At 32.1% G+C, this 62,198-nt stretch overlaps 2 protein-coding genes across 2 annotated transcripts; one reads left to right on the plus strand and one right to left on the minus strand.

Moving 5' to 3' along the window:
• Positions 1–27,940: 27,940 nt before the first annotated feature.
• Positions 27,941–29,152, plus strand: LOC120087647 (LURP-one-like protein (DUF567)). The gene is made up of 2 exons (XM_039044493.2): positions 27,941–28,422; positions 28,554–29,152. Exons 1-2 carry the CDS (start codon positions 28,159–28,161, stop codon positions 28,932–28,934), a joined length of 645 nt encoding a protein of 214 aa, XP_038900421.1. The 5' UTR covers positions 27,941–28,158; the 3' UTR covers positions 28,935–29,152.
• A 3,270-nt stretch (positions 29,153–32,422) lies between these two features.
• Positions 32,423–39,336, minus strand: LOC120082935 (uncharacterized). The gene is made up of 7 exons (XM_039038370.2): positions 38,893–39,336; positions 37,295–37,606; positions 36,290–36,436; positions 35,197–35,540; positions 34,309–34,831; positions 34,158–34,190; positions 32,423–33,241 (listed from the first exon to the last, which is right to left on the minus strand). Exons 1-7 carry the CDS (start codon positions 39,068–39,070, stop codon positions 32,715–32,717), a joined length of 2,064 nt encoding a protein of 687 aa, XP_038894298.1. The 5' UTR covers positions 39,071–39,336; the 3' UTR covers positions 32,423–32,714.
• Positions 39,337–62,198: the final 22,862 nt, after the last annotated feature.

The raw sequence follows: 62,198 nt of genomic DNA on the forward strand, positions 1-62,198 counted from the left end.
ACCAACCACCTTCAATGACAACTCCGGTGATTCGACTTCAGTGACCATCTTTGCACGACCAACTTCAACAAACAATTTCATGCTCCGACACCCACGTCCGACAACAAATTTCGATGACCAACTCGACAACCACTTTCGTAGGCTCTAACAACCACCTTCGACTACAAACTCTGACGAAAATCACCTTTAATAATCAACTTCGATGACCACCTTCAAGCGAGCAATTTCGATGACCAACTTCAGGCTTCGACAACCACCTTCAATGACAAACTCTAGCAACTAACTCCAATACCACCTTTATGCGACCAACTTCGGCTTTGACAACCACCTTTAACTACAAAATCCAGTGAAAATCATCTTCGATAATCAACTTCGACAATCACTTCCAAGTATTATAAGATCGATGACTATTAAAGTATGTTCTAGGGTTGTTGATTATATAAATAATAATATTTTGTCTACATTAAGTGTAATATTTTATACATAGAAATTTGTAAAATATATTTTTATTTAATTGAATTTATATATCAAATGAGTGTTAAGAATATTTGGAAAAGTATATATGTAGTTAAAAAGTATGTAACATGTAACGAAAAAGAACCATTAAATGGAGATTTTCTTTCCTAGAACATTTTCTAGCAAAAATTAGTGAAAATGGAGATTTATTCTCTAATGATCCTCTAAATTTGGAGGAATTGAAAGTGAAATTATTGAAGAAATGTGGTGGTATTCCATTGGCTGCTAAGCTAACGGGGGAGATTCAATTAAAAAAAATCATGACAGAGTAAAACTACATAGCAACAACAGAAAATAGAAGACGATGATGAAATTCATGAAGAAGAATTAGGAATCAAAAGTTTTTATTTTTCTTTGGGTTCTCATTTTATTTAACCATATTTTTGCAAGAAATGTAGTGGTTAATTGTTGTTCATTACCAAACAAAGAAAGAAAAGCTTTAAAATTAAAAGGAAAAAAATGCAATCCACATTTTATTCTAATAAAGATTGGTAGAATTATTGAATGAAAAGTTTCAAAACAAAAATAGTAATCATAAAAGCATATCGATAGTACAAGCACTATGTCAGTTAAGCTACGCTCATGTTGGCAAAGCAAATTATTTAGAGTTCAAAAAACTACACCAGATATACTAGATATATGAACTCAACTCTACACCCCAGACACAGACATATGAACTCAGACCAAATAACTCTGCACCTCAAGCATAGACATATGAACTCCAAAAATATACGAACTCCACAAACATATGAACTCTAGACATCCTTGAAGGAACTCTAAATAACGAGGACCTATAAGCAGAAACGGATCACCCAAACTCCATTGTGAAAGAACACATACATTCACAGTCATACTAAACAGATTATATATTAGAGATAAATTACAGCATACTACTTGAAATAAATATAAATGTGAAAAAAAACACCTTTGTAGAAACTTTCTTCAAGTGTATCCCTCGATCGTTCACCAACGCGTCGAACAGCACGAACGCAACAAGCAAGACAATCTCCATCGAACAGCAACGAGTATGAAATCGATCCTCGAACAGATCCGGACACTACCAATAGATTGCCTTGGTATTCTTGGTGAGAGAATCCAGAAGTGGTGGGCTCTAGCTTATTTTGGTTAGAGGGAAGGAGGAAGACGATCGAATAATGGGCAGGACTATCGTGTAGAAGAAGGAAGTCTACCACATAGACTCGGTGCTCGATCATTTAGTCAAGAGTACTATCGTATAGTAAACTCGACGCTATCGTGTAGTCACTCGATAGTGAATAGTAGCAGTCATTTTGTTTCTCGTAGAAAAATTAGAAAAACCACTTTTTCATCTTTATTCCACTTTGCCATAAAAACCATATAACCACCCATTAAAGGTAGTTATGGAGAAAAATAAATTTTGATTATCATATAATTAATAAATTATAAATAAATACAATAATTAACTTATCATATTATATTTATAACCTATAGTTTTAATATTGCATCATATGCAACATATAAACCATAGTTCTTTTGTATTTTATGGCATTTAATATAAATCATATTTATATTAAATTTAATAATTATGAATCTTATTCATAGAATTTATATTTGAATCATATTCAAATACTAGTTCCTCCAATCAAACAATAATGTATCAAATATATTATATTAATTATATCATATACAATTGAATTAATTTAATTATATCATATATGATCAAATTCCCTCTAGTTAATTTAAACATTTCAAACTATCCCAAAAACTGATTCTCAACTTGAATCCATTGAGCTACCAAGAGGACCTTATGGACCTGTAGCTCGAATCTCTAATGGTACATGAATAATTGACTAAACTCTTTAATCACATTATCCACCATCCGTTAACTGTCGGACACTCTACTAAAGACCGAGAACTGTATTCTTCGTACTACATATATATTTATGTGTCCATTCGATATATAAATTAAATGACCCTTCACAAATCACTCGTAAGTACAGTTGGATCAAATTATTGTTTTGCCCCTATAGTTACATCTAACTCCTTAAGTACCACTTATTCCTCTAATGAACAATAGATCATAGTCCCACTATGACTAAACCCCTCTCAGTCCAAGAGAGAGTATGGCGCCACATTGTTCAAGCCTCAGAATCAGCTCTTAAGGGAGCAATTTATCTACTTACTTCTGCTTCGGGGAAGGAGTGAATTCCATCTTGTGTAGCTGAGTTCCCAGCTCCCCAATCAGACGAATCCCCAAAATGGTAGGCTTGTTGAGTCGGCGATCTGGCCACTCTCACCCATGCAAATCAAAGGACCATTCAAAGGACCACCCTCATAAGCAGGAGTTCACAACTCACTCAAGATTAAAGTCATGTTACCTATGGTCATTCTAATGAAATGAAAGTCTCAATTATGAACGGCGTAATATAACGAGACTAAACATTTTGTGGTCTGGTCTTATACAAACTTCTTTGTATAGAATATCCTCGCTTGCATGTCTAATACACAAATGATTAAGATTAGATCATTTGTACTATTTTATAACATTTGTAACACCTACAAAGTGGGTCATACTCGTAGTGTCACCAGGATAAGGTATCCCTCCTTATCCATATACTACAGACCATTTAGGTTATCATTTAAAACACAATCCACTTGTATGTCTTCACATAAATGTTTAAGTTACAACGATACTATGGATTTTAGTTTATTGGTTTGTCGTTAATGCAACTAAAATATCTCATATTTCATAGACTGAAGTGAATAAAATATCATATATTATAAATCACAAAGTGTTTGTTCATACAAGTGTTTACAAACTACAAGACCCTACGAGATTTAGGGCTTCAACCCCAACAATCCTATCTCAACTCAGCTGCCTAAACAGCCCCTAATATCAGTGATATCATGATATATGAAAGATATCATATATAGAAGGTTTATCACCAATAGACTTCTATCAATGATAAACTATATGCTTTGTGATGAAAGTATATCAGTGATAGGTACTAATAGCTTTATATCACTGACAGAGTAGAGCACTAATTTTTCAAAATTTATAGTCATTGATAGAAGTTTATCAATGATAACTATTGGTAGACTTCTATCACTTATAGCTTTAGGTGTCAATCTTTCAAAGTTGTCAATGTTTAAGTGCACTATTAGTGATTAAAGTCTATCACTTACAAGCTTATATTTTTATAAGTCTATTAATGATAGTCAATTGCAAATTTCAAATAACATATAGAAATCTATCACTCATATAGAAAAATATCACTGATAGATTTTTTTTACGTACTTTCAAGCTTCAATCACTGGAATCTACCAATAGGCTTCTAATTTATATAAAATTCTATTAGAGACTACCAACGATAGATTTCTATTTTTATATAAAATTCTATCAAATGTTGTGTTTATTTTTGAAATAATTGATTACTTACATTTGAAGCATCCAAATCCATTGGCAAAGACCACCAACAAAGTCATCAGAACATGAAGAATAAACCCTATCAATAGGTGCAGTAGAATTAACAACAAAACTACTCGTCAAAATCTTATAAGGAAAAAAGAAGGGGAAACAATGACAAATTAAAGAAAAAGAATTAACGTTTTTCTAAAAGAGAAGTACGAAGAAAAAGAGAAGGAAAAAACGGGGAAAATTAAAAGGATATTGTCCTTTTAGAAACTATTTATTGTTGTTTTCAAACTATTTGTAAAAATATTGTTGTTTTTTATAAAAATAAATAAATAAATAAGTCGAGGGTTGAAAATTCGACCTACATAGGTCGAATTTTGAACCCTCAACCTTCTTTTCATTTGTACATCAAACTTTGAACCCTCGACCTTGCCCTTCCTAATATTATTATTGAGTCTGTTTAATTATCATTCCGAAGACCTTCCTCTATCAAAATATCGTATTTCTAAATTTTCATAAGGTCCCCCTGGAATTCCTTCCAAAGCTTGTTGAATAATTTTTACGAATTCTGTTATTTCAGCAAGTCTGACTAAATAACGAGCTAATGAATCTACTTCTTCTTGCCACTCAACTTCCCAATCAAATTCGAGAGCGAGATTATGAGAGAGAGCGAGATTTTGAGAGAGAGAGCAAGATTTTAAGCAAGAACGAGAGCGAGAGCAATATTTTAAGCGAGAGCGAGAGCGAGAGCGAAATAGCGAGATTTTGATAGAGAGCGAGAATACCGTACAAATTTCCCTTTTTTTCCTTTTTAATTATTACACATTCCACCTTCTTCTTTCTAATCCTTTCTTCTTCTTCTTTTTTAATTTTCCATTTTATAAAAATAATTTCTAAAAATATTTTATTATTTTATTTAAAATCTAAAAAGAATAAATTAAAAAAAATAGTAACTCATAAAAATTTAAAAAAATTTAAATTAAATATCTCATTTATATAAAAATAATTACAAAAATCAATGTGTCCCATAAAGCGGACGTTGTCGATTTCGAGCTAGTTATCGTCGTCGACTTCAAACTTGAGGTTGTCGGGTTCTTCTTGATGTTGCTCTGGTATCTCTGCAGACGCTTCATAATATAATATTCATTATGCTCTCCACGACCCCGACTATGTCCATGCACATATGAAGACGAAGGACCAGCCTCTGAGTCATAATGTCCATCATCGGAATAACATAATTAGTTTGACTCCGCGTCTGCATCATAAGGGGCAACTCTTCCACATTATGTGTAACCTCATCAAACTCATCCTCTTCCCGAACAGGTCCTCTACGTCTAGGAGCTAGTGGAGGAATAATAGGTATATCGTACATATAATGAATTTCCTTCATATAGTTTTGGTTGTCACTACATATAGCAAGAACCTAGTTCGGATCATTCGCAATCTCACGGAGTCTACTGTTGTTCGATCTCTGTGAATTATAAAATAATTAGACAATATTTAAAATAAATTTAAATTAAAAAAATTAGATAATATTCATTCATTTACCAGATGACCCACTGCTATTCCCGGATAAGTGACGTAGCGCCTTGTGATATTATTATACCAATGAATATATTCTTGAGTGACATCTATGTCAAACTGTTCAAGAAAAACCCCCACTACAATAAACCTTGCACGATAGTGCCATCGCACTACCAAATGTGCAACTTTTTCGAACCAATCTCCAGTCCTTAGGTCAATATCATGCAGTACGGGTTCAGTATTATAAGATGATGGAACATCCTGCTGAAAACCAAATTGTCTCGTCACCCTGTCAGGAAGATGCCACTCACCAATGTGAAAACATATGATAGGACTCATCGTCCGCCATATGTTTTGACCATTCGTACAAAAATTAGGCAAAGTATGCACAATAATTTTGTACGACTTACAAATAACCTGAAACACAAAATATTAGATTAGAGAATATTAAAGACAAATACAATAAAAATGTGAATAAAATAATCAATTAGGTTTAGTGTAATATACATATTCAGGTTGAAGCAGATCAAACATGTATTTATACTGGTTGACTACATGTGTGGTTGTCCTAGTCACACAAAATTTGTCTCTCCACCTAAATTTTTAAATTGATAATTTAGAATTTACATTAACTAGATCAATGATATAAAAATTAAATTGAATTAAAACAACATACCGAGAACCGTAGGCTCGTCCAACTAACTGAGCGTCATTAACATGATGTAGCTGTGGAGCCATTGTTGGAAATCGCTCCCAAGCCCATAGTTGCAAAAGTATGAGAAGCTCAGCTATCTCTCGAACCTCAGATCTTGTTGCTTTGCATAGTTGTCTATACAACCATGCCAAGCATGCTCCACCCCACAAATACCGTCCCGCATCATGAAGGTTAGCTAACAGTGGCAGGAACATCAAGTGAACAAAATGACTTGATTTATCTGAAAACAAACTTCCACCCATCATTTGTAGTATATATGCTCGCGCATATCTTATGACGGTTTCCTCGTCTGCATCATCTGTGAGCTCACAAAATTGTGTTCCTAACTATATTAAACTTAACCCCGATCCTTTAATCTTGTCGACAGGTGGCGTCGCACCGAGGTATAGTTGACAAACTTCTAACCAGTCATCATACATCACTCTGGTGACCGGCTCACCATCAACAGGTAACCCCAATAACACTTCTATGTCTTGTAGAGTGATAGTGCACTCTCCAACAGACATATGGAATGTATGCGTCTCGGGCCTCCATCTCTCGACCAAGGTTGTGATCAGATGCTAGTCCAACTGAATATATCCTGCCTCTCGACATCTGCAAGATATTTCTCCAATAGTACGATCTCGCCATACAACATATGATTGATGAATGGACTGGTCGTACAAAACATCGGGATCAACAGGTCCTGGGTTTAAAGCCATGATCTGAAAATAAATAAATATATATATATATATATATATATATATATTTATATATTAAAATTGACTATAATTGAATAGTAGAGAAAAGTGTGAGGGTAAAGAATAATGTAAAACTTTATTGACTAAAAAAAAAAAAAATTGAATATACAATAGATTATTATTAAAAAATTGAATATACAATAAAATGAATATAAATAAAAAAAAAATTATTTATTATTCAATCCCTAACTATCTGGAGCCCGTCTTAGTAACGAAGGACACTTCCTTCGATTATGTCCTAACTGGTTCCAAAATCCACAGCGTTGTCGAGTGGCTGGTTCTGTCCAATCCATCTCGTTATGATAACGTGAACTTTTCGGTCTACTAGGTCTTCTCAACAACAATGGATCAGGATGTAAGACGGACATATTAGGATGTGTGATCCAGTAATCTTTATGCGGTACAGATTGAAATTGAGGAGCCATCATACCGAGCGGTACTGTTCATATAACAAGTGGCAAGCATTCGGCATTCCATGCTTGCATTTTATGGCCGTTTGTTCACATTTTAACATGAACTACGAAGATTTATTGAGGACTACTACAAATTGTCAACGTATGCTGAATGTTACTCTCTTCAATTTCAACCTGTACTGCATGAAGATTACTGGATCACGCACCCTAATATGCCCATCCTATATCCTGATCCATCGTTGTTGAGAAGACCTAGTAGACCGAAAAGTTCACGTTATCACAACGAGATGGATTGGACAGAACCAGCCACTCGACAACGATGTGGATTTTGTAACCAGTTAGAAAATAATCGAAGGAAGTGTCCTTCGTTACTAAGACGGACTCCAGATAGTTAGGAATTGAATAATAAATAATTTTTTTTAATTATATATTCAATTTCTTTATTATAATTTATTGTATATTCAATTTTTTTATAATAATCTACTGTATATTTAATTTTTTTTGTAATCAATAAAGTTTTACATTATAATAATCTAATATATTCAATTTATAGTATAATAATCTAATATATTCAATTTATTGTCTAATGATTATTCAATTATAGTATAATAATCTAATATATTCAATTTGTTGTCTAATGATTATTCAATTAAAGTATAATAATCTAAAATATTCAATTTGTTGTCTAATGATTATTCAATTATAGTATAATAATCTAATATATTCAATTTATTGTCTAATGATTATTCATTTAACCCCAGTCCAGCCTACCCGACTGATATAATCTAGAATCCACTCTCCTAGTATAATAATATAATATATTCAATTATAGTCTAATGATTATTCAATTATAGTATGATTGTTAGCTCTTTTTTCTCTTTTTTTATATATATTTTTATGAAAAGTTCAAATAAAGTGAAGACTCTCGCTCTCTTCTAAGATCTCGCTTTCTCAATCTCGCTCTCTCCTAAGATCACGCTCTCTCCTAAGATCTTTCTCTCACTCTCGCTCTCTCCTAAGATCTCACGATCTCGCTCTCGCTCTCGCTCTCTCCTAAGATCTCGCTCTCTCACTCTCGCTCTTTCTCAATATCTCGCTCTCTCTTTGTTATTTTTCTTTTAATGATTACTAGCTTTCATTTCTTCTAGAACAATCACAAACACTTTTTTTATTATGGATCTATTAACAGAAACTCAATGCGTAATCTTAGCATTCAATGTGTATTCCTGAATAATCTCATTTTTCAATTATTCAACCATTTCATTTTACCAAGTTCAATGTTAGTCAGATTAGTCAATATAAACTACATCTCGCTCTCTCCAACATTCTCGCTTTGAATCTCGCTCTCTCCTTAATCTGCTTCAGCCCACTTATCTCCTTAATCGCTTTGAAGTTTCAACATGTGTATAACCTTCGACAACCTAATATACAAAATTTTGTTCGTAGACAAAGCTAATTTGGAATTGTCTTTCATTCCGAGGCATAACTTGTATCCATGCGTTTCATATTTGCCTGGAGTTCATTCCCAGAAATATAGTTATCCCCACCCCCTCACGTCAATCCCACAAGCCTCCGTCTAATTCGAAATGATAACAAAATGCATAGGTTGTTAGAAGCAACTCGAGTACACAGATACATATAGTATACCATCTCATTACTTTATTTCCTCTATGAGGGAAAAAGAAAAGTAATAAACCTGCAATCTCGAGGGTGGATGTGTGTCAAAACTTCCACCTTCGACAACCTAAGCGAGATTCGCGAGACTTCCCTTGTCGAGGGTTGAAGTTTCGGCCTATGTATTGTTTTCCAAGTTTTTCTTTGTTCGTTGAGTTCTCAACGTTCGTCCTCCATATTAGTCGAGTTCTCAACGTTCGACCTCTAGCCTCGAACTCCCAAAACAACAATATTTCTCTAATAAATTTCAAAACAACAATATTTCTCTAATAAGTTTTGAAAACAACAATATTAATATTAAAGGTCCAAGGAAAGTGCACAAAAGTAAACAAAATTCAAAATTAGAAGATGGGCAAAATTGGAAGAAAAAAAAAAGGAAAAAAAAAAAGAAGAAGAAGAAGAAGAATTGGGCTAGTAAAAATGGCCATATTCACAAATAGTTTTAAAAAATATTACAATTGCAAAATTAAAAATGAATAGGCTACCATTACAAATTTTTCCTTAAATTTGACCTCTATTTTAGAAACATTTCTTATAATTTAGAAATAAAATACGGAATAGTTATCAAATAAGTTCGTTTTTTAAAAGTTAAAAAATAGAAATAAGAAATAGGAACATTACCAAAGGAGTCTTTATATTATCATAAATTGTAAATATATTCAACATATCACATTTTTCTCATATATAAATTATCAGATCAAATAGCAAATATGTATACAATAAAACGACAGTTGGTAGAAAACTACAATGAAATATTACTTAAACAAATTTTATTGTATTGATAATTATTAATGATATATTTGGAAGTTAAAGAAACATGTAAAAATTTATTGATAAATAATATAAATATTATTTAGTATAATTATTTTAAATGATAAAAATGTTAGAAATATATTTAAATATAGCAAAATATCATTATACACTTATTAGACATCTATGAGCATCAGTAATAGATTGATAGATGTTGTTTATCAGTGTCTCTTACGATCTATTATTGATAGACATTGATATTTTTCTATATTTATAAATAAGTTGGCTTAAGGTACGTTTGCCGTTGTTTTTGGGAGGGATAGAAGTGATTATAAATTTTTTTTAAAAAAAACATTTTTTGTGTTTGGTAAAACGGATTAAGATTAAATATGTTAAAACTTTTCAAAATACGCTCATTCCACACCGTTTTAAAATCAGTATCCTATCAGCTTTTAAATTCTCCTAAAATTAGATATTTTAATTAATATTTAATATTTAATTTTATCCTTTAAAATTAAGATTTATTTTATATATCTATTTCTCACCTTTAATCAAATTTACCTTTTATTTTTCCTAACTTGAATGCATTAATTTTTTAAAAAAATATATACCATAGTGATTTTTTATATAAAAATAAAAGCTATTTCCTTTGATACTTAAAAATTAATCTAGAGCAAACAAAATATATCATTCTAAGAAATTATTTAAAATTCTAAATTATAAAAAGTTAATAATATGTATAAGTATACTTTAGTTATTATTTTTAAAAATATTTTAGTATTTATTTATCAAACACTATAATTTATTTTTTCATATTTCAAATTGGAATTTACCTAACACCAATTTACTTCATGTCAGGTCGATTTTGCATAGTTGACGGCAATTATTTTAAAAGCTACAACAATCTTAAACGAAACCTTATTTTACTATATTTGAAAACAATTCTATTATTAATATACTTTTTTAGTATTTATTGGTACGACAATAGTTATAATAAGAAATGAGTTTATCAAACATGTAGAAATGGTAGCTCATAGATATAAAGAATAATATATCAAGAATAAAAAGAAAAGAAAAACCGTCATTAGTAAACATATTAATGATTTATTGATAAAATACATAAAAAATTGTTTGTAAATGATAAGTAATAAACATCTATCGATGATAAATTTAAAAATAGTCTCTCGATGTTAGACAAAAAAAAAGTTTGTCAATAAAAAAAATATTTATAAGTAATAGTCCACTAAAATGTTATGTCAATTATAGAAGTCTCTTGTGATAGTTTGATAGACTAGTTTAACTATGGATATATATTCGAAAATTTAAGAAATTGTCATATTTACAAATTATTTATTTATGTGATATATTTGCAAATATGGTATTCAATTTTGCTGCTCATTGCAATTATTTTTTTTTAACTAACAATTATCCTATACTTCTTTCTTTTTCTCTATTTTTTATTATTATTATTATTATTAAACAAACAATTATCCTTAATTGTAGTCTTAGTGGTTTTTCTTGTTTTCTCATTGCAGATCTGTTATAAGGGCCCAATAAAAAGGAGTGTTATGGACTTATGGGGTTCTTGTTGGCCCTTTCTAACTTATTATGGCTACTGTTTTGTTTTTCATATGGGTTAATTTTATCTTCACAATTCCTTTTTCAAATGTGTATTTTTCAAATTTAGAAAATTGGATTAATTATTATATAAAAAAATATAACTATCTATCTATCAAAGATAGACTGACTGTGATAGACTAAAAATCTATCAATATCTCATAGATGTCTATATTAGTCTATCGCAGTCTATCGATGTTCATTATTGATAGACAGTACTATTTTGCGATATTTGAAAATATTTTCGACACTTTATCTTTTAAAATAATTATCATTTTTTTAACACGCAAATCTCAAGCAGGTAACAAACTCTATTGTAGTTCTAATTCTTGGAATATCATTTTCTCTCTGTAAATGAAATTAATAATTTCAAATATTGGATTTCATTAATCTTTATTTAGTACGGATTTCATCAGTAAAACTAGCATATATTTGTTTATATTTGAGAGAGTATCAAAAATAGATTGATAAAGACTTAATTTCACTACTATAGTCTATATTCTAACCGTTCAATTTATTATTATTTTTTTTATTTTTTTTTGGTGGCCTAGTAATGATTTATTCAACTCAATTTTATATATTAAATTAATTACAAATTTTATGTTTTCAATATATTATCCATAAAATAAAATAAACGTCTTTAAGTTATTTTCTAGCCCTTTAAAAACAAAATCCAATGATATTATATTACATATTTTCCCAAAGGGTGAAGAAAAATATATTAGACCGTGATATAGAAATAAAATATAAGTTTATCGATCGAGTTTTATTCAGTTAATTAATTCAATTAAAATGTTACTTCTGGTTAACTATTTGTTAATTAATCCATATTTATGATTTATATATTAATCTAATTACTACTTGAAAATTATCAGATAAATAACACATTTAAATTTTCACCTTACAATATCAACATGTTTTTTTGAAAACTCGTAGGAATAATTTTTCTTCATCAATGAGATCTGCTTAGTAAAAAATCAACTTTTTCTTAACTTATGGATTGTTTTGTGTTACATCTAGCTTCATACATACCGAGATTTGTTAAGTTTTTATTATCTTCCCAAATGTTATTCCAAATCTTATATCTTTTGAAAATTTCTCCATATTTTGTTTTATTTACTAAATTATTACCTAATTTTTCAAATCTTTATCATAATTTCTATTTTCAAAATTAATGAATTTCCAAAATTTCAAATGAGTTTTCCAATTATCAAGCACGTTTTTTAAAAATTCGTAAGAATAGTTTTTCTTCATCCATCTTGAACGAGATATGCCTAGTAAAAAATCAACTTTTTTTTAATTTATTGATTGTTTTGGGTTACATCTAGCTTCATACATATAGAGTTTTGCTAAATTTTTATTTAATCTTCCCAAATGTTTTGCCAAATTTTATATCTTTTAAAATTTTCTCCAGATTTGGTTATCCTTACTAAATTATTACCTAATTTTTCAAATTAATAGATAGATGGATAGAAATTTGGTGTTAATCCTGCCCAAGATTCGCTCGAGAAAGTTCAAATATATAGAATCTTATTATGCCTAAGATTAACGACGAGATCCACGTAATTTTTTCTAATTATATGCAGTCTCTCTAAATTTTATACCAACTCTTATTTCTTTTCGAATTTCCTCTTGCAATATTTCCAATCTTGGTGTTATTATGCCAACGAGATCTACGTAATTTTTTCAAATTATATATCATCTCTCTAAATTTTATACCAACTCTTATTTCTTCCCAAATTTTCTCTTGCAATATTTCTCAAATCTTATATAAAATCTTGCAAATCTTACTTACGGTTTGTATTTACACGAATTTATAAATCAATTTCCTGATTATCTAAATAATTTGCCAATGATCTTTTCAAATTTCTCGAAATTGTGTAATATTTAGTAGTGTGATTTTTAATTTTGGAAAGATTTAGAAAGATTATATAACATTTCGATTTTCTTACCAAAATCTCAGTGTGTAACAGTATGTAGCTAGACAAGGTCCAAAATAATCGATAAGTTAGAAAAAAATAAAATTTTTAACCAAATCTCGATACCAACTGAAAAGATTATTTGAATGAATTTTCAAAAAGCATGCTAGTTTTGTAAGTTAAAAATTTAGAGATATCATTTATGATAATTTTCCTAACTTTTCCCTCTTAATAAACAATTTCAATTTCATCTTACATTAAACCTTGCATCTTGATATAATAAAGTATTACATCTACTCGAACATGGTAAATCACAACATTCAAACACACTCACAACAAAAGATGGAAAATATTTGATTGAATATTTATGTTGTGTTTTTTCTATGGCTCAACAGGAATCTGCATAAATCTTTTCAAGAAGTGCAAAATTAATCACATGCGATATTTGGAATCTATTCTTAACTATTCATTTGACGCCTTTTTTTATGACATGACCTGTTGGACTAACTACGAGAGTAATATTTTAGTATATTTTGAAATATATCCATCGAACAAACTAAATAAAGAAAGAAAAGTTTGTCACGTGACAAATTGTGATTGAACTATTAAATTAGATGGATACAGATATTTTTCAAAATTGAATACTGAATCACACTATTTTAGTGGTTTTATGATTTCTTAGTTTAATTGCCTATACGTTTCACTTTAAATTTTATAACTACTTATAATCATATGGGTGAACAATAATTTAGAGAGAGAAAAAAAAATCGTAGGACTATGATTTAGGAATTTCTCTTCATTATAATTAGAGGAGGGAGAGTAACCTTACTAGATATTTTCCCTTCAATTAACCAATAAATATCTCAACTAATTTGGTTGACTAATTTTGTATAAAAAAAAATGGTTGATTAATATGGGTACCTTCATATAAAAGTTAAAATATTAATCGTCAATATTGTATTTTTATTAAAGGAATATATTTTCTTCTAAATTTAGAGTTTAACCAAAGCAACCAACCAGACGACAATTTCTAGTCAAGCTTCCGTAATTCAAATGTCGAATCAAGATTTGGACATCGACATATTTTTAAAAAGTAAATATGAGACAGATAAGATGCATCAAAAAGATCATAGTTTTTTTCTTAAAAAAAAAAAAGTTCGTAGTTAAGTTAAATCACAAGTTTTATTAGGTAATTTTAGAATTCTACAAAACTTTATTTAAAATTTTATTAGTTAAAAAATCTACGATAAATAGTAGAAATCACCTATGACTTATGGTATTGGTTACAATTATATCTTCAAATTTTAATGGTAAAATTGGATTTCTATACTTTTATAAGTGTTAAAATTAGACCGTCAAACTTATAATAATTGTAAAAATTGGACTAAAACATGATAAAAACTGAACTCTTAAACTTATACAAATATTACAATTTATTATGTAAGTTTGAAGGTATAATTTGTCCCAATTTTGATATTTATATAATTTTAAGGGTTCAATTTTTAAAATTGAAAGTTTAAGGGTATAATTATAACTGGCATCATATTTAAGGAATGGTTTTTGCAATTTATACAAAAATCGATTAAATGTTTAAACATATAACTTAACATACATATCATATAGTTTGGGGAGCTAAATTTTTATTATGTTTTGAGAATCGACATCAACATTTTGCTATGTCAACTAATCATCAATCAGTTATGTCAACTAATCATCAACTCTACTTAAGAACTATAGAAATAATTTTAAATGCCAAGAACCAATCAAAAATCAAATTCAACCCTTGAGAATAAAAAATGTACAACTTCTAAAATTTCAATCATCAAATAAAAATAAACTCATTGTTGAGGAGTAAAAGTGTTAGTTTTTAAAATCCAAAAATTAAGGCTTGGTTTAGTATCCATTTTTTTTTATAAAAAAAAAAAACTTATGGATACTACTTCCACCTCCAAATTTCTTCTTTTGTTATCTACTTTTTATTAATTGTTTAAAAAATCAAGCCAAAATTTGAAAAGTAAAATAAAATAACTTTCAAAAAGTTGTTCTTGTTTATGAAATTTGGCTAAGAATTCAACCATTGTACTTAATAAATATGCAAATCACAGTAAGACATGTGGATAAAATAGGCATAATTTTCAAAAACAAAAATAAAAAAACTAAATGGTCACCAGACAGAGTCTAAACAAAAATTAAGTTTTAAATACAAGAAGAAAAGTACATTAAAAAAACAAAATTAATAGTTTTAAATTACAAGTTCAATATAAATTAAAACATATATGTCAGGAAAAAATATGTTATAAATAAATAATCGATATATAATTTAGTAGATGATTCTCTTTTATTAAAGTTAAACCATATTTAATTTCATTAACAAAAGTAAGTCTAATTTGAGAGTAATTAGAATATGTAGGTTGGAGGTTCACATTATTATATGAATGCTAGGTGCACCCAAACAGTTGCCAATAAAATTTTGTAATGTGGTAAGTATTTAAAAAAAAAATGAATCAGTTATTTTTATGTACAAAGTAGGGATGCATGTGATCAAGTGAAGCTTAGGTTGCACTTAATCATTGGGCTTATCATACCTCTTCTTGTTCTACTATAAAATATATATATATAATTTAATTGGTAATTTCTTTTTTAAGTAATACAAAGAAAAACAATGACTAATGAGATATCAACTTACTAGATCCAGCAATATCGATCAATGAGGTGATCTTCAAGCCAGATACTAGAGATTTTGTGTCACATCTCTTCCCAGATTACCTTCTTAATCCGAGGAGAGATGTGAAGACAGCAATTGTCAACCCTTTTATGATAACTACCGTCCAATATATTTCTGGAAGCCTATATTTTTAGCACCTGTTAAACCTAACTAGTAGTTTATAATTCTCTAGAACTCAACACATAATTTCAACAACTTTAAACATATAAAATTTCGCTAACTAGAAATATCAACATTAACATACATAACAGAACTCCAACTCCACTCTGTTCCCCTAACATAGACATAAATACAACATACGTAACCAAACTTAAATACAACACCAACTCTACTATGTTCCCCTAACATAGACATAAAACTAATAACAAAACATTAAGAGCCACCTAAACTACTATCTTCCTGAGAGCCTGAGAAGTAACTAACTGACAGAACTGCTAGGCCTCGAGACGTCTATTGCTAACTAGGGAGGAATTTTTTTTTTTAAAGAGTGAGCTAGAAAGCCCAGTGAGTGACTAACTTAAGTAAAATATACTTTAAATCATAATTAACATAAACATGCTTATCAATTAATATTTATAAAATCACAATTAGAGTTTTTAAAATAAAACTGAAATCATAAAAATACATCATGTAAAAATCCTGAAATAATTTATTAACATCTTTATGAAATTTCACTACTCTGATGCCTGAACATGTGGGGAGCTCTTTTGCTCAATCCCTAATAACTTTAGTTGAGAGAGAGTCATTTTGCTTGCAGAAATACACCGTCCAACTTGGTTGCACAAGGATCATTGTAGATTTCACCACATCATGAGGTTGCAAAATTGTATCGCTACTCGCTAATGACATTGCCAATTTGGTGGTGCACAAGGCGAGGTGGATCCACATATTTTGGGGAGTACATTTTCATGCTTGACTTTAAATTCTTATGGATCGATTTTACTTTTGGTTAGTCTTTTTAAAAGTCGATTGTTTCAATTAATGGGTTCAAAAAATTCAATAATCCTGAAAAACCGATCAATCAACCTAATCCATGTGATTTGGATTGAGTTATCAACTCATTTGGGTTGGATTGGGTTCAAATAAATGAAAATTTTATGGATTGAATTGGTTCATGGATTCATCTAATATAATCCAAACCAACTTGAATTAATTATTAACTTAAAAAAAAAATTGTTACTTATAACACAATTATTTATACATATATTGATTTTAATTTTATTTAATTTCAATATTTTTTTAATAATTTATTATTCAACAACTCTTAAAATAGTTTCTTTGTACTGTAGAAAGAAAATTTTTACTATATAAATTGAAATTGAGTTGTTAATCTTAATTCACTATATGAAAATAATTAAATTAGATTTTTATATATTTACGTTTTGCTTCTTTTTAGAACAAAATTTTAAATAACCCGATTAACCCGAACCTACCCAACCCAAATATTTGATTGGGTTGGGTTGGGTTCATTTTCTAATAGGGGTTATTTGGGTTGAAAAAATTTACAACCCAAACAATTGGGTTGTGTCTAAAAAGTCTTTCAACCTAATCCAACCCAACCCATGAATACCCCTAATTTCAATTTCACTTACACAATTATTGAATTTAAAAAACAAGATTACTAGTACTATACTAGTAAATATATTTTTTAATAAGGAACCTATATCTGTAATTGATAGATTTGAGCATATGATTTTTTAAAACTAAAGTTACCCATTTAAATTCTTAGAAAATAAATTTTTAAAGTCAACAGATAAATAGGTTAATTAAGACCTAATTGGTGATAAGAATTTTGTTTTTTTGTTTTTTTTTTGTTTTTTTAAAATTAAGTCTATTTTTTTAATTTTCTTCCAATGGTTTGCATCTTTTTTAAGTGTAAGAGTTATAGAATAAAAACAACTTTTTATTTTTAAAAATTTGGCCTGATTTTTGAAAACGTGGATAAAAAATAGATAACAAAACAAGAAATTAGATGTGAAAAAAGTGTTTATAAGCTTAAATTTTAAAAACTAACCATCCAAAAGTATATGATTACTAAACAGACCTGAATTACCTTTTTAAAATAAAATTTAATACTGATATTTAGAAGGAAGAATATTCATTTTAGTTTTTGTACTTTAAGTTTTGTTTCATGTTATTTTATATACATTCCTTTGTTTAATTTTAATCGTAAATCATAAATTTAGTCTTTCAAAATTAATTTTTATTGAAATTGATTTTTTTAGAAATGAAACAATAAGCAATAACAAAGACAATGAGGGCATATCTGACTCAACCAAAAGATGAACCAACTAGGAAATTCATCCCACCAACAATGAGAATCAACCCCACCCGCTACCCAAGGAACTATATCATCCATCACCATATTTTGAGATCATCGAATGTGACGAAACTGAATCTCTCATTATGTCCCATGAATAGAATGTCTTCCATCACACATGTTTTGTAGATTTAATTTTCAAAAACTAAAAAAATAATAATAAAAATAACTAAATGGTTACCATACTAGACTTAAAAAAAAAAAAAAATCAAAGCAAAATTTAACGATGATATTTAGAAGAAAGAATACAATTCTAAAAAATGAGTGCAAATGTCATTTTAGTTTTTATACTTTACGTTTCATCCATTTTATTTTATATAGTTTCAATTGTTTAGTTTTAGTCCTCGTATTATCAAGAATCCTTAAATTTAGTCTTTCAAAATTATTTTTTTATCGAAATTAGTTTTTTTTTTTTAGAAGGCAAACAACAAATAATTATAAAGACAGTGAGGTCATATCCACCTCAACCAAGATGCAAATCAATCACGAAATTCATCCCATCAATAATGAGAATCAACTCTATCATCCACTATCCGATCGTCGATGTGGCGAAAATAGATCTCTCATTATACCCAGGAATAAAATGTCTTCCATAAAAAATTTTCCTAAATATCAAAATTGGTTAATACAATAAAAATATGTTTTTGCACTATTTTCTTAAAGGAAAAATCAACATTAAACTAATGGAAGAGACTAAACTTTGTAGACTAAATTAAATCTTTTGAAAGTAAACACACAAATAATAGTGGGCTCCAAAGCATATATTGAAGATTTGAGTGTTGATATCAAGCATGGGCCCACATGTATGTTGCAAATTTCTCGGCTGGCAACCGACCATGCCATTTTGGTTATAGCAGAGTCCAAATTCCCCACGGCTGGTTCCGAGGAACATACAAACAATTATTTATTAAAAAAAATATATTTCCCTTCTCATTACAATTTAGGACTGATTTTAAATATACAAAAATAAATAAATTTTAGAACTATCAATTATAGACATTGATAGATACTGATAGACTTCTATAAATGTCTATTAGTGATATTAATAGACATTGATCGTCTATCATTGATAATTCAAAAAATTTGCTATATCTTGTAAATATTTTCAACAATTTTATCATTTAAAATAATTTCTCTACAATTTATACTTTGCTCCTCTAATATAAGAAGTATTTTTTTTTCTCTTCATTTTTTAAATGATTTAGATGGCTAAGTGTGGTATTAAATTAAAAAAAATCATATTGATTTAGAACCTCCTTTTTTTAGATTAGCATAATCAATTTTCAATATAAAACAAATACTCTTCAAAGAAGGTCAGATTTTAAAGCTGCCAAAATTCTATTTAATAAAAATAGAGAACAAAAGGAGAGGGAAAAAAAAAAAGAAAAAGAAAAAGAAAAATGAGATGTTGTGCCTGTTTGAATTTCAACTATCCAAGAGAAATTTATATACTATGTTTGATTGGCTTACATTTATGCATGGATGATTTGACTCTTATATAAAAATATTAATGAATTTTTGACTTCGAAAAAACTTGATCGTGACATTCATAAAATGTATAAAAGACTAAACTATTACTATAAATGTGTGGTACAAAATATTATAAGTGTGAATTAGTCCACGTGTTATTAATAATTTTATTCGTAAAATTATGAACGAAGCATTTGAATTCATTAGAATACTTTAAATCAATTAAATTTTGTGTGTATTTGGGAGTGATTTTGAAATGCTTAAAATTACTTATATTATGTTCAAATCATTTCGAAACGTGGTTTTAATCCCTTAAAATTAGTTTAATATGTATTTTTCATTTAATGAGTTGTTTGTAAGTAACCAATGAATATCAAATTAACAACATTTAGTTAATTTAAAATTTTGAATGTAATAGAATTAAAAAGAAAAGTATAGGTAGGAAAAATAAGTAGGGGACAAGAAAGCCCACCCACCACCATATTAAGCAAAAGAATGAATTTATAAAATTGGGGGAGGCAGGAACAGAAAAAGGAAAGCATGAGGTGTAAAGGTACACGTGTCCACTTGTTGTAGAGATTAAGCATAAACGTGGCTCATTATCCGTCACTAAGTATATATTAAATAAAAATACTTGGTCGTACTTATATTTGTGTCGTCTCATATGTAATTAAAAGAATGTAATGACTATTTTAGAGAAAATTCATTTTTCTCATTTTCGCCTAATTTCACAAATAAATAAATAAGCAAATAAAACATATCTATTTTGTTTTATATTGTATTCATGGGAGAGAAAAAGGCAATTTATACTCTAAATTTTGAAAGTCGAATCACATCTCTAACTCAATTCATTATAAATTTAAGAATAAATTTTATATTCCAATTTTAAAAGTTGTGTCAATTTAATTTATTTTTTTAAGAATAATTGGACAAATATCAATTTATACCACTAAATTTTAGGTTATATTAATTAGAACTTGAATTAATAATTATATAAATTTAAACTATGAATTTTCGTGATTGTATCAATTTACACATTCGTTCAGATTTTATTCTACTAATACCGTGTAGAACTTATTAATTTAGTCAAATTATGTTAAGGATGCCAACACATAAAATATAGTATTGCCTCTCTACCAAAAGAATAAAGTTTACCAAAGGAATAGGTTGGTTACAACAAACTATTTAACCATCTGTTTTGTTGAGTTATTTTTGCATTCTCAAATTAAGGTTTCCATATAGTATAAATACATCACCTATGTACATTTCAATACACAAGAAATTAGAAAGGAAAAGTTGGCTTGCCACTGTCGTGTACTATTTGAGTTATCGTATGCCTGATTGAAATTGTCGTTTACCTTTTCTGATACTATCGCCTACCTTCTGACGCTATCGTCTACACGATATCGTTTACCTCCTGACGCTATCGTCTACACGATATCGTCTATCTCTTGAAGCTATCGTCTACCGCCTTCAGACGTCATCGTCTACCTCCACTAAACGCTATCGTTTACCTTGTCTAAGTGTTATCGTCCGCCTCTTGACACTATCGTCTACCTATTGACGTTATCGTCTACCTATCCAACACTATCGTTTACTGTCCAGTTGTGTACCTCTTCAAACGAAAACAAGCATTTCGACTTGCCGCTTGAGTCAGCCATATCCTTCAACCTCACATTCTAACTTGGTATCAGATCTAATAATGACCAATGTCAATCAAGGGAACCTGGGAGCCACCCTCGGCACAGCCAACTTCAGCGGCCCACCCTTGAACCAACTCCTCAATCAGATAACCTCCATTAAACTTGATCGCAACAATTTCCTCCTATGGAAAAACTTGGCGCTTCCAATCCTTCGGAGTTACGACTCGAAGGACACCTGACCGAACAAAAGGCTTGTCCCCTAATGTTTCTACAACCTGCAGTCGGTGAGAGCATACCAACCAGATTGACTGAAGCAGAAGATGCTCCGCGCAACACAGAAGGAAGCTCCGGCAGTCGGAGTTACGACTCGTCGACAACACTTGAGGTAAATCCTCAATACGAAGCGTGGATGGTTATAGATCAACTCCTCCTCGGTTGGCTGTATAACTCCATGACACCAGAGGTTGCCATTCAAGTGATGGCATGTGAATGTGTAAGGGATCTGTGGACCAGCATTCAACAACTCTTTGGTATTTAGTCCAGAGCTGAAGAAGATTATCTGAGACATGTATTTCAAACAACCAGGAAAGGTAATTTAAAAATGGAAGAGTACCTTCGAACTATGAAAATGAATGCTGACAATCTCGAGCAAGCTGGTAGTCCTATGCCACTAAGAGCTCTTGTTTCACAAGTACTACTAGGACTTGATGAAGAGTACAATGCCATCGTGGCCACGATCCAAGTGAGAGAGGACATGTTGTGGCTTGATGCAGTTAGAACTTCTCTTGTATGAAAGGATATTGGAACATCAATCAAACCAAAAGACGACAGTAGGCTTTAACCAAGTCAGTAATGCATCAGTTAATATGACAAACACTAGACATGTCAACCAAAATAACAAGACCAATAGCAGCAATCAGTCTACTGGGGGAGGACAACGAGGTGGTGGTGGCCATGGCAGAGGTCGAGGCAGGGGAAGAAACAACAACAAACTTGTGTGTCAAGTCTGTGGGAAGGTAGGACGCATAGTGTTCTACTGCTTCAACAAGTATAACAGAGACTTTGTTCCTAATTCTCCTCAAAACAAGAGACAACCCTTCCCCAACAACCAGACCAAAAACACACAACCTCACCCAACAGCCCTAGCCACTGCTTATGGAAGTAACCCCTTTCTGACAAGACAAGAAAACGTGACTGATGCAAATCGATATGCTGACAGTGGTGCCTCCAATCATGTTACCTCAGACTTCAACAATCTTGGAAATCCGACTGAATACTCAGGTACTGAACCAGTCACTGTAGCTAATGGTAATACTCTAGAAATTTCTCATGTTGGAACTGCATGTCTGTCTAATGATGCCTACAATTTGAAACTAAATGATATGTTATGTGTGCCTGCCATAGTAAAAAATTTTGTCAGTATATCTAAACTAACAAAAGACAATAACGTGTTTATTGAATTTCACACGGATTACTGTCTTGTTAAGGACAAGGGTACGGGACAAATAGTAATGAAGGGAATGCTTAAAGATGGACTATATCAGTTAGAGGGTGCAGAAGTTAGCTCGAAGTCAATAGGAAACGGAGTACCATCGCAACCAGTGCACAAGAATAAAGATCTGTCTGCTCTTAGCATATCTTCGAAGCATAGGGTGTCTAAGGTTACATGGCATAGAAGGCTTGGCTATCCTTCGTAAAAAACACTAGAGTTTATTATCAAATGTTGTAATCTCCCTATGCTATCTAATGAATAGCTCAAATTTTGTGATTCTTGTAGCTATGGCAAATCGCATTCTTTAGCCTTTCCTAAGTTTAACTCAAGAGCATCTGCAACCTTTGAACTTATACATACTGATTTGTGGGGTCCAGCTCCTCTCTTGTCTACAGATGGGTACAAATATTATGCTATCTTTGTTAATGATCACAGTAGGTACATATGGATCTATCCTCTGAGGTTAAAAAGTGACACACTGGCAGCTTTTCAACACTTTCTCACCATGATACAAACTCAGTTCAATACATTGATCAAGTCCCTATAGTCAGATAATGGTGGAGAATTTGTCAAGATAAACAAAGTCTGTTATCAACTTGGCTTTGCCTCCAGCTACACCTGTTCATATACGTCAGCATAAAATGGAAGGGCTGAGAAGAAGCACAGACACATAGTGGAGACAGGGCTAACCCTACTAGCCCAAGCACATCTTCCCTTATATCATTGGTGGGATGCTTTCTTATACTCAACTCTGCTAATTAATGGCCTTCCTACCCCTGTCCTAAATGGACAGTCTCCAATGGAAGTGATGTTAAAAAAGAAGCTCAAGTTTGAGGAGCTTCGAATATTTGAGTGTGCGAGTTTTCCCTACTTGAGACCGTACAATTCACATAAGTTGATCTATCGCACAGAGAAGTGCATCTATCTCGGTCCGGCTGTGAATATACATTTAATAAATTTTATAAGTCCTAAAATTTTATAAGTCAATCAATTTAGGTTCATTTGTTTATGTCATTTTTTAGATTCATTGTATTAAATAGATTTAGTGAATATACATTTAATAAATTTGTTTATAAAATGAGAAAGGATTAGTCGATTAGGGGCAATATGAAGGATGTTCAAATAATAACCTGAACTGGGTTGGATTAGTTTTGTTTTTGAGTTGGATTGAATCTAACTTTTTCTAATTTTTGTTGGGTTGGTTAAAAAAAATTGGGTTGATCCAACCCAATCCAAAGTTTGTCTTTTTCTAACTTTTTCTATATTATATTTTTTTCTTTGTCTAAAGTTTGTCTAAAGTTTGATTCCTTTGTATTGATAATTTGTGAATTTTTAATATTTTTTTAAATTGTTATGATATTTGGTATTTACCATTTGAGTTTTATGAGATTTAGGGTACTGAGATGATATAGAATGTGGAGAGTTCTGATGTCTGGAGAGTTCTAATGTATGTGTTTGGGTGTGCAAAGTTGTTACATTATATGTCCGTGTTTGAGTGTGCAGATTTGTGATGTCTAAGTTCATATATCTGTGTTTGGGTGTGCAAAGTTGTTATGTCAGTGCTATCTGGTTTAGTTTTTGTACTCTATAATAATTTGCATGTATAAACACTATTTAAAAAAAAAAAAAAATCTCATAATCCAATTATTGTATCCATCATATTTGGAATAAGACATTGATTGCATTTTTTTATTCTTTCCAATCTCAAGATATGGTATACAGTTCAATTTTATATTAAAATAATTTAAAATGATTATATTAATTACTAAAATTTATTAAGTCTAAGTAATATATTTATATTTATTAATTAATTAAGCTGTATTTTTATTGTTCAATCTTCCAAAAACAAAAATCTCACACTTTTGCAAAGTAACTTAGGTAACTTGAATATTAAGAAGCATGTAAATATTAAAAATAAATTAAGACAAAGCAAGTACTCATAAAAAAATTAAAAAATTAATAACACCAATGTCAAACAATCCGTGTAATATATCCATTGTATAAGTAACACACCAAAATTAATAACACAAAAAAATACAATTGAAATGGAATGTAAGGGAATACAAAAAAAAAAAAAAAAAAAAAAAAAAAAAAAAAACCTACATCAACCTCGAATTAAATAAATATTCCGTATTAGTTTGGGCTGCATAACAAAACAATAAAAAAAAGTTAGAAAAAAATCTAGAAATACTTATAATGTAGGAAGAGAACTAGTTCGAATAGAGAAGTACCTATGTTACTTCTATGAAGTACGATATGGATGGAGTCCACGGGTTGTCGGATCAAAACAATGAGGCACCCTACCACCCACCAAACAACCAAAAGTTAGAAACTTAATAATATGAAAAAAAAAAAAAAAAAACAGAACCAAACACTAGAAAGTAGGGAAAGAGAAACCGAAATTAAATAACTCATTGGATTGACGGAGGCTCTCAACAAATAGAGAATGACCAACGTTGTTATATAGGAAAAGTGAAGGGAGAGGAGTGATTGTTGAAAATTAATAACAGCCCCAACAAATATTTAAAAAAAAAAAAAAAAGTGTGACAAGCCTCAGAATATTAAGTTTACATCATGAATGAACTCAAATTCAATTAATAATTTGGTTGAGTCATTAACGAAGTGGTTGAATGAGTAGTGGAAATATGCAAGTGAAATAAAATCAGCAAACAATCAAAACAGTCATTACTAAAGTTGGTGGGCAGTTTAATAAATGAGGTAACTAATAATGCAAATATTGAAAACGTGCAAAATACGTGAGTATGATCGAGTATGTTCAAGCATGATCAAGTATGTTCAAGCATATCAAGTATCAACGATCAAGTATGATCAAGCATGATTGAGTATGATCAAGTATGAACGATCGAGTATGGTTGAGAGAAACGGTGACATACGATACATGGAAGAAAAATGACGGGTGAGATGCGAGACACATTTCGAAAATGAGCCCACAAACAATTAAAATCAGTAAGATAGGATAACGGGCCTCCAAACATTGAGGTGATATACCAACCTATGGTATGTCATCTCATGTTGTGCCCCCAAACAGTCACTTAGTTATTAGTCACATGTTGTATATAAATTTACATATTTTTAATTAAAAAAAAAAATTATAATCCAACAACTCAATCTAACTCAACCAAACACAAATTTTAAAGGTTGAGTTGGATTAAATTGGAGACTTTTATTTGGGTCTTTTGATTAATCTAATTAACTTCAATCCTCCTTTTGAATGCCTTAGGCAGGATCTCATGCTTTTCAATACTTTTTTATCTCTACATAGTAAAAATAAAATAAAAATAACTTAATCTTTTTTACATGACATTTTTTCTTTTGGGGGATGTTTGAGCTGTACAAAAAGTAGGTGCATCTTTATTCAATTTTTTCTCTTATAAAAATCGTTTTTAGATGACGGGGTGGAAATAGTGAAAATTATGAAAACTACTGGCGTCTATTTTTTCTTCTTTTTTTTTTCTTTCCTCCTTCTTAGCTTCTATATATTTCAAACAAACAAAAATAATAATTATTAAAAAGGAAATAGTAGTAGTAGGCTTCCAAATCTAGAACAGGCCTCTATTCTTCTGGGAAGAGAAGAAGAAAAAAGATAAAGGGGAAAAAAAAAAGGAACAAAAGATACAATTGTGTACCATCAACAGCCATGACAGCCATTGATAGAGGAAAAAGGAGGGGAGGGGGAGGGAAAATATGTTTTAAAAAATATTTTTTTATTTTAAAAAAATGAAAAAAAAAAAAACATTCTTTTGTATTATACAAAATTTATAAAACTATATATTTTAAATAAAAAGTAGGTATCATGCTAGCTTTTTACTTGCATTAACAGTAAATTTAACAGAGTGACTAAAAGTGTTGTTAAACTCAAAGCTCAGGAGTTAAATTGCCATATTTAAAAACTAAGCTACATAGATAGAACCAAACTCAAAACTTATTGACTTAATAGTGTATTTTTTTTCTTTTTATTTTTGTTAAATTGAAATAATAATGGTAGAATACTATCTTAATTTATGGGCATTTAATTTTAGCCCCTGATTTTTTAATAAATTTTAAAATTAGTCCTTGCATTTAGTTTTTGTTTTTTATAAAAATAAATATCTTTTTTAACACTTCATTTATAAATTGTAAAAATATATCATATAGTATCTTTTCTCGTACAAACATTATTATTCAATTTTGATAAAAATTAATTCAGAAGGACTATACTTAAGGTTTGTTGAAAGTATAAAGACTAAATAAGATTTATGGACTATAATACAATAACTAAAATTTGACCATAGAAAGTATGTGGAATAAATACAATGGAACTTAAATTATAGGTATCAAAATGATATTTCAACCAATTATAATTATATAACATTTATAATATAAGATATGTTAATAAATTAATTAATAATAGTTGATACTCAAGCTAATATTTGAGTTGGAAACTACAACTATTTTTATAGTTTATATATGGATAATACTTGAGTGTGTCTTGATGCATTAGTGATCGCTACAAAAAAAAATTAAACTATTTCAGAAAAAAAAAAATTTAAAACAATTAACCCATGTTAAATTATCATTAGATAATTTAATGTAATGCATAAATATTAGTGATGTCCAAAATACATATAAATATTTTTTTAAAATATTTTCAAACATATTTTAAACTATTATTTAAATTAGGATATAGCTTTAAATTTACTTCCAAATACATAATTAGAACATTGAAATACAACTTTTTTTATTATTATTAATTTACAAATTTGTTGTCAGATCACTAATCAAACACACTCGTCTAGAACTTTAAAATGTTTTTCATCATGGACTTCAAAATTTTTAAATATTTATTTTGACAAGTAAACGTTTAAAGTTATTTTCATTTTTTATCTTGATCCGAGAATTTGCAATAAAGAAAAAAAATTAATATAGTATTTTAACTTTTTTATTTTAGAAATAAATTTATATCAAATTGAGGATAGTTCAATTGATATCACCATATTCGTGGTTGGAATTCTTCGAGACTAAACAAATAAAAAAATAACAAATAAATTTATAGCTCATAATATTAATAAAAAAATGTGGAACCTACGCTAGTGAGGCAGAGTCATCGTTTTCATGGAGGATCGAAGTTCCGTCCGATAATGAGAGAGTCTATAATATAAATATCTTCTTACTTCTTCCTCCACCGCTTAACGCTCTCCAAAATTCTAAAACAAAATCCTCATTCAACAACACCAAAACGAATTAAGATGCTCTTCTTCAAATCTTCATCCGGAGCAGTTCACCAGGAATCCCAGCCGCCGGAGGACGTCGAGAGAGGCGGCGCCGGTTCTGGCCCGTCTGTCTCACTGACGGTATGGAGGAAGTCACTGTTACTCACCTGCAACGGCTTCACAGTAATCGATCGTAACGGAAATATCGTATACAGAGTCGATAACTACACCGAACGGCCAGAGGAAATCATTCTGATGGACGGCCTCGGAGAATCCGTCCTCACAATGTGCCGCTCCAAGGTCAGTTAACAATTTCCTCCTTAATTTTGGCTTTCCGATGAAATTGACCTAAATGTTGTACTCGCTTTGATTTATTTGGCTGTAATTTCTAGCGGATTGGAGTCTAATTTGTGTATGATTTGGTTAATCAGAAGCTAGGACTAGGAGAGAACTGGTGCGTGTACGAAGGGGAAGTAGAAGGAGAAACTAGGGCAAGAAAGAAACCGATATGTCGAGTGAGGAAGAATATGAACATACTACATGTCGCTCCGAATACGAAAGTGCTTGCGTACGTATACGATTACAGAATCTCGGAGAAAAAGCATGCGTACAGTGTGGAAGGTTCGTACGGGCACCGGTCGTGCAAGGTGTTGGACGCGTCGAGGAGAGTGGTGGCGGAGGTGAAGAGGAAAGAGGCGGTGAACGGCGGCGTTTGTTTTGGGGCGGAGGTTTTTCTTCTGGTGATTCTTCCTGGGTTTGATCCTGGATTGGCTATGGCTCTGGTTTTGCTTTTGGATCAAATGTTTTCTTAGAATTTGAATTTCATTCTTCTTCTTCTTCTTACTGTTCTTGTGTATATTTTTTGAAGAAGCTGCGTTTTGATTTTGAAAGGGATTTTAAAAAAAAAAAAAAAAATATGAGTGTATATCATTCATTGCTTTGTGTTTGTTGTATACGTAATAACATTTGCTTTGGTCTCTTTCATTTTCAATTCCAAATCTTGTCTAATATAATAATCTTTTGGTTAGAATTACAAATTTTGTGGGTTTGAATCTATTTCGTATATATACTCTTTAAAACGGTATATATATACATTTAATCATTGAATTTTGAGGGTTTTTTTTTTAATTCCATGAATCTACTCCACACAAAATTAAAAGTTTAGATTATCAGACATAAATTTTAATTTTATATTTAATAGATTGATTAATTTTTAAATCTTGGAATTTTCTATATTGAGTGCATCTCGAGATACCCTCATCTATATGTGTCTTCCATCATTCATAATAAAAAAATAATTAAAATATTTCAATAAATAAATAAGAATAATTTATCACATGTCATAATATGAAATAACTATTTGATGGAATCTATAAAGATAGATGATTCTGAAGATATATTTCAACTCTTACAACAAATTTCAAAGTTGAACTGAACTTATAATTTGATCTAAAGCGGTTAACAACTAATTGAGTTATTATCATTATTATTGCATTCCATTACAATGCTTAGGAGTTTTTACAAGAACATAACAGAATTCAGAGTCTAAACTCCTTATTTTGTCACTTTAATATGTTGGGTAAATCTTCCCACTTCTACCGTAGAAATAAGTAGAGAAATAACAAATAAATTAAAAGCAAACAATAAAATAATTGATGCGAAAAACTCTCAATTTAGAGAAAAATCACAGTTAACTATTACAATCACTCACAACAATTTTCTCTACAATCTAAATTATAAGAGCACTCTCTCAAAGTATTTTATATTATCCCCCTATTTCGCTCTTACTAGAGAATACATAAAGGGCATTTAACTATATCAGTTAGCACACCGAAACTTAAAGTGCTTCTAACTATGATATTTTGAAATCAAAGTCACATACTCAAATTTTATAATGTTTGAAGATCATCATTTCTTTGAACTTTTTTAATATGGGACAACCATTCTTTTAATATTTTACCGAGAATTCAACATTTCACCTTGGCAAGATATTAAAAGAATCTACTACTCTTGTTGTGTTTATTGTCTTTATCCACAATCATAATTCTCAACTTAGAGAACTATATCCTGCTCCACCATAAAGAGTACACTACTTGGCATGTCACCTCCTAAGATTTTTCTTTCAATCACATGTCGATAAAACCTTACTAAATTTTGTGGTGCGATTTTCACTTTCTTGGCTCACTCGAAGTTATTCCATCAATATAACTTCCACCACACATCTTGTATTGCAAGGTGATGCCCTTGTGCAAACTTGTGAAACAACTAACATCACATCATTTATCATGGTAAAGCGGACATACTATACAGATGAATTATGTCTTCTTCAGAGGATGTCTTCGTCTCCCATGACGAGAGAGGTAATGTCAGCATCTGATTCAGAACCCTTTGAGAGACATACTCTAGTTTTCACATGCCCATACTATTAACATTCCCAACAGTTCATCTTTTGCTCGCAAATTTTCTTTTTTGAACTTCTGCTAGAATCACCCTTTGACTCCAATTGGACCACCATCATTGTTTAACTTGCACTTGTATAACCCATATTGTACTACCACATTCTTGACTCACACTTCCCCAAGCCAAAGTTGATCATTCCATCAAATTTGTCCACATCAAACTTTACTGAACTCATAAAGCTTGACACATTTGCTCAAACTTCTAACAAATCAACAAATAGAAAATAACCCACAATATTCACAATACTGTAGCACATGTCAAAAAAAAAATTCTGATGTGGAAGCCCAAATAATGCTACAATTACAGAGCATGCTTAGAAATTTAAGAAACTAAAAGCCTAAAACTATGATACCACTTGTTGAAAAAAAAAAAAAAAACCCTCTCAACTTCTATGGTAGAAATAAATAGAAAAATAATATAGAAATTAAAAGAAAACAACAAAATTAGAAATAAGAATTTACGTGAAAAACTCCCAACCTATAAAAAAACCACAACCTACCAAAAAAGAATCCACTATATGAAAATCTGTTACAATCACGTAGAATAATTCTTTCCCCGATCTCAATTACAAGAGACACTCTCAAAACTTTTGTATCACTCATACTCTTTTTTCACTCTCAAGCCAGAGAATACATGAAGAGAATTTAATTAGAGTTAAAATATCCAAACTTAAAGTGTTCCTAATTAGGACGATTTGAAACTAAAGTTACATATTCTTGTGCTTGGAACTCATTACTTCCTTAAATCTTTCTAAGGTAGAACAACCACTTTTCTAATAGTTTGTCAAAACCTAACACAATATTTTTGTCCATGCATTTCCATCTAACTTTAAAAACTATAATAAATGCATCAATGTGACAGTAAAATAGGCTACTCGATTAGGAATGTGTAGAGAGATCAATAGCATTGGTGGCACTTCGTCAAACTTACCGACATCCCCATGTCAATTTTCCTTTATTACTACTAATACTTTAATTAATGTTGGAGATCAAATCAATTTGATTATATTTATACGTATTAGAAATTTTTCAACTATTTTTAGACATCTCAACTAATTTCATATTAATAACACCAGATTTATAACCATACAAGGATAGTCCCAAACTTGAAGTTTGTAACTATACGATCAACTTTTAAAAATGTTCAAACGTTCCTAAATTTTTTATTTTGTATTAAATAAATCATGAGTTGATTTTTTATATATATAAATTAATTAATCTATTAGATCTAAATTTAAATTATATTTCTAGTAGAATCCAAAACATTTGATTTTGTATTTGTGTCTAGTAGATTTGGAATTTAAAAAAGTTCAAAGAAGAAAATTTGTAAGATAAGTTATGTTTGGAGCAATGAGTGAAATTTTTTAATTTAAGAATTGTTAAATCTAGAAAATTAGTCATGGAGTTGTGAAAGATTTTTAGTCGTATAATCAATAAGGAGTGGGAGTGACTTAAACTTCTATCCTTCACGACGAGCATGCCCTTAAAAGTATAATTTGAGCAAGTGGGAAAATATGTGGAGGGAAGGGATGCTCATTCACAAGAACAATTAATGTTCCTCGTCTTCCTTGAAGTTCATAGAGAAACAGGACAAACTTGGCGAAAACAATCAAAAAAGACTCGAAAGTGACAGCGATAACTACAAGAATAGCAGTCTGTTGTCGTCTCTGTTTCTGCCTCCCCTGCTTTAACCTTGTCTTCGGCACTAAGAACAGAAAGAACTCGAACTTTCTGGTCCTATTAGAGTAGAGGGATGTGACAAGACAAAAGAAAAAAAAAAAACAAAAAAGATGGGGAGGAAAATGGTTGCGAGGACAGAGAAAGGGTATATAATCAAATAGTAATAAGAACTAAAAATTTCTATTGCGTCGTCAAATACTTTTCACACAGTAGCAAAGGAATTTGCTACTGCGTTCTGGAATGAAGTTGATGTTACAACAATTAGAAAGCGTGTGTCGCTTTTCAGGACGGACAATTACAATCATCAATCCACCACTTACAACAATATTATGTACAGCCAACCAACCAGCTAACCAACCAGTTTAGCCACTACTATTCCAAAGTAGTGATTCTAATTTAATTAACAGCATTTTGTTGGGAATTGGATACAAAAACTAGAGTTTATTCATCAATCTAACCTGCGCCTCCACCTCTTTTCCAATCCATGAGCATTAACTTTCGTGTCTTTTGTTGACCCTCGCTGCTAGCCTTGCACAAAAGACTTGTTGCTGGAGGAGGCATCATAGACGATTGTTTTACGGCACCTGCGGTTGAATGTTTAGCGTCTGAAACCGAATCTTTAATGAATTTACTGGGCGAAGATCTACTTGATCTGGGTGTAGCCCAATTCAATGGCCCTCGTCTACAATTTGCTTGAGCAATGTCTCTTCTGCTCTCTGTTGTTGTTCCCAGCTTTGGCTTCTTTGAGGAATGTGTTTGATGGCCCTCGTTCTTGAACGAATTATTGGACCATAATCCGTGTGTAGTTGGTGTGGTATATAATTCTTCAGTTTCCTCTGATTTCAACTTGCGAGCTTTCATGGACTTTTGTGAAGGCTTTTTTGGCCACCTTACTATCCCATCTATGCTTTGCCTCAATGCAGAAGTTGTTGCAATATCGAACAGAGTTTGAGCAGCAGCCATTACTCTTGGGCAGTGCTCTGTCGAGAAGCAATACCAATAACAGAAGACAAAAGAATTCAAAAGGAGTTTAGTTGCATGCAAATGACATACAAAATTTCTCAAGACACGGCAAGAAATATGAAGTAGCAACACTCGACTCCTTAATATTAGAAAGTTTGTAATGAACAAATTAGAGGAAGGGTGGCTAATCTCTGAGAAACATGGATATTATAGCTGATTCGTCCACGCGACAGCACTTAAATAAACCCAAAAGTCTGCAGTTCTTTCGGGAAATTAAGAATCCAACTTTTAAACATTTCTGAATTTGTAAATGCCAAGGACATTATTTAGATGTTTTACACAGTAGACTTTTCCCTTCCTACAAAAATTTTCAAACTAGCAAAGCACTTTCTTCAACCACTGAACTTCTGAAAAACTTTTCATTTGAAACTAAATACCCGGATTACTCCTTGAGGACTTCTCTTCCTCATTTCTCTCTTCTCTCTCTTCCTTTTCTCCCTCAAGATCAATCTCTCTCCCTCAGCTCCTCAATAATTCAATGGGTTCTTCTTGGTTCCTTCAGAGAAAATAACCCATTAGACTCCTTGCTGTAGGGTTGTTGGTATTCCATAAAAAAGGTCTAAGAGGGATTGGCAAACTGAAAATTTCTTAAGAGGCCATTGGAAAGTCATTATCGATAGAGTTTTAACTTTTAAAAATTTATTGGATCTTAACTACTAACTTAAAAAAATTTCAAGAATAGATTCAAATAATTCATAGAAGAAAAATAAGGAGTTCAATAACAAAATACACAAAGTATTCCAATGGTTCCCATATTTACTCCATAATGAATATTAGAGCTAAAAAAGAAGGGCTGCACGCAAGTATTAGCCCCACCCACAGCTATCATATATACAAAGGTATCACGACAGTTAAGGTAGTTAAAACTCATACCCTTTGCCTCATGATTCATCTTCCCTCGAGATTCTGTATGTAGACCAAAAGCAACGTCACAATTTAAGTAAAATGAATAATAATAGCAGAATGTTCCAAGGAGAATATTGATCTCAATCACGCACATAAATGCCTTCCAATAAATCCTTACCCACAAGCACAGAGGAAGTTTTCGAACAAGTTGCAGAAGACAGGGAATCCCATCCACATTGATGATGATTAACGGACACAGAGGACCCACCATCATCAGGACCAACAACTCTCAATGTTGAAGGAAATAAACTCTGGTTAAAAGTTAATGATTCCAAGTCTTTCGTAAAACAATCAGCAGAAGCACTGGGGATATTAGAAAAGTTTCCAACTCGCCACCACCTACCAGGACACGTGGTCCTATTTGCAGAGAACTTGGATGAATCAGAATTTGCTTTAGAGTGCCCATTAAAAGAATGTGACCATGGAAATGGTTGCAACATCGTTCGACGAGATTGTTGCTTTGCTGAACGTAAATCTGTTGCATTCTTTGAAGATACAGAGGACTTGCCGGCATCCTGAAGCAAAGATTCCAAGTCCTTTGGTAGAGGAAGACCCAATTTCACAAACATATCATCAGGTTTGTGCAGTTTAAATCCAAGCGCATGGGTCAAAGGTTCAGATTTGCTGCAGACATCTTGCACCTTCATGGAAAAAGAAATTGAGGTCTAAATATGAACGTAATTATGGAAAAAGAGCTCCGTAATTTATATTAAAATTCAAAACACTAGTGAGAATCCTCCCGATAAAGATTTGACACTTTTGCCACAGCAATTGCCGCAACAAAGAGAATCAGCAAAAACAGATTCCATCAGGTTGTAGACAGATCTCAAATAACTAAAGAGATGTCAAAATAATTTGAAGCAACTTAATAAAAATATATGGTCAGCGTATAGATCAAAAAGTTTAAACCAACAAACACGATGGTACACTGAGTATTTGGGTTTGAGTGCAAGTACACGGGTACAGCTGACGGGAGAGAGAAACAGTCAAATTCTTACTAACTGACCTTGTTTAATGAAGGTGACTCGGCTGCACTAGTTCTTCCTTTTACATCAAAATTCACCCGTTCTTCTATGCTTGAAACAGAACTTACTACACTTGTGGATGGCTTGCTGTTAGACCAACTCTCTGACTCGGCCATATTTTGTGGGCGGACAGGCAATGGGAGCTGAAGAACAGAACAAGCTTTTCTAATTGACTGCAGAAAACATTCATTTACATTTGTGTCTTTTTTACCTTTGTCTTTACTTAAATTAGCACAGTCATAACTACCATCAAGAAGATCATTCAGTGGTGGATCATCCGCAAGCTTTGTAAAATCCTGAACATCCGATTTCAGCCCATATAATCCTGTACAAAATTTCACAAGGTCCATAAGTGGTTGTATGTTTGTAATGCGAAGTAAGGTGCACAAAAGTAAAAACCAATAGAAGCTTTATTATTAATAAATTTTAAAGTAGTGGCTTGTTTCTTTACTTGTGTCGTAACAACTAATGAATTTAAACAAATAAACTACTTGCAAAACTGAAAATAAGGCACAGTTATGACCTAGAGTGATGGAAGAAAAAGAAAATCAAAGGACTGTTTCATGGGATGCATATCATTTTTGTAGAGCAAGATATACTCAACCTACAACTCTTGTTGGAAGACAAAATAAAATAGGTGCTTTAAGAGAGTTCTGCATTCTATCTTTTCATTAGATAGACGGTCAGTTGCCATGTGGGAAGTTGAATACAAATGGTTTATTACAAAGGCTACTCATGTGATTATATCTGTCCATAGATATCTTAATTAAAAGGTCAGCTCATATCTTTACAAGAGCTATATTCAAATAACATGCAAACCAACACATACTCAACAGAATTAGAACTATCTTGATTTGGTTATAGTTCAGTTATCCATCCATTTAGGTTCTGTGACAATAATGACAAATTTTCCTCACAACAAACCAATAATATCTTTACCATAGCAATTTAAAACATCTGCATTATCCAGTGGAGGCCATCTTCAATACATGTTAAAAGCACCTCAAAAAACCATATAACTAAATAATGCAAGTTTCTGAGCAAATCAATTAATAATTCACATCATCATCATACCAAAAAAACTGCTCCCTGCTGCAGCTGAGCCATTTCCAACATGTGTAGAGAGTGAATCAAATTTGGTCTTCAATGAGACTTTGAGATTTCTCTTATCGCCCCGCTTGCTGCTTAGGCTACTCTTTTGTTTCAGCGATTGAGTTTTCTCTGTTTTTTTTATTTTTATTTTGGGTATATCAGTAAACTAGCTTCAGTAAATTTCTGATTTCCCATCAACTTACACTACTAAAGCATAGAAATATACTATAGAAATTGCAAAATGATATCCTAACTTAATCACATAAATGCAACAAATATTGCTCATTTTGTGTATATAAACGGGTTGAATGACCATTGTGGCACCAGTTTCTCAATACATCAAGTCAAAAAAACATGAAATAGAAGATTTTTTAACTTTACAAAGAGAAAGCATGTGATGCATTAGATTAATTAATTAATAGCCTTACTAATTAAAAAAATCCTCTTACAGATGAGATAATGACAAAATTTTTCCCAAATATCCTCCTCTCTCACAACTTTACAACAAATGAAAGAAACACAATATTCAAATAAATGGACGAAGAAGAAAAAAACCACAACATGATCAAATGGAGGGCAAAGTTCACTGAATTGCTTTTCATGGTCCTCTGCTCATACATCTTACAAAACAACAAACATTCAAATTTAAAAACAAGCATATCATAATTTTAAACAACTGAGGGGTGTACTTAATTTTTAGATTCAATCCGTTCCTACAATTGAGGACAGTACACAGATCATGGGTTTGTTTACTTGGAGTTATAGCTAAACGTTTTGGATTGTCTTTCACTTTATATTATAATTGAAATCAGATTTCTTGCAGAATAATCAACTCATTTTATCGATAGAAGTTATCTTTTGATATCTGAAAAGATGTAAGGGATGGACTGCATTGGAAAACACAGCCATTTGGATCTGAAAAGAACAGTTTAATTGATAGCAAAAGATGAAAGTTTATATCATTAAATTGGAGCTGGTGTACATTACCATGAGAGTTGCACTTTTTAAGATATGATCCAAGCTTATCTGACATATCCTTTACGTCATCAGCCCCATTTAAGAATAAAGAATCATCCAATTGAACCACACGTGGCCTCTTAGAACATAAAGTACTACTACTACTCCTTGACACCTTTAATGATTTACGTGGATATACTCCCGGACTTGAAGTGGACAAATGACTTCTTTTGGTCCTACTTTCAAAATCTTCAGATGTAACTTCACCATCCTTAGATACTGCTCCATCAAGGATCTTATCCAAGGAAACAGAACCCAAGTCATTGATAGAGCTTGTCCCAGCTGGCATACCAACATTTATAGACCATTAGATCATCAAACTATGGAAAATGATGAAAGAAAAAAATGACAAACAAAGGGTATGAGATGCCAGAGAATCGTGAAAACATAAATTCTGTAAAAGTCAACTCAAAGTGAAATAACATGGATTATATGTGGCCAAGAGGGAAAATATAACACTTACAAAGTCTAAATATTATAAATATATGACAATGCTTTCACAGATACAGCAACTAGACCCAGCAACCAACATCATTCATCTATAGAAGTATGTTAATAAAGTTGCAATCTTTTCTTCAAGATTTTCCAAATTCACCATATAGACCTTATTCCATAATTTAGAATTTCACACGATATAAACCATCTCTTAAACCACCGATTGACCCAAGAACTTAAGCTTATAGTTGAAGGTAAATTTAATTATATCATCTAACACTCCCCCTCACTTGTGGGCTTGAAATATATAGAAGAGCCAAACAAGTGGAAATCAATATTAATGGGGGAGGAAACAACATTACAAGGGTTTGAACACAAAACCTTCTTGGACCATCTGCTCTGATATCATCTTAAATCACTGATTGACTCAAAAGCTTAAGCTTAAGGGTGAAGGCAAATCTAATTATATCATCTAACACCATACAACGAAGGAATGAGAAAAATAAAGACAATATTTCTCCTTTTGCAAAATATATGATCTTTCTACTACGACATCCCAGGAGCAAAATTTTCCCTTTATCATATTGCCCCTTCGAAGTAACAAAATACAAGCACAAATGGCTGCCACGGTTTTCGTAAACTGCATGCTGAATCCTAAGTCAACCTCACTTCAAATCCACTGGAACATGTTTAATAAAAGGAATCTTTCATTGATAATGACAGAGAACAAAAGAGAGGATAAGACATCCTCCAAACGCCTAGGGTTAATAAAAAGCACTTTAATTGGCAAAATCTGCTGGAACACATTTATTGAAAAAGGTAAAACAAAAGTGGCGACTGTCTTCATAAGGCTACAGAAACTCATTGGTTTTCAACAATAAGTGACACAAATCTATCTATAAGTTTCATCCTATTGCATACAAACAGTCCATCCACAACCAATGCGTGAAACTCCAAGCACTATATTCACTGCCATCTCTTTCACGAAACAATCAGCAGTTCCCAAAACCTAGGTAGTGGCCAATTGGAACGCGAGAAGATAAATATGCTATCGCATGCATGTAAAAACACAAAACCAGCAACAAATCTAAAATTAAACAGCAGTATAATAGAAAAAAGTGAGGCTATTCCACCTTTTAGACTACCGTACGAGCTGAAATGCTGAAATGAATAGCTAGAAGGAGCAGAACCGCGATCCACCTCGCACAACTCAACCTCCTCGATTGTTACCTCGGTTCTAACAGAGCCATCTGGTCCCATGAGCTTCGGCACAACCACATCAACCGGATAAGTCAATTCTAGAGCATCCATCGCCGGAGCCCTAACACAACTGAAGTAAAAACAGAAGACGATTCACCGCAGCCGCCAAACATTTCCAATGATCCTAAAACTCCGTGGAAAGAAGATAGCAATCTGTACACAGAGAAGAACATTTGAAGATCTTACTGGAGAGAGTCGGATCGGAGAGTGAGTGAAGAAAAGTGAATTAGGTGGGAGAAAACGAAGGGAATATGAGGGGAAACGGGAGTGTTTAGCATGTTGCGGCTAAGAGTAGGAGAAATCAGAGTTTTTAGGGCACGAATTGGGAACAAAGGTAAGTATATATAGTTTTCGGGAAAATGTGCGTCATTTTTGGAAACGGACCATCGACGGCAGAATATTCCGTTCCGTTCTCCGTCAGAGTTCGTCCGCGAATACCCACTTTGCGTGGAGATGGGGCTCGTTGTCTTTTACGGACCTTGACGTGGCATTATCCCTTAAATAATTTAATTAGTATACAAATTATAATAAGGATAAATTTGGGGCCGCCCAATTATCGTCCGCCACGTGTTGCTGTTTGCTCGATAATTATAAACAGATTCTAGATAAATCACACAACGTCTCTCACTCACTCGCACCATTTGTTCAGTGCAATTACAACAATATTCCAGTTTCTTCTAAATAAATTATCAAACTCGATTTTAGTTCGATCCAGTGGTTTTAAATGTAACACTATAATTTGAGTTTAATTTCACTTAGGTCTTACGATTCAAAAATCTTTAAATGTGTTGTTGTAAAATGGTAAGAATAGGTAGGCCATTGATACATCCATTAGGTATGTTTGGATTGATTTTCTAATATATCTTTGATAACCATTTTGTTAATGAATTTTATTTTTTAAATTTAAGTCTACAGACACTATTTTCACATTAAAAATTTTAAAATCAAGACAAATTTTGAGAACTAAAAAAATAGCTTTTAAAAAATTGTTTTTATTTTTTTAATTTCGCTAAAAATCCAATAATTGTATTTAAAAAAAGATACAAATCATGGTAAAAAATGTGTATAAAATAAATTTAATTTTTAAAAATAAAAATAAAAAATAAAATAATTTTGACCTAAATAATTTGAAACAAATTTTCATTAATAATTATTTTTTAGATAGTACTAAAAAATATTGTTTTAAAATACTTATATGTAGGTTTCCTAGTGAATAAAAATAACCCTTCGTAAAATATAACCAAATTACAATGATTGATTTTGTGATTTAACTATAAATTTTCCATAAAATGTTATCACAATCTTCCTCTTCCTCTTCCTCTTCCTCTTCTTCTTCTAATTTATATTAATTTATATTTAAGAAAATAAATTAAACTTATTATAAAGTATACCTTTTGTAACGACTCGACTTCTTAATATAGTTCAAGGACGCCATTACATGCATAAGCTAGAAGACATATTTCGAGAAGAAAAATCCAATAAAAGAAATAAAAATTTTCATTAAATAAAGCTTTAAAATAATAAAATAAAAACATTGTTCGAAGTACCCATAATCCACTTCAAAATAAATTAAATAAATAACTTACTAAAACCATCGAATAATTTAAATATTTGACTCTAAAACAAAACATAACACTTTGAGAAAATCATGTGCGGAAGCGATGTCAAGTCCCAATGCCTTTGTCATGGATTCTTCTTGTCATTCGCCGATCTATCTTTACCTCTACCTAGAAAAGAAAACATGTAGAGAAAATATCGAGTATAAAAATACTCAGTAAGCAACTCACTACTAGGCCCACTAGGTGTACAGGTTAGTCTTCCTAACAAGACAAATGTGTGCATCCCGGCATAGACATAAGCATAGGCATAAGGGGCGAACCTGAAGGCACCATTTCATAGGTAGTTGCTCCGAAGAGTCACAAAAAATCATAAATATAAGTGGTGATCCTGTAAGGACACCAAAACATACACAGGGGATGTACACAGCTCATTAGGAATGCTAACAATTACCATCGGTCTAACATAGTCATAAGCATGTAATCATAATCTTAAAACATACTCACTCAAGATTTCTAAAACAGTCTCAACAGTCTATCAATCATTCAAACGTAGAAATCATTCACATAATATCATATTTACCGTAACAAACATTGTTGGGGTTGATGCTCTAAATCTCGTAGGATCCTATAGTTTGTAAACATTGTATGAACAAACTCTTTATGTGATTAATAATATATGATATATTTATTCACTTTGTCTATAAAATATGTGATATTTTGGATGCATTAACCACAAACACAAACATCCAAGGTTATCGTTGTAACTTAAACATGTATGTAGAGACATACAGGTGGTTCATGTTTAAGTGATAACCTAAATGTGAAATAAGAGTCTGTAATATATGGACAAGGTTGGGTATCTAATCCTGGTGACACTACGAGTATGGCCCGCTTTGTAAGTGTTACAATTCTTGTAAAGTGCTACAAATTATCTAATCCTGATCATTCATGTATTAGACATGCGAGAGAGGATATTTTATACAAATGAGTTTGTATAAGACCGGACCACGAAATGTTTAGTCTCATTGTATAACACCGTTCATAATAGACTCTTATTTCACCAGGATGACCTTAGGTAACATGACCGAATCCTGAGTGAGTTGTGAACTTCTGCCTATGAGGGCGGTCATTTGATTTGGATGGGTGAGAGTGGCCAGATCACCGACTCAACAAGCATACCATTTTGGGAATTCGTCTGATTGGGGAGCTGGAAACACAGCTACACAAGATGGAATTCACTCCTTCCCCGAAGCAGAGGTAAGTAGATAAATTTCTCCCTTAAGGGTTGATTCTGGGTCTTGAACAATGTGGCGCCACACCCTCTCCTGGACTAAGAGGGGTTTATTTATAGTAGGACTATGATCTATTATTCATTAGAAGGATCAATGGTACTTAAATAGTTAGATGTAATTACAGGGGCAAAATGATAATTTGGTCCAGCTGTACTTACGAGCAATTTGTGAAGGGTCATTGTATTGTTAATTGGTTATATCCAATAGACACAAAAATATATTTGTAGTACAAAGAGTGCAGTTGTCGTCTTTAATAGAGTGTCCGACAGTTAAAGGATGGTGGATGATGTAATTAAAGAGTTTAATTAATTATTCATATACCGTTGGAGCTTCAAGCAACAGGTCCATAAGGTCTCTTTGGTAGTTCAAAAGAATTTAGTTAAAATTAAGTTTTTGGGTTAATTTGAATTGTTCAAATTAATAAGAGGGAATTTAATTATATATTTGTTTCAATTATATATGATATAATTGTTATAGTGTATTTGATACATTATAGTTTAATTGAAGGAAATAAATATTTGAATGAGATTCAAATATATTTTCTATGAATATGATTCATAATTGTTAAATTTAATGTAAATATAATTTATATTAAATGTCATAAAACAGAGAAAATAAACTATAGTTTATATTGTATATGATACAATATTAAAACTATAGGTTATATGTTATATTTGATATAACATATAGTTGAATATAAATATAATATGATAAGTTAGTTATCATATTTATTTATATTATTTTATTATTTTGAATAATAACTTCCTCTATTTTCTCTCCAATTATCTTAGTGGGTGATTATTGATTTTGTGCCAAGAGGAATAAAAGAAAATTAGTTTTCTTCTTCTTTCTCAACGTTTGAACGATTGAAGGCATTGTCTATGTGACTGAGTTTTTTACAAAATCCTTATGTGTGCTTCAATCTTATTCTTCCTCCAAACTTAAACAATCCCTCCAACCAAAATAGTCAGAGCTCACCACTCCTGGGTTCTCACCCTGAGAATACCAAAGGCTCACTTTGGTAGTGTCCAATCTATTTGGTGAGAATACCAAAGGCTCACTGTGGTAGTGTCCAATCTTTTTGGTTCGAGAAGTTCTTAAAGAAGGTTTTCAAGACTTGCTGAGTTCGTGATTGTACGAGGGAGTTACGTGAAGAGAAAATATCTTCAAAGGTAATGTATTTTGAACCTTTTTTTCTATCTAACGTGTTGTAATTTATATTAAACGTATATCTTGTATGTTTACTGTAAATTTAATTTTCAATCAAAATGGAATTTGGACAATCCTCTTCCGCTCAAGGATCTTCTTCAAACACAAGTTTCCAGAACACCCTCAATAGTCCAATGTAGCAAGTCATAGCAATTCAACCCATCAAAATAAAATCATGCTTTCAGTGCAATCACAGTCTTAACATCAACTTGGGTTCAAGTGCAAACCAGTAGTGAATCACTTACTTTAGAGTAAATCCAAATGATTTCGTCCCTTTATTTATCAAACTTCTTAATCCAAAGCCTAAAACATAAACCATAATCAGTTTCATCCCATAAAGTATAAATTTTCAACACACTTTACCTCAACTATCCTTGAACCACTTGTCCAAATGGAGGTCAAAACAAGATCAATCCAAGATTTTACTCAAAGACATCCACCAAGTAGTCCAGCATATGCAAAAATCATCAGTAAGACAATGACTAAATTCCTAATAAATAAACTTAAGATAACCTACAAAAATCCAATGGCTTCTGAGCAGTGCCTCAAAGTACTTCAAAGCTTCAATCTAACACAAGCATCGTGAGTAACAAACTTAAACCAGCATAAAGCTTAATGGGTAATCTACCATTAAACAAGAACTCAACAGAACTCACCGATTGTAGACCCAACCTTGCTGGAAATTTCCTCAAAACTTTTCAAATTCTTCAAGAACATTAAATCTACGGTCAAGGTGGCGTGAGAAAAATGAAATTAGACCAATCTATCATGGACACACCGAAACTCAATTAAACTAACCACATACCAGTAGATCGGAAACAACCCAACGAAATCTCAATAACTCACCAAAACCCATCGAACTCTAAAAATCTGGCAATGTAAAGCGATGACTTAGTGGCAGTGACCAACGGCCGACGATGGCTGAGTGTGGCGTACAAACGGCAGACATTGCTGCGAACGAACGGCTTGAAAAAAACCCACACGAACGGCCATGCTGAGCACCAGTTACGGACGACTGTTGACAATGGCACAACTTTATATCTGACAGCTAGACTCCAGCGGTGGTGTTGGCAGGCGAGTGAGGAGGCTGAAGATCGTGATTGGAGATCAAATGGGTTGCGGCTGAATCATGACACGATCTGAAACTCCGACAGAACGAGCGACAATATGTCACAACTGAGAGAACCCACGACTGGTGTGGTCGGAGCAGTGCGGGACGAAAAATTTGGAGCTTCTTGTGTGGGCGGCGGATCTAAGGGATGAGAGTTGCGCACGATTGCAAATGGAAAAGAAGAAAAAGTTGTGGATTTGGGGAGGGGGGACTCACGGCTACAGGCGTGGATAATAAGGAAAAACTAAATTTATTTTATTTACTTTTTTAACCTTAAATATATATTTTATATATATTTTATATATTAAGATTAAGTCAAATCCTAATTTGACCAGTCAACACCCAATATACATTTTTTTTTTCCTTTTCCTTTTCCCCTTAAGATCTCGATTTCCTACAAAAATAATCCACAAATCCAAATCACTAAATATAAAATTAATTATCTTATCAACATTTCATTCAATGTCAAACTCCAAAAATTGAAAATATAATTCCAAATAGTTCGAGATAATTAATTTAAAATCCAAAAATTTGGGATGTCACATTCTTTCCTCCTTAAGAACTTTCGTCCCCGAAAGTTCAAATCTCGAAAGGGCTCTAGATACTTTGTTCTCATTTCATTCTCACATTCTCAAATTACTTCTTCAGATTGATGATTCTACCAAAAGCTTTTACCAACACTATCTCCCTATTATGCAAAGTCTTAGCTTCTTTAGCAAGAAATTTTCTTATGCTTCGACTCATACATGAAATTAATCTAGCACATACCTCCCTGACATAGAAACATATAGAAAACATCATAAACTGTAGAAAGTGACACTAAATGACATACCATAAAGTCCAGTTGCTCTAATGTTTCAACTGACTCAATGAAAACATAGGTTTATCTCCCATTTCTTTCCAATCCTAAAACACCCTTCATAAATACTACTTCCAGAAATACTTTATCACCCCTCTAAAATCCAAGTCTTTATGCCTAATGTCGGCGTAACTTTTCTGTCTAATATGAGTTATTTGCATTCACGCTTTAATCTTCTGCATTGCTTTGCTTCTAATCCATACTAGCTCAATTCCCAACAACTTTTTGCTGACCGACCTCTCCCCAACAAATGGGAGATATGCAACTCTTTCCATTTAGGGCTTCAAATGGCGACGTACGAATAATAGCTTGATAGTTTTTACTGTATGCAAACTCCATCAAATGCAGGTGAGAGTCCCCACTCCCTGAAAATTTCAATGCAGAGGCCATACTAGATACGACATAATCTCAAGATACGTAGCAAAGAAAGTCTGGTCAACTGGAAATTGCTTCTATATGGAGAATGCCAACTGTGGTGTCTTTCTTAGTAGCTACGTGTATAAGAAACAACTATGTCCAATTAAATCTCATACTCATTAGAGTCTTAGCATAAGGCCTCATACTACCAGGGGCTATAAAACAATCGCATATGACTGACGGAAATCTAAACAGAGATCTCCATGAGCGAAAGCAAGAACTTTCCAAGCTCATTGTGAAAGAATTAAACGCATTCACAAACATACAGAACAGTTATGCATCTTAAACAAAATTACAACATGCTTTAGTAATCAAATACAAAAGGAACGAGAGACATACCTTTGAAGAACTTTTCTTTTGGAATTCTCTCGCTCTTGCTGTCGCTACAATCGTCTACCCAATACGAACAGTCGATCCATGAACAACAACCCCTCGACACTACCACTCGACAACTTTGGTATTCTCGGAGTGAGAATCCAGGAGGTGTGGGCTCTGTGTGAATTTGGTAGAGGGAAGGAAGAAGACAACGATCGAACTACACGATCAAGCAAATGGGAGAAGGGTTTTGTTTATCGCATAGACTAAGAATGCTTGATCGTTTAGTAAATCTCACTCTCGTGAGAATCGTCTAGCCGATCGTTTAATCTCTCTCTCAATCGTTTACACAATCGCTTAGACTCTCGCTTGATCGTTTACACGATCGTTTAGTAAATCTCTCGCTTGAAGGCTATCGTGTAGTCTCTTGCTTGAAGGCTATCGTGTAGTCTCTCGTGAGCAAAACGATCAGTAATTTACTAATTAAGAGATCTCTTTGCAAAATGAAAACTCTTTTCATTTTTTCATTCAATTATGAAAAACTGAAATTAACCTCCCATCTGTACGGTTAATGGAAAAAAGAATAACCAACTAAACAGTTATCTCATACATGTTTTTATTATAAATAAATATAATAACCAACTTATCATATTATATTTATAGCCTATATTATTGATTGAAGGAAATCATACATGAGGATTTCTATGAACAGTGGAAGGATCGTTCCAAATTTCAATCGTATATGAACATTAATAATTATAGTACACAAACGGAAACAACAGGCTATGCATGAAACCAAAATTACAGCATGATTTTCTACAAGATTAAAGGAAAGAATTAACATACCTTTGAAGACTCATCTTCAACACCCTTGACCACGAATGCTCGTTCACAACCAGACGACAACTACGAACACTACGAACTCTACACTCCATGATCATAGCGAACTCGAACATCGCGATCTCCAAGTCACAAACACCCCGAATACCACGAACGGCCTCCACAAAACCTCGACTATGTCAAGTTGAGTATACACCACCAAAAAGGTTATCTTTGTATTCTCGGCGTGAGAATCCAGAAATGTGGGCTCTGTGTGGACTTGGTTAGAGACAGAGACCGGAGGAAGAACAAACGTGTAAACGATTGAGCAAGTGGGAGATGGCAAAGCCTATCATATAGGATGATGCCCAATCGTTTAACAACAGCTATGTGATCGTTTAGCTAATCGACCAGTTTAGTGTCTATCGTATAGGAACATTCTAAGTTGTCGTTTAGTAAATCTGATTTACTTGACAACCTTTCCATGAGAACTTTCCGAGAAATGAAATTCTCAATTCAACATTACTAAAATTAGGAAAATATTTTTCCTTTTATCTCACGGTTACCATGAAACTATCAATAACCTCTCACTCAATTTGTTATTAGAGAAAAAGAGATAATTATCTAATAATTAATATTATTATAAACATAAATGATAACAAACTTATCATACTATATTTATAACCTATAGTTTTAATATTTCATCTCATGAAACATATAAACTACAGTTCTTTTTCTATTTCATGGCACTTTATGTAAATCTCATTTACATTAATCCTCTAGATGTATCTCATACACCACACCGATCATATCATATATAATCGAATTACCTCTTGTCAATTTGAACATTTCAAATCAACACCAAGAATTGATCCTCAACTTGAATCCATTGAGCTACCAAGGGGACATTATGGACCAGTAGCTCGAAGCTCCAACGGTACGTGAATAACTAACTAAACTCTTTAGTCACGGGATCCACCATTCGTTAACTGCTAGACACTCCACTAAAGACCGACAATTGAACTCTCTTTATTACAGATATATTATGTGTCTATCTTAACCAATCAACAGTGCGATAACCCTTCACAGATCGCTTGTAAGTATAGCTCAGCCAATAACCGTTATGCCTTTGCAGTTACATCTAACTCCTTAAGTATCACTGATTCCTCTAATGAACATAAGTCATAGTTGTACTATGACTGAGTCCTCTCTTCCAAAGAGAAGTTGTGGCCACTATGTTCAAGCCCCGGAATCAGCCCTTAAAAGAGAAATCTATCTATTTATCCCTGCTTTGGGGATGGAGTGAATTTCATCTTATGTAATTGAGTTTCCAACTCCCAAATCAGACAAGTCCCCAAAAAGGTAGGCATGTTGAGTTAGCAATTTGGCCATTCTCACCCATACTAATCAAAGGACCGCCTAGGAGTTCCCAAAACACTCAAGATTGAGGTCATGTCACCTATGGTTGTTTAGGTGAGATGTAAGTCTCTAGTATCAATGGTGTTATATACAGAGTCTAGTCATCTCATGGTCCGGTCTTATACAAACTCTTAGTATAGAACACCTATGTTCGCATGTCTCCACATGAATTGTTAGGATCTACCATTTATAGTAAGTTCACAATACTTGCAAACCTCTACAAAGCAGATCGTATCCGTAGTGACACCAGGATCAGGAATCCCTCTTTAATCCTTATACCACAGACCTATTTAGGCTATCACTTAAGGCATGATCCACTTGTATATCTCATATACATGCTTAACTTTACATACAATAACCATGGAGCTTTATTTATTGGATATGAGTAAATGTCATAATGAAATAACCTTTATTTTATTCATAATAATGTATATATTACAAACAATGAGACTCCGGGAGAATTAGGACACCAATCCTAACATTAATATCACATCATATGTAATATTTAAACCATAGTTATTTTTTCCTTTCTTTAATATAAATCATATTTATACCAATTTCTCCAATTAATGTATCTAATTCATCAAATCAATTATATCACATATAATTGAACCAATTTAATCATATCATATATAATCAAATTCCCTCTTGTTAATTTGAACACTTCAAACTAACCCAAAAACTAATTTTCAACTTGAATCCATTGAGCTACCAAGGGGACCTTATGGACTTGTAGCTTGAAGCTCCAACGATACGTGAATAACTGACTAGTCACGAGATCCATCATCCGTTAACTGTTGGTCACTCCATTAAAGACCGACAACTTCACTATTCGTACTACAGATATATTTCTATGTCCATATAATCAATCAACAGTGCGATGACCCTTTACAAATCGCTCGTAAATATAGTTGGGCGAATTTATCGCTTTGCCCCTGTAGTTACATCTAACTCCTTAAGTACTATTGATTCCTCTAATGAACAATAAGTCATAGTTTTACTATGACTGAGTTCTCTCTTCCAAAGAGAGGGTGTGACAACTATGTTCAAGATCTAAAATCATCCCTTAAGGGAGTAATTTATCTACTTACCCCTGTTTCGAAGAATGAGTGAATTCTGTCTTGTGTAGCTGTGTTCCCAGCTCCCTAATTAGACGAATGCCCAAAAAGGTAGGCTTGTTGAGTTGGCAATCTGGCCACTCTCACCCATACTGATCAAAGGATCACTCTCATAAGCAAGAGTTCCCAACTCACTCAGGATTAAGGTCATGTCACCTATGGTCATTTTAGTGAAATGTAACTCTCAATTATCAACGGCATTATATAAAGAGACTAATCATCTCGTGGTTCGGTCTTGTATAAATTCGTTGTATAGAATTCTTCCGCCCACATGTCTCCACATGAATGGTTAGGATCAGACCATTTGTAGCACTTTACAACACTTATAAACATCTACAAAGCGGGTCGTATCCGTAGTGTCACCATAATAAGGTATCCCTTATTTATCCTTATACTACAGACCATTTAGGTTATTACTTAAGGTATGATCCACTTATATATCTCACATACATGCTTTAGTTATATGAAATAACCACGGATCTTAATTTATTGGATATGAGTAAATGCATATAAAATAATATTTATTTTATTAATAACGTATAAAATGTTTACAAACTACGAGACCACTTGAAGAATTAGGACACCAATTCCAACAATAACTATTGAAATCCCGCTACTAATGAGTCTGAAAATCTCTTTCATAATGAGATTCCTGAAGTCCTTGGACACCATAATGGGTCAATCCATAAAAAACACATCCCTATAACCTCATAATAACTATATATGATCCATGAATATAGCTTTTAAGAAAAGAATCTTCCTGATTCACACATCCACCTCAAGAATATTCATTTTCATATAGTTAGCAAACTAATTGTCCATGCAAAAGAAAACATACAATTTGTAGTGCCCCAACCCATAACTCAGAATCCAAATTCGACACCTAACAACCCTAACATTTCTTTGCGACTTGACTATGCAACCACAATCAACTCTTAATAATTGACACATACAAGCAGAAATTTCATCTCTCTTCCTTAATAAACCAAACTAATGTGCTCCAAGGTGAAACATTAGGGCATATGAAAACCTTTTCTTAATAGTTCATATTTCCAAAAACCTGAGCTACTTCATCCCATTTGCAACAACTTCCTGATATCAACTCAGTTTTATTAACAAGTCTATCTCTTATGCCAATGGTGATTTTGGAAGATCTAACCTACTTAGCCCTAACACTTGTATAACATGTTCCTTACTTGAAGTTAGATTACTTTCACCTTCAAATCAAATTGACGACTTTATTTATTCCTTGTCATAATATCCATGCCCCCAATCAAAATCTCTAAAACTTGCTATCTTTCAGTGATTTGCCCCTTCTTTAACAATGTCTTACCTCTTCCATTTTCGTAGTTTATGGAAACTATAACTACTAAACCTCTTCACATAAAACATTATTTTCTCCAACTTTACTATAATTTGAAGAAGCTTATGAAGCATTCTACTAATGCTTGATTGTCTCTATTTAACATTTTATTTTGAGAATATGATTTTCAGGCTAACACTGAGTTCTACAACCACAATCTAAGTAAGCTATCGTTTCAACCAACAAACACTGGGATCTAAAGTCCCAAATGGTAAAAGGAGATTTTTCTTTTACACCGAAGCCTACACTGGGTAACCATTCAATTTATGTCTTAAAATCTAAACCATACTCCAGTACTAGGGAGTCTTGAACACATTAATTTCATTTTTTTTTTACCTAAAACAATAAAGTATTTCCTTATTAGTTTTATTTTCCTCACAAGTTGACATTGCCTTAAAACTCCAAATAATTTTCTTTTCTCTTAACATAATTAATTAAACTTAGTCTTTTTATCACAACAGTACATGGAGACAAAATCAAAGTACCTTGAGATCGATAATTCAATCCAACAACTTTATTTTCCCCACTTTAAGCCAGCTTTATCTCCAACCATTCTGGCTTCATTGCCAAAATCATCTTATCAAAATCCTATAAGGATTTCTTCATATTATCACCTGCATACCTGTTAGGATTTCTCTTCTTTTTAGACCCGTTACATGAAAAAGCATAAGCCAACACCTTACTTAATCCACTAACCCTAATACCATTAGAGTGATTATGACTTTTTAATCCGTTCAAAATTCTTCTTAAGACATATGACTTTCATATGTAGCACTTTAATAAAAACACAGTCTCTTATTCTTCTCTTTTTTATCCCTAAAACAACTTTAATCTTGTACCTATGTACGTGTCTTGTGAAAAAGTTGTTGTAACACCACCGCCCTCTACCATTGCAAAACATAACATTGTTCCTTAAAATCATCTCGTAAGACAACTTATTCGATAGCTTAAACATATAATTCCTCTCATATTGTCATATCACATAGTTTTATCAATCTCAAGATCTATTCTTTCTTAACAGTCCTTTCATAAGATAAAATAGTGTCAAGTGACTTTTAACATCCATTGATTTCTTATCAAATCATAACTGATTAACCACCTCGTACTAACTTCCATAAAGGCATTAAACAAGAAGTAGAACATAACTCGTGCTAGTGAATTAAACAAATACTTTCATATAAAACTTTTCATAATACTTTTACTAATCAGACGTACCTAGTGACGACAAGGAATCCAATGATGGGCCATAAGGAATATTTTGGACTTACAATGTAAGACAGTCTATAGAAACAAAAAAACATAAGCTCCGATACCAACTATAACGACCCAACTTTCTAGTTGGTAGTTCGACTTTCTAATAAAGTCGTTAGAAGCATAAGCTTGAAACATATTTCTAGAAGAAAAATCCAATAAAATAAACAAAACTTTTTCATCAAATAAAGCTTTAAAATAATAAAATAAAATAAATACATTGTTTGGGGTACCCATAATCCACTTCAAAATAAATTAAATAAATAACTTACTAAAACAATCGAATAATTTAAATATTTGACTCTAAAACAAAACATAACACTATGAGAAAATCATGTGCGGAAGCGATGTCAAGTCTCAATGGCTCTATCATGGATTCATCTTGTCATTCGTCGGTCTATCTTTACTCTACCTGGAAAAAAAATATGTAGAGAAAAGATTGAGTATAAAAATACTCAGTAAGCGACCCACTACTAGGCCTACTAGGTGTACTGGTTAGTCTTCCTAACAAGACAAATGTGTGCATCTCGACATAGGCATAAGCATAGGCATAAGAGGCGAACTCAAAGGCACGCTTTCATAGGTAGTGGCTTCGAAGAGTCACAAAAAAAATCATAAATATAGGTGGAAATCCCATAAGGACGCCAAAACATACACAGGGATGTACACAGCTCGTTAGGAATGTTAACAATCACTATTAGTCTAACATAGTCATAAGCATGTAATTCTCTCAAGAGTTTCAAGAATAGTCTCAACAGTCCATCCATCATTCAAACATAGCAAATCATTCACATAATATCATATTCCCCATAACATAAACACACGTTTTCAGAATACCCTCAATATTCTAACCATAGCAAGTCATAGCAATTCAGCCCATCAAAATAGAATCATGCTTCCAGTGCAAACACAGTTTTAACATCAACTTGGGTTCAAGTGCGAACCAGTAGTAAATAACTTACCTTAGAGTAAATCCAAATGATTTCGTCTCTTTGTTTATCAGACTTCTTAATCTGAAGCCTAAAACATAAATCATAATCAGTTTCATCCCATAAAGTATAAATTTTCAACACACTTTACCTCAACTATCCTTGAACCACTTGCCCAAATGGAGGTCAAAACAAGATCAATCCAAGATTTCACTTAAAGACGTCCACCAAATAGTCCATCTTATGCATAAATCAGCAGTAAGACAATGACTAAATTCCCAACAATCAAACTTAAGATACAAAAACCCAATGACTTCTGAATAGTGCCTCAAAGTCCTTCAAAGCTCCAATCTAACACAAGCATTGTGAGTAATAAACTTAAACCAACGCAAAGCTTAATGGGTAATCTACCATTAAACAAAAACCCAACAAAACTCGTCGATTGTAGACCCAACCTTGCTGGAAATTTCTTCAAAATCCTTCGAATTCTTCAAGAACATTAAATCTATGATCAAGGCGGCATGAGAAAACTGAAATTAGACCAACCTGTCATAGACACATTTTAAACTCAATTAAACTAACCACATACCAATAGATCGGAAACAACCCAACGAAATCTCATCAACTCACCAGAACCCATCGAACTCTAAAAATCTGGCAATGTAAAGCGATGACTTAGTGGAAGTGACCAACGACCGAAGGTGGATGGGTGCAGCAAACCAAACATCGGACGTTACAGCGAACGGACGGCCTGACGAAAACCCACACGAACAACCACGTTGAGCACCAACTACGGAAAATTATGGATAACGATACGACTTTAGATCTAGCAGCTAGACTCCAGTGGCGGAGCTAGTAGGCGAGTGAGGCGGCTAGAAATTGTGGCTGGAGATCATGTGGGTTGCGATTGGATCACGACGCGATCTAAAACTTCGACGGAACGAACGACACTGGGTCACAGCTAAAAAAACCCGTGGTTGGCATGGTCAGAGCGGCACGAGATTTGGAGCTTCTCGTGTGGGCGGGAGATCTGGGGGCTGAGGGTTGAGCACGATTGCAAATGGAAGAGAATAACAAGTTGTGGATTTGGGGGGGGGGGGGGACTCACGGCTGTAGGCTTGGAGAAGAGGGTAAAACTAAATTTCTTATATATATATATTAAAATTAAATCAAACCCTAATTTGACCAGTCAACACCCGATATACATATATATATATATATATGTGTGTGTGTACTTTCCTTTTCCTTTTCCCCTTTAACCTCTCAATTTCCCACAAAAATAATCTACAAATCCAAATAACTAAATATAAAATTTATTATTTTATCACATTTAATGTCCAACACTAAAAATCGAAAATATAATTCCAAATAATTCGAGATAATTAATTTCAAAACCCAAAAATTCTGGATTTCACACCTTTAGATCTTTGAAAATTGTTTACACTTTTAGATCTTCCTTTAGGTGTGCAAAAGTCGTGTTGTTACCCTAATTAAGGATGTGCAAAAATTGCTATCTTATTTTTCCATTCTATAAATTCAATTACATATTCTCTTTTAATCCTAAAATGCTGATATTAGCAACCTCTAGCTAATTCGATCATTTATTTGCAATCTCCACATCAATACTTTTTGTCTTCAAGTTGAACAAATCTATTGAAAATAATTATTAAAAGTAGTAAATGTAAGTTGTGCATAGAGGAAAATTGTGAAAATCTCTACATATCTATTTTGAAGCAAGCAAAGACCAAAGAGTGTGGAATATAACTTTGAAACCAAAGAAACCACCAATATGGAAGATTGAAGGGATGTAATTATCAATTGCAAGAATATGCAAACTTGAAATATTTTCCTGAGGCAATGTAGTTATTAACATTTGTTAGGAGCCATATTTATTGATTTCTTCTACGGATTGACCAAGTTCATGGAATTCACCATCATTTACTAGTCCCTCTTCAGATAAACATTTTTTAATGTCCTTTCAAGATTGAAGGAACCGTGAGGTCCACAATGGAAGTGTGGATCGTTCCCAGTTCCCATTTTTAACATAATAGAAAATTACAGAGAAATAATTATGCATTATATACATATTTTACAACATGTAAACAAGAGAATGAGGAAAAGTTAGAAATTCGACTTACCCTTGAAGAACCACTTCTTCACGTAATCCCTCGAATCAGTCACAATTTCTCCTCAAAACTCGAACCCTTTGAAGATCACAAATAAAGAACCAAAGGTCCAACACTTTGGACATTACCAATAGGTAATCCTCTGTATTCTCTATAGGAGATGAGAATTACAGGAGGAGTGGGCTCTGTATATTTTGGAAAAAAGGGAGATGAGTTAAAAGGGAGGGTTTTTCTTGAGAGAATTACATTCTCTTCAAGAGAGATTTTTCCAGAGAACTTTTCTACAGAAGATGAAGAACGTAAAAGACTGGACACCCACTAGAATGATTGATGAGAGAAAAAAGAAGGGAAGCGAGTTACAACTCCCTCCTAAATCAATTTAAAAAAAAAAAATAAATTATTATATATATAATAATCACTCTATCATATAATATACATTAAACCATATATTATATCAAATATAACACATAATCTATAGTTTTTATATTATATCAAATATAATATAACCAATAGTTTTTATTTATCTCAACAATGCTTGGTATTTAATATAAATCATATTTCTACTAAATTCAATTATATGAATCTCATCCATATAATTAGTATTTGAATCATATTCAAATATCTAATTTCTCTCTAAATAAACTTTATACTATAATGTATTTGATACATTATATTAATTATATCACATATAATTAATTTAAATTCATTATATTGAAAATAATTAATTTGAACAATTCAAATTAATCCAAAATTAATTATCAATAATTATTGTTGAGCTTCATAAGGGACCCCATAGACTTATGGATTGAGGCTTTAATGGTACTTGAATAATTAATTAAACTCATTTAATTAAATTATTCAACATCCATTAACCGTCGGTCACTCCACTAAAGACCAACAACTGCACTATTCACACTACAAATATATTTTTGTGTCCATTGGATATAACCAGTCAACAATACTATGGCCCTTCATAAATTGCTAAAAAATACATCTGGGCCAAAATTACTGTTTTGCCCCTATAGTTACATCTAACTCCTTATGTACCACTGATCATTCTAATGAACAATAAGTCGTCCAACTGTGACTAAACCCCTATCGAGCTAGAAAAGGGTGTGGTACCGCATTGTTCAAGCCTTGAAATCAACCCTTAAGGGAGCAATTTATCTACTTATCCCGATATTAGCGAAAGTGTGAATTTCTTCTTGTGTAGTTATGTTCCCAGATCCCTAATCAGACGAATCCTCAAAATGGTAGGATTATTGAGTCGACGATCTAGCCACTCTCATCCATACAAATCAAAAGACCACTTTCATAGCCAGGAGTTCACAACTCACTCCGAATTTAGGTCATGTCACCTATGGTCATCCTAGTGAAATGTCTATTAATGGCGTTATATAATGAGACTATTCATCTCATGGTCTGATCTCATATAAACCTTTTTGTATAGAACACCCTCGCTCATATGTCTCCACATGAATGATCAGGATCAAATCATTTGTAGCACTTTATAACAATTGTAACATCTACAAAGCGGGTCATATTCGTAGTGTCACCAAGATAAGGTATCCAACCTTATCCATCTACTATAGACCATTTAGGTTATCACTTAAACATGATTCACTTGTATGTCTCTACATATAATTTTACGCTATAGAAGATAACCTTGGATGTTAGTTTATTGGTTTTGTGGGTTGATGCCCTAAATATCATAGGGTCCTATAGTTTGTAAACATTGTATGAGAAAATTCTTATGTGATTAATAATGTATGACATTTTATTCACTTGTCTAACCACAAACCAATAAACTAACATCCAAGGTTATCAATTTAAATTAAACATATATGTGGAGACATACAAGTTGTGATAACCTAAGTGGTCTATAGTATATGGATAAGGCTAGGTATCTTATCCTTGTGACACTACGAGTATGGCCCGCTTTGTAGGTGTTACAATTGTTGTAAAGTGCTATAAATGATCTGATCCCCATCATTCATGTATAAGACATGCGAACGGGGATATTCTATACAAAGGAGTTTGTATGAGACCAGATCACGAAATGTTTAGTCTCATCATATAACAACGTTGAGAATAGAGATTTACATTTCACCAGGATGACCATAGGTAGCATGACCTGAGAATTCTGAGTGAGTTGTGAACTCCTAGTTAAAAGCGATCATTTGATGTGTATGGATGAGAGTGGCTAGATCGTTGACTCAATAAGCCTACCATTTTGAGGATTCGTTTGATTGGGGAGCTGGGAACATAGCTACACATGACGAAATTCACTATTTTCTTAATGTCGGGATAAGTAGATAAATTGCTCCCTTAAGGGTTGATTCTGAGGCTTGAACAATGTGGTGTCGCACCCTCTTTTGGTCCGAGAGGGGTTTGGTCATAGTGGGACTATGATCTATTGTTTATTAGAGGAATCAGTAGTATGTAAGGAGTTATATGTAACTACAAGGGCAAAACGATAATTTTGCCCAGTTGTACTTAGAGTAATTTGTGAATGGTTATCATATTGTTGATTGGTTATATCCAATGAACACAGAAATATATTTGTAGTGCAAAGAGTTCAGTTGTCGGTCTTTAGAGAAGTGCTCGACAGTTAACGGATGGTGGATAATGTAATTTTGATTATTCATGTACTGTTGGAACTTCAAGGTACATGTCCATAAGGTCTCATTGGTAGCTCAAAAGGATTTAGTTGAGAATCAGTTTTTGGGTTAATTTGAATTGTTCAAATTAATAAGAGGGATAATATAATTAAATTGTTTCAATTATATATGATGTAATTGTCCTAATATATTTGATACATTATGGTTTAATGGGAGGAAATAAATGTTTGAATGAGATTCAAATATTTTTTCTATGAATGTGATTCATAGTTGTTAAATTTAATATAAATATGATTTATATTTATTTATATTAAATGTCATAAAATAGAGAAAAGAAACCATAGTTTATATTGTATGTGATACAATATTAAAACTATAGGCTATATGTTATATTTGATATAACATATAATTTAATATAAATATAATATGATAAGTTAGTTATCATAGTTATTTATATTATTTTATTATTATTTGAATAATAACTTCCCTTTTTCTCTCCAACCATCTTAGTGGGTGGTTATTGTTTTTGTGGCAAGAGGCATAAAAGAAAAGTGTTTTCTCTTCTTCCTCTACGACTAACGTTTTTTAAACTGGCAAAATGATTGAGAGATTTACAGAAAAGTTCTGTGTTTTCTTGAGAGCATCCTCAATCTTTTTCCTCCACACTTAAACTATCCCCCCTAACCAAAATTTTCAGAGCCCACCACTCCTGGGTTCTCACCCCGAAAATATAAAGGAATCTTTATGGTAATGTCCGGTTGTTCTGTTCGAGATATCTTAAAGAAGGTCTTCAAAAGTTGTTTCTGTTTGAGGCTCGTGACTGTTTGAGGGAGTTTCATGAAGAAAGGTTCTTCAAGGGAAATGTATCTTTAACCTTTTATTTTTTGTAAATGTATGTTATAATTTAACTTTAAATGCATATCTAATTGTATGTTTACTGTAAATTTAGTTTTCAATAATTAATGGAATTTGGACGACCCTTCCGCTCAAGGATCTCTTCATATACGAGTTCATTCAAATGCTACTAAATATCAATAAGATATTGCATATTTTATCAAATAAATAAATCGTTTGTACATTACAATTACAAACTACATGACCTACGAGATTTAGAGTATAAACCCCAACAAGGTGGACTTGGAACGAATGGCCAAATCATCAAATCTGGATCTATCCATGCCCCACCAATTTGCAATGGGTGTTTTTCTCTTTGAAATAGATTTTTTTTGCAAACTAAAATTAATGGGTTTGTTAAAATTGTTAGGGCAAATAAAAAAGGACAAAGAGATAATTAAAGAATCACGATTTCCACACCCACTTTTCTTCTATTCAATGTGTTATATATGAATAACTTACAATTAGTCCTTGTATGTTTTGTATACACAAAATATTTTTTAATATAGGAGGTTACGTTTCAACATATATAACGTATTTATAAACACTATGTATTCTCATTTGTTTTTATTATCTATCTATCTTTTTCAAGATGTTTCACATGGAGGAAATTATTTTTCAATACATATAATGTATTTGAGAATAAATATCATGTATTTTCTTTTTATTTTACTACCCAACTACCATATTTAAGGAATGTTAGTCCATGTGTGTTTTATATACATACTCTATTTGCATTAGAAAATCATGTACTTATGATGTTTATAATTGTCAAACAATGTTTGAAACGTGTTTGTAATTTTTTGGATCTAATCAAAGATAAACTCGTTTTTTTATAATATATATATAGTAATAATGAAAAATATTGTATTCCATTATTTATCATTAAAAATTTAGACGATTTCGTGTTTCTATTTGGGTAGTTGGTTTAAATTATTAAATTTTTTTTTCAGTTATTAGATTTATTTTAAATGGTTAGATTTGTGTTTTAAATACACCATAATCTTATAGATTTGTTAGAGGGTATTTTTGTCAATTTTAAATTTGAAGTAGTATGAGAATGAGTCATTCGACCATTTTCACAAAGAAAAACAGTATGGAAATTTTTCAAAAATACCATTTTGTTTTGACCATTTGTCTAGTCATCCCAATATAAAAAAATACATATTTATTAAACCCTATTCAATTCGATTTCAGGGGATTTTTTGACTTGTGAACCAAGAACCGGTCCGAACTGGCCGATTCTCTTCATTATTGAACCGAAATTGAAAAATCTATCATACAATTGAGTTGTTACTTGACAAAAATTAAACATACATATTCAAATTGAAGAAACTGAACATTTAACTTTCATACATGTTAAATTTGTACATAAAACATCATTTTAATTTGAAGTTTTAATCCAATTTGAAAGTTTCTAAACAATGAATTTAATCTATACACCAAAATCATTTTATGTTCACCAAACTTTCACTTTCTTTCACTATATATATCCAACAATCCCCCACATTAAATAAAGTGAGAAAAATCAAACAAAATCGTTGAGAGCAATCAAACAAGCTATACATCAGGAGAGATGTCTTCTGAACTTGAATCTTCCTTAGTGAATATCCATCGAATTTACCGAAGCAATAATGAGACTAAACTCTGAAACTATCCTTCTTATTGGTGAATCGAGACAATAGATATCACACACAACTTGTCTTATATCTTTGAGTTCTATACATTTATGTCCATTTTGGTTCTTGTGCAAAATCTTGAATTCACGAGAACTTTAAAGAACATAAGTCATTTGAAAAGTTCTCATAGAAGCGACCCCACTTATACTCTCATATAGGTAATATTGATTATGAGCATCTTATCATTAGTCCTCTTGTAAAATAATATATCAATATAATCATAACATCAACAGATTACACACTCTAGAACATCATATAAATGGAAAGAAACTGTAAGTTTCTTACTCTTGTAAAACAATATATCAATATAATCATAACATCGACAAATTATACACTATAGAACATCATATAAATGGGAAGAAACTGTAAGTTTCTTAGTGTGTCAACTATGAATTATCCAACTAGTTTGTCTATTGAACCTAGATCTTGGGATCTCCAGTCAACTAGGTTAGGTTACCACCAGATAACTCATTTCATAGGCTTTAGTCCCATATCTCTCGATGTATATGTGACTTGCTTTCTTGAAAATTCTTTCGTCAAAGGATCTACAATATTATCTTTGACTTCACATAATCAATGGAAATTATTCCATTAGAGAGAAGTTGCCTTATCGAATTATGCATGCGCCTAATGTGTCATGACTTGCCATTATAGACATTATTCTTGGTTCTCATAGAAGCTGTTAAATTGTCACATTAAATTCATATTGCACTTACAGGCTTTGGCCACAATGGAATATCTTCAAAAAAATCTTGAGTCATTTAACTTCTTCTCCTGCTTTATCAAGAGCTATAAACTATGATTCCATAGTAGAACATGCTATACACGTTTGTTTTGAAGATTTCCACGATACAATTGCTCCACCTAAGGCAAAAATATAGACACCGGTTGATTTAGTCTCCATGTTATCAGAAATCCAACTGGCATCACTAAATCCTTCTTATACATTTGGATACCCCGTATAATGCAATCCATAATCTAGAGTGTACTTCAAGTACCTTAGAACTCCAACTAACGTGTTCTAATATCTTGCTAGCATTGTTAGTGTATCTTGCTATACTTCCTACTGAATAGACAATATCATGTATTGTATAATTCATTATGTGCATTAAGCTACCAATAATTCTAGAATATTCTAGAGAATACACACCTTCATCATTGTTTTTCTTCAACTTACAATTTGGATCAAATGGAGTAATAACTGGCTTACACTCAAAATGATCAAATTTTCTCGGCACCTTCTCTACATAGTGAGATTGAGAAAGTATGTATCCACTTGGATTTCTTATTATTCGAATTCCAAAGATAACATCAGCAAGACCAAGTTCTTTCATATCAAAGTTTGATTTCAACATTATTTTAGTGGAATCAATAATGCCTCTATTGCACCACACCACACTAGAACGCCACCGCCGCTGGCCATAACACTTTGGGTTCGATGACATTGATAGTCCACCACTTGATTTTTTTTTTTATGGAGTTGACATTCAACAAACAAAAGCTATTAAAGATCTAAGCACTCTAACTACATCAATTTTAAAGAAAAAGCATGCATGTTCAAGGAAAAACCAAAAATAGGGTTAACATTCAACAAATGGAGCTATTAAGGATCTAAGCACTCTAACTACATCAATTTTAAAGGAAAAGCATGCATGTTCAAGGAAAAATAAAAAATAGGGTTTATAGTATACAACCTTTGTAGATTCCACAGATTTGCTTGATTCTTCTCTGATTTATTCTTCAATCTCAACAGTAACCCACCACCAAAGTCTTCTCTACTATTCTCTGACCTTAGATTGAGTGGTGGAACTCAAATTGAGATGGATTTGATGAGGTTTTGAGAGTTTGAAGAAGGGAAGAAAAAATATTTTTTTTCAGTTGTTTTGTTTCAGATTTTCCAGTTGCATGATCTTCAAATCAGTTCAAAATTTTAATTTATAAGAGATTATCATGCAAATCTGATCAACCATGAATATGCTACTCCAAATTGCATGGAATTTGAGTGACATGAGGTGTTTATGAAAATGGAAGAATGTAGGATTTTCCCACGTCCATTAAATTTAAAATTCTGAAAAAATAATTTCTTAAAGAACTGAATTTTCACTTATGGTCATCCTGGTGAAATGTAAGTCTCTTCTATCAACGGTGTTATATAGTGAGACTATTTATTTCGTGGTTCGGTCTTATATAAACTCTTT

This window comes from Benincasa hispida, chromosome 1 (genome assembly GCF_027475165.1).
Source record: "Benincasa hispida cultivar pf3 chromosome 1, pf3_genome.v1.1, whole genome shotgun sequence".
Classification (NCBI taxonomy): Eukaryota; Viridiplantae; Streptophyta; class Magnoliopsida; order Cucurbitales; family Cucurbitaceae; genus Benincasa; species Benincasa hispida.

What these genes read in the sequence shown, in the direction of transcription:
- LOC120082935 (XM_039038370.2), bottom strand. Translation starts at nt 39,070, where the DNA reads ATGGATGCTCTAGAATTGACTTATCCGGTTGATGTGGTTGTGCCGAAG. An exon ending in AGCAGGGAGCAGTTTTTTTG is followed by an intron (nt 35,541 to 36,289) that starts GTATGATGATGA and finishes AATTTTGTACAG; the next exon opens with GATTATATGGGCTGAAATCG. An exon ending in AGTCACCTTCATTAAACAAG is followed by an intron (nt 34,832 to 35,196) that starts GTCAGTTAGTAA and finishes TTTTCCATGAAG; the next exon opens with GTGCAAGATGTCTGCAGCAA.
- LOC120087647 (XM_039044493.2), top strand. Translation starts at nt 28,159, where the DNA reads ATGCTCTTCTTCAAATCTTCATCCGGAGCAGTTCACCAGGAATCCCAG. An exon ending in TCACAATGTGCCGCTCCAAG is followed by an intron (nt 28,423 to 28,553) that starts GTCAGTTAACAA and finishes TTGGTTAATCAG; the next exon opens with AAGCTAGGACTAGGAGAGAA.